Consider the following 62,931-nt stretch of genomic DNA (forward strand, 5'->3'; position numbering starts at 1 on the left):
TGCACAGACCCCTTTGGGGTTAGCTTTGTGCTCCCCACGGGCTGGAGACGTCAGGCGCGGGTACCCCAGAAAGTGAAATACGTACCCGGAAAGTGGAAGCCCTGCGCAGGTGAATTATTTTGAATTGATTCTGCTCAGATTTGGGCCAAATCCCCTCCACGCCCCCCCTCCCAAATCCAGGAGGGGGGGAGCCCTGGGGTGCCTCTCCCCCTTCCCCATCCTGCAGCACAGCCCCCCCGTGGCACCCATCAAATTGGGCTTTTGGGGGTGCGCATCCCCTGCGCCCCCCCCCGCTGCTGCACCTGCTGCTCCTGCCCGCAGCGACGCACGGTGCTGCTGGCCTGGGGGTCTCTGAAACGGGACCCCCCCCGCTGTGCCAGAGCCCCCACTGCAGCAATATCTCCCCCCTTGTTGCAGCAGGACCCCCCCCATTGCAGCAGGACCCCCCCCCCATTGTATTAGGGCCCCCAGTATGGGAGGAGCTCCCAGTGCACCTGTGCCCCCATTGCACCATAGCCGCCAATTGCACTGTGCCCCCCCCCTTTAGACCGTGCCCCCCCCTTTACATTACAGCCCACCCTTAGACTATGCCCCCCCCCCATTGCACCATGACCCCCTCCTTTAGAATATCCCCCCCTCCCTTTGCAACACAGCCCCCTCCTGCCCCACGGCCCCCCCCCATGGCACTGCAGCCCCCGTTGCACCGTGCCCCCTGCATCACACCCATGCCCCCCCCCCCCTTTTGCAGAATCCTATAAACATTAAGGTTGGAAAAGCCCTCCAAGAAGGGTCCACCCACCCCCCCTACCACCAATATCACCCACTGGTGGTCCCCTCCTTGCACCATAGCCCCCCCATTGTACCTTGCCCCCCCCCACTGCATTGTGCTCTCCCAGTGTCCTGTGCCCCCCCCCATTGCCCCGTGCCCCACTATTGAACCAAGACCCCATTGCACCATGCCCTCCCCTTTGCACCATTGCTCCCCATTGCCCCCCCATTGCCCTGTGCCCCCAATTGCCCCCCCCATTGCCCTGTGCCCCCCATTACTCCATCCTCCAAATGCACCATGCCCCCCCATTCCACCACAACCCCCCCTTGGCCCCCCATTACCCCATGCCCCCCATTGCACCATAACCCCCTGTAGCCCCCCAGTGCCCCATACCCCCACAGCCCCGTGCTCCCCATTGCACCATAGCCCCCCATTGCCCCGTGCCCCCCCCCTTTACACCACAGCCCCCCCTTGCTCTCCCATTGCCCTGTGCCCCCCTCTTGCACCATAGCCCCCCATTGCCTCTCCCACTGCCCCCCCCATTTCCCCATGCCCCATTTCCCCATGCTCCCCATTGCACCGTTACCCCCCCATTGCCCCCTATTTCCCCATGCCCCCCCATTACATCACAGACCCCATTGCCCCCCCCATTTCCCCCCATCACCCCCCCATTTCCCCATGACCCCCATTACATCACAGCCCCCATTCCACCCCATTTCCCCCCATTTCCCCGTGCCCCCCATTGCACCACAGCCCCCATTTCCCCCCCATTTCCCCCCATTGACCCCCATTTCCCCATGCCCCCCATTGCCCCCTATTTCCCCGTGCCCCCCATTGCACCACAGCCCCCATTTCCCCCCCATTTCCCCCCATTGACCCCCATTTCCCCATGCCCCCCATTGCCCCCTATTTCCCCGTGCCCCCCATTGCATCACAGCCCCCATTCCCCCCCATTGCCCCCATTGCCCCCCCATATCCCCGTGCCCCCCCATTCCATCACAGCCCCCATTCCCCCCCATTTCTCCCCATTCCCCCCCCATTTCCCCCCACTCCCCCAACCGCGCCCCCTCCCCAGTTTCCCCGCAGCTCCGCGGTGCCGGTGCGGTGCGCGCGTCTCCGCGCGCGTCCGTGCGCGGGGGCGCGCGTGTGCGGAGGGGGGGGGTGCGGGGAGGGGGGGGGTGCCGGGGGGGGGTCGCGCGCGGAGCGGCGCGCAGCGAGCGCGGCCCCGCGGTGTCGGGAGCGCGCCGCCCCCGCCCCCGCCCCGCCGCGCCCGGGGGGAGGCGGCCGCGGCGGCGCGCTGAGGGCTCGGTGGGCGCCGCGGGGCCGCGCTCGGGGCTCGGGGGGGGGGGGGCGCCGCGGGGCCGCGCTCAGGGCTTCGGGGTTTGGGTTGGGGGGGGTGGGGGGGGGAGTGCGCGCCGCGGAGCCGCGATGCTGCGGGCGGCGGAGCGGGGCTGAGCTGCGGGGCGGGGGGGGGTGGGGGGCGGGGAAGGGAGGGGGACGGGGGACGGGGAGGGGGGGGGGGGGGGCCGAGCATCGGCGGAGGGGTGGGGTGGGGTCGGGGGGGGGGTGGGTGGGGGGCGCGGCGAGCGATGGATGAGGAAAACATGACGAGGAGCGAGGAGCAGCAGCAGCTGAGTTTGCAGAAGGCGCTGCAGCAGTGCGAGCTCGTCCAGAACATGATCGACATCAGCATCTCCAACCTGGAGGGGCTCCGCACCAAGTGCGCCGCCTCCAACGACCTCACGCAGAAGGAGATCCGCACCCTGGAGGTAGGGGCCCGGCGAGCATCCCCCCCCCACCCCTGCACCACCACCGGCACCAAGCCCCCGGTCCTTCCCCAGCTCTGTTTTTCCTCCCCGATCTCTCCCCCCCCCCCCCATCCCCGCACCACCACCCCCGGGCATCGCAGCGGGGCTCCCCCGCGGCGCTGCGCTGCGGTGCGGAGCGGGGTGCGGAGCCTTTTTTTTGGGTGCGGAGCCTTTTTGGGTGCGGAGCCTTTTTGGGTGCGGAGCCTTTTTTTTTTTTGGTGCGGAGCGGCCGAGTGAGGCTGCGCGCTCTGCAGGTGGCCCGAGGTGGGACCGGTGGGAGCCGAGCGCTGCTCGCCGGGAGCGGCCCCCGGCCTCCGCATCCCCCCTCCCCGCATCCCCCAGCCCCCTCCGAGCTCCTTCCAGCAGCCCCCGGCCTGGCCGCAGCGCCCCGCAGCCTCCCGGCCCGCATCCCCCCCGGCCTGGCCTCGGCCCCCCCCCCGGTTCCCCTTTTTCCCCCAAAACCGCCTCCATCCCACCGAGCAGCAGCCCCCTGCCCACCCGCAGCCTGCCCCCAGCTCCTGCCTGGCTGCGGGAGGCCAGCATCCCCACCAGCATCCCCCCCAGTATCCCCCATCCCCACCAGCATCCTCTCCAGCATCCTCCATCCTCACCATCACCAGCATCCTCGCCCCCGGCTCCTCTGCCGCAGCCTCCGGCCTCCCCCGGAGGCACCCAGGGGGAAATCCTGCACGGCTCCGGCGGCCCCCTGGGCCAGAGGGGTCCCAGAATTTGCAGCGGGGGGACCCCATCCCTCTCCGCGGTGAGAGGGGTTTGAAAGGGGTTTCTGAAGGCTGGAAGCATCCCGGCTCCCTGTACCCCACGCACAGGCCTTGGGGCCGGATCCTGCGCAGCCCCAAGGCCTCCCCCTGTGCAGGTGCAGCCCCTGGGAGCAGAGGAGGGGATTTATTTACTCCAGCTGCTGATTTTCAGAGCTGGGGAAGCAGGGAGGCTGCGGCCGGGGGGATTCCGCTTGTTTTTTTTTTTGGCTGTTGCTTTCCATCCTGGTGCAGAACCGAAATATCGCGGCTCTGAGGGCGCGGGGCCAGGCACCGCGGTGGCCAGGGATGCGGTGCCACCTCCTCCCGTGGGGTGCTGCAGCTTCTTGGGGTGCTCTGCAGCAGGGGGATCCCCCCCATGTGCCTCCCTAGTGGGCTCCGTGTCCCATATATGCGCTGTGGGGTGGGATGCGCTGCGCTCCTGGACCTCTCCAAGCCGGGCAGTGTCCCCAGCTGCCTCCTGGGGACAGCAAGCAGCAGTTTTGGGGCGTGCAGGAGGATTTGGATGATGCAGGACAGCGGGATTTCATCCTGCGTGGTCGCACCCACGTGGTCCTGCTTGGAGGCCCGGTGAGCGCCCCGTGTTCCTCCTGCTCCACGTGTGGGTTGGCACTGCTCACGAGTTCCCACCTGCCTCTTGCGGACTGGACCGATGAAGATGATGGAGATGAAGAGCGCGGCGAAGCCATCCCCTGCAGGGATGCTGCGTCCCCACCTCCTGTGTGTGGACAACACAGGTTTGGAGGTGGCTGGGGGAAAACCCTGGGAGCTGCCCCCGAAATTCTGGGAGGTGTCTGCCCAGCACCAGCCCGCACCGAGGGACAGGAGCCCCAGGAACCCCAGCACCTCGTTCCCTTCATCGCCCTGTCCTGGGCTCGGCTCTTCTACCCCTTGCACAGAAATCAGGCAATTTCCAGGAGGGCAGCGACGATGGGTGGATCCGGGGCCGGGTTCCCAGTTTGGGCACGTTGGCGTGGGTCCGGCCCGGCTCTGGGGACCCCAGAGACCCCGGCCACGTTGTCCTGGGTTTCCACCGGCGTAAGCAGGAGCCGAGCGTGGCCCTGAGCCGCCGCCACCGCCGCGTCCCAAGGACGTGACGCAGGTGCGGAGGCACCGCTCGGCGCTGCTTCCCTTCCAACCCAGCTGCAACAGCGCAGGGGCGAAGCCACCGCCGTATTTTTTGCCAAATCCTGGTTTTGCAGCATTCAGAGCGGTGCTTCTGCTCGTTTATTTTGAATAATTTTGGGGTACATGCGAGTGCCCATCTTCCCTGCGCCGCGGTTGCGCAGGGAGCCGGTAACTCCCCGGGATGCAGCGTCCCTCCTGGATGGGTACCGATGCCCGTGGCCTGGGCTCGGTGGCAGCGCTCAGTGCCAGGAGGTTTTTAGGTCCTGCCTGCACCTTGGGACAGGCTCCAGCCAAAACCAAGGCAGTGGCTGCAACCAAAATGCTGCCCAACGCTGCTCTGCCCACACCTGGGTCCGAGCAGCATCGGAGCAGGGAGCGCTGGCTGGGAGTGAGCGGCTCTGTTCCCCTTCCCGAGCTTGGCACTCTGGCTTTGCACCCTAATATTTGGGTTTTGGGGTGCTGCAGGGCCATGGCGAGAGCTGGAGCTCGTGGGATCTGACTGAAAGGGTCCGGCCCTGGTGCTGATGGATGCAAATCGTTGTGTTTGGGTTTAACACCCTGCCGTGGCGTTTGAGTGGGGGAGAGCATCATCCCCGTGGAGAGGGGATGCTGCGGGGTGGACAAAGCTTGGGTGTTCAATGATTTGGGCCGAGAGCAAAGGAGAGAGGGCAAAAATAAACCAGGGGAGAGGAAGAACGAGTGTTTGGCTTCACAGGGAAGTTTTGCTCAAGTGACCACAAAGTGGCCGGGTGCTGGGGGCAGAAATCCTGCCGGTGCTCAGAGCGTTTGAAGCCCGATGTGTCCGATCTCAGAGCAGATGCCAAGACCCCTTTTGGTGTTAATTTAACCCCGGTGCACCGAGCTGGAGCAGGGCTCAGCTCCATGCACTGCTCGGGGGTTTGTTGCTGGGAACTCGGGGCAGCTCGGGTTTATTTGTGGGAGAGCCCCAGGGAGCGTTGAGCAGTGCTGGACATAAATGATGCGCAGAGCCCGGGGTGGCGTGCAAACCTTGCAGGGCTCCAAAGAACCTGGAGAGGGAAAGCTCTTGGCAAACACCCGGTGGCGAGGTGTTCCCCGGTGCTGCCAGGCACATCTGCAGTAACAAGCCCTTGGGGGAATCAGGGAGGAGCCATTGGGTTTGGGACAGCGTCTGCTCCCCGCTGCCAGGCACCAGGAGAGCGAGGGTCCCAGTTCCTATCCCGTGGGAGCCTTCTCCCATCGAGCTGGGGCTGCCCCGTCCCAGAGCCTCTGAATTTGGGAGTATTTTCCCCGCTGAGCCCTGCGTGTGTCCAAAACGCGTGCGCTCCATGGGCATGGTGATGTTTGGCACAGCCAGACCCCACAGGGAGGGGATTGACATTGACCTCGTGCTCCCGCAGGTGGATTTTCTGCCACCTTTCCCAGCCCCCAGGTGGGGTCAGTGCCACCTCTGTCCCCGCTGCTGAGCCGCCCTCCCTCTGGGTGCTGGCACCCGCTGGGTGCCTTCGCTCCTCATGTTTTGGGGTGATGCTGCGGGGTGACCCCAAAAGGGCTGGAAGTCCCCCGTGCAGCTCAGGGAGGTTCTGCAAGCAGCAGAGGTGGTCGCAGCCTGGCCGCTGTCACCCAGGGTCCCAAGGGAGTGACATGAGTGGGGACACCACTGCTGCCAGCCCTGCTTTTGGGTCCTGCTGCAGCAGGAGAGGCGGCCAGCGGGCACGTACAGCCCCCACGCAGGTACGCACGTATATAAAAAATGCACACAAATAAAATGCACGTGGACAGGTACAGCTCCATGCAAGCACCGTATATACACCCGTATTTTCCCATACAGGGCATTACAGGCTCTGGTGTCCCCCAACCACCTGGGGCTCGCACCCCGCAGCTAGCAGCACCCCAACACTTGTCCCCAGGCGCCCTCCTCGCCCAGCTTCCCCTTCCACAGATGGGCAAAACGAGGCACGGGAAGGCTGGAGGGGGCCACACAGCACCAGGATTGCAAGGCAGGATCTGTTTTTTTTTTGGCAGAGGTGTGTTTAGCACCTCCCTGCCTGGCAGGGCGCGGGGATGGCCGAGCTGTGGCTTGGTGGCACCGGGAGCGAGAGGCGAGCGTGGCATGCTGTCCCTTCCAGCCCCTTCCCTTCCCATCCCAGCTTGCCAACATGAGAAGTGCTTTTGGACACCTGGAGGTGTGCTGAGCTTGTTTGCCCATGTGGAAATCCCCATGGGATGCTCCCGCAGCATCTGCATGCGCCTGGGGCATGGGGTACCCACCTGCGCCCTCGTTTGCGCTAACGAAGGTGCCTCTGCTCTCTCTCAAGGGGCAGGTGGTGCTCATTTCCCCTACCTGGAGCTTGAAATAAAAGCGTGCCTGCAGGAGAGCTGTAGCTTTATGCTGTTTTATGTGGGAGCATCACCCCCATCCTTTTCCTGTGTGCCTTTGAGCCCTCCTGTAGGCTCAGGGCAGCTTTGGGGTGTGCCTCTGTGCCCCCAAACTGCTTGAGCCCCACTGAAGGGAGAAAAAGGGGCAGGGTGCTCCCCAAACCCTTCGTGCTCCCTGCTAGGAGAGCAGTTTTGTTAAAAAGCAGCCCCAGGGGACCCAAAGGTGATGGCTCCAGCTCCTCCGGGCCATGCTGAGCCCTGGCAGGACTCTGTACAGTTTCCCCTATGATTCTTGGTGACCTCTCCATGGATTTGCTTCAGGCATTAATTTTTGGCGATAAAACCCCATTTTTGAGGCCGTCAGACCCGTTGGGCTTTGGCACTCGGTGCGCCCAGGGGAGGAGCCCCTGGCACAGGGGGCTGGGTCCCTGCAGGGTCCCAGATTTTGCTTTTTCCCCCCAGCTGTTGCCGTGAATCCCTCCCCAGGGCCGGGGCTCCCTCTGTTCCAGGCCGTTGCGATGTTTTGCTTTTGGCTCATCTATTTTTGGGGTGGCGAGGCCGCGTTTGCGGGCACTGGGCATGGGCACAGCACCATCTAGCGCTGCCGGCGGCGGGGAATCTCCCAGCTGGAGAGCAGGAGGGGGAAATCCCAGCAGGTTTCCAGCGAGCAGGGCTCTGCTCCACATCTCCGAGAAACCAGGCCAGTCGCTCAGAGGCTTTATTTCGGGAGCTGTCAGCCTGCGCTCGCACACACGGCGGTGGCTTCGTCCCTGTCCTGGGAGAGCTGTGGGGATGCTCGGCCGGGCAAAGGGGTCCCCACACCCGGTGGCTGTGGGGTGCGCAATGGGGTGGGAGGAAGGGGCTGGTGGGGCTGGGTGTTTGTAGGAACAGGGAGCGAACGCTCGGACCCAAAATGTGGGGTGCTTTGGGTGGTCTCTGCGCCAGGGTTGGGTACGGCGGAGGGGAGCGCATCCTTTGGGTGGTGGGTGGGCAGTGTGGGAGAAGGGATGTCCCTGTCCCTCCTGTCCCCTCGCCCCCTGCAATGGGGTCTCCAGGGGTGAGGGCTGGCAGCCTGCAGAGCGGAGACACTCAGGGTTGGGGGAAAAAGGAGAAAGGTGGGAAACGGCCCCCTTGGAGACCCAGCTTGGGGAGGGGGAGGAAAAAAAAAGCTTCCACGGGGCTTTCCCCTCCTCTTCCAGAGCAAGCTGGTCAAGTACTTCAGCCGGCAGCTCTCCTGCAAGAGGAAGGTGGCGTTGCAGGAGCGCAATGCCAAGCTGGAAGGCTTCCCCCAGCTCCTGCACTGGTTCCGCATCGTCGACATCCGCAAGGAGGTGATGGAGGTGAGGCGCGGGCACGGAGCGCATGGCCGGGAGGTTTGCTGTGGGATCCTCGAGTGAAGTTTGGCAAGAGGGCGGCATTTCCCAGGATGGAAAATGTCTTGGAGCAATATTTTTTGGGCCACGGGACCCCTGTAGCAGGTCGGGGTTGGTGGTAGAGAGCGGGGTGGGGAGGCAGGGGGACCAAATCCCTTCTCTGCATGGGAAGGTGCCGCGAGGGAGGTGCTGGCTGGGTGTCCCCGTGGCTGTCCCTTGAAGCTGGGGACATCTCCCTGCTGCTTCTCATGTAGGATGCATCCACCAGGTCCCCCCAAAAAGCTTTGGCCATGCCCGGGGTCACTTCGAGCAATGGGTGCAGCTGGAGGCTGGCACCCCGATGCGCTCAGAGGAAGCTGGGGGTGACGGGGCAGGATTTGGTGGCAAACCCCGATGTCCCGGTGCTGAGCGGGGTCTGGATGTGCCTGAGACCATCCTGAGGCTCAGGCTGTAGCATCTCCCGTGCATATAGGACAGAGGGAAACTCCAAATAAATCCCCAGGAGGAGGGTCTGGCTTCTTCCCTGTGCACCCCAAGGCACTGAGTTATCAACAGATGCCCCAGGACGTTTTTTTTTTTTCCTTTTTTTTTTTTTTCCTCACTCCTGGCAGGAAATAGCCCCCGGGCAGCTGAGCCTGGAGGAGCTGCTGGAGATGACCGACGACCAGGTCTGTGAGACCGTGGAGAAATTTGGGGCCAACAGCGAGGAGTGCGCCCGCCTCAACGCCTCCCTGTCCTGCCTGCGCAGCGTCCACAAGTCCGGTGAGTGGGCTCCGCACCCCATGATCATGTCCTGGGGGCACCGCTTGGGTTTATGATCCTAAATAGGGCCGGGAGCCCCTATTTGTGCCCCCAAATCTGGGCGCCAGCAGCGGGCATCACCCGCACCCTCATGGGGGCTGCTGGAGAGGGAGGCTGAGACCCCCCAGGCTCTCCGCAGCGCCCCTGCTCCAAGCAGGGTTATTTTATTTTTATTTTTTTTTTAATTTTTGGAGGGATTTGGGGAGGGTTTGAGGGCTGCCCCCCCCCAGCAGCAGCAGCCAGCCGGGGTGCGAGGCCGGCGGGTGCCCGGGCGGTGGCAGCAGAGCTCCGCGGGAGGGGCTGAGCATCCTCGGGGCTGGCAGCCGGCTGCAGGCAGGGTGCGGGTGGGATGTGTCTGTCCGTCCGTCCGTCTGTCCTGGGGGGGTTTGGAGCCCCCCAGGCCCCCCTCCGCAGCTGCTCCCACCCCTCTGGTGCATCATTTCGTAAGGCATCCCGGGGGGATGAACCTGGTCTGCACAGCCCCCCCGCTGCGCTCCCCAAATCCAGCCCCCACCTCTCCTCCTGCTCTGTTCCCTTTGGCATCTTCACCAAATCTGTCCAATATTCCGATAATCTCCCCAATAATCCCTGTCCGTTGAGGGAATTCCCTCCTGGGAAATGCACGTGGGCCTTCAGGACCCCCTGCTGCATCGTCCAGTGGATGGCACGAGCCGGGTCCGATGGCCCTGATTTTTTGGCAGGTCCCAGGTTTTGTCCCCAGGCAGCGTTTTTGTCCCCCAGCCCATCCAAAAAGGGAAGAAGGGATGGGGCTGCCACCAAAAATCTGTGGGTTTTACCCCTGTCCGGGTGTAAAACCCAGCGGGGAGGGAAACAGAGCGGTCAGCAGCATCAAGCCCCACGCTTTGGGGTTTTGGGACTGGGTCAAGCTTTGGGGTTTTGGTAGCCAAGGGGCTGGGGATGCTCACTGGGGGCCAGTGGGTGAAAGTGGTGCTGAGCTCTCGGCTCCCTGAGTCTGTCTTAGCTCCGAGCAAAGCCAGGGACAGGCCCAGCCTGGAAATATAATTAGCAGGCAGGTCGCTGCCTCTTTAAAACATCATGTCATTTCTTTGCGAGCGCGCCGGTGGTCGATTTGGAGGAGCCGAGATTAGTATTAATAAAGCAGGAATAAGGCACGGTATTAACCTTTTCCATCAATCTCTATTTATTGAGTTGTTAATTAGGGACAGCTAATTTCCCAGGCCAATTCTCCGTGGGCATGGGGGCTGGGGAAGGAGGGAGGGAGGAAGCAGGTCGCTGGGCGAGCGCTGGCATCGCGACGGGGTTTGGGAACGGGGACCCTTTGGGCAGCTCCACACGTGTTGGAAAACCCCCTAAAAAAGCTCACGGGCCACAGGAGTTACTGTATTGAGTACAGCGAGCAGCGACCCTATATTAAACCCCGGCTTTATGGTGTTAACAAGCCCGGATTGGATTTTTCTCTGCTGCGAAGCCGCGCGCCGGCAGCAGGATTTTATTAGCAGCCGAGGCGTCGCGCTCGGAGCAGGATTAATTTAATATTAAGGAAGAGCCCAGCGGTGCCCCCGTGGCTCGAGGAGGTGATTGATGGTCCTACGGGGAAAAATGATCCCGTGCTGGGCATCTGTGGGTCCTGCTGGCCTCGGGAAGCGGGGTCAGGCAGGGACAGATCGGGTTGGGGATGGGGAAGGGGCCGTGGGGATCGGTCCAAAATTCTGCCTGAAACCTGCTGCTTGCGGGGGAAGCTTTGGCTTGAAGAGTGCAACTCGTAAAAAGAAAAAAATCAGGTGCAGAGAGGAGAAGGGGGTGTGAAATAAAGCGGTGAGCATCCTTGTTTTGGGGTGAAGCTGAGGGCTGCCCCCTTGGAAAGCCGCAGCACCCACGGTGTGGGTGTGCAGAGCTGGTGGGACCACGGGGGGTGGCACCGGGCTGCAGTTTTGTGGGTTTTGGCTTCCCATTTGGTCCTGGGACTGCTGATTTGGGGGAGGGAAAAGGGCAGGGTGAGGGCTTTGGGGACAGCTCTGTCCCTCGGGAAGAATTATTCCCTGGGTCTTGCATTGCCACAGGGGGATCCCGTGGGGTCTGAGGGCAGAGCACGAGGGTGTGGGGTGCAGTGAGCGTGCACGGGGCTGGCTGTGTCTGCCCCATATGAGCCCCTCCGCTCACCTGCAGCCCGTGCCCTCCTTGGATGTGATTTTGCCCCCATTGAGTGATGGGGACAGAGGTGGGGACAGAAAACCCCTCGCTAGGTGGGCTCGTGCATCCAGAACATCCCAAAGGGGATGCTCGGCTGCTGGCTGGTGCTGCACTTATGGGGTCTGGGTGAACATCTCGGTGCTGTTTGCCATGGGGTGAGGAGACTGGCGGGGACACATGGGGAGGAAAAATGTGATTTTTGTGCTCGCTGATATCCCACGTGGAACCCCCCTTGGGCAGAGTGGCGATAACACCTGAGGGAGCCCCCGGAGGAAGCGGGGTTGCTCGGAGGAGCCAGGAGGGCTTCACGCACTGCAGGAATAAGGGCTCGGGGATTTTGGGATTTTTGCCTCTGAAGCACGCTCTCGGTTGAGCCGTATCCCGTCGAGCAGCGTGCTTGGTACCTGCGGCGTGTGTGGAAGCCGCTGTCGAAAATACCCTTCCCGTGCTGATCCGTGGTATTTTTAGCCCTGACGCACCCAAAAAATGGCTATTTTTGCTCTTGGGAGCATCATCCATGCTCCGACACGGGCAGCCAGCGAGAGAAAGGGCAGCCGGAGCCGGGGGGGATGCGGGAGCGGGACCCCAGGTCGGCTTCCTTTCTCCTTCCTTAATTACCACTAATTGCTGCTGGAGGTGGCGGTGCAGGGCTGCAGCATGCGGGCAGCGCGGAGTTATGGAAATCCATGCACGGGGAGCAGCCGATGGGGGGCTCCCTGATTTGCACACATGCACGCAGCACAGCGCCGTGTTGCAGGGTGTTTAATGGGGACGGGGGGGTCGGGAGCTCGCAGGAGGATTAATTCCAAGGCCTTGCACCCCCAGGGGTCTTGCAATTCCTCCGGCTTTTGGTGCGCGCTGTCCCGAGGGGCTGCAGGGTGAGGCTTTCCTATAGGATTGCCACTTCTGCTGGCTTTATTTTCTGCTTCAGGAGGACAATTCAAAATAAAAACCAAAACACCAAACCCAAACCTCCTCAGCCCCTTTTCCCCTGGAGCTTTATCAATCTAATCCCAAAGCTTCCCATTCAAAAGCCTGCTCCTCTTTTATTTTTCATCCTCGCGAGCTCGAAATAAAGCATCCCCCCCTTGAAAAGGCACGGGTAGATAACAGGACAGGCAATTAATAACCCAAAAAGGGATGGGGGAAGGAGCCTTTTTAAAATAAAGCGATTACATTTTTTATGCTGGTTTTCTTAGAGGTGGCGATCAAAAGAAGCCGGGGCGGGGAGCTTGCATCCGCTCCATCACCTTGGCGCTCTGAAGTCGGCGCCGACAGGTCTTTACTCATCTCTGCACCGGTGCAGACTAATAATTAGGAGCTGAGAGGAGCCACACTTAATATTTTTTTTTGTATTTTCCCCCCCTTTCTGTAAACTGAGTGAATGGGAAGGGGTGGTAGCGCTGCCATGGGTCCCCCATCCCCAGCGGTGCTTTGGGGTGGTGGGGCTTGGTGCTTGGGGGATGCACCCAGATCCCCCCTTGTCCCCAGGGACTTGGGGTGCGTTGGGTCCCACCGGGATGGGGAGGGGGGTCTGGGTGTCACAGCGCATCCCCCACATGGCTCTGTGTGTGCTCTGTCGCAGGAGGCAGCCTCTCCAAGCAGGATTGGACCATCCAGTGGCCCACGACGGAGCCGGGGAAGGAGAACCAGCCGGGCTGCGCACCAGAGCCCGTGCAGTGGATCCGCACGCACCTCTCGCAGAGCCCCAAGCCCCCCCCCAAGTGTGCACAGCACCACTGCCACGCCGGCTCGTCCCACGGCCCCCTCTACACCCACGTGGACCGCCTGACCGTGGAGGGCCACCCGGGGCTGTGCCCACCCGTGGAATCCGGCCACCGCTCCCTGCCGCCCTCCCCGCGCCAGCGGCACGCGGCTCACACCCCGCCGCGCACCCCCAACATCGTGACCACCATGACGCCCCCCGGCACGCCCCCCCTGCGGCGCAGGAACAAGCTGAAGCCCCCCGGGACGCCGCCGCCGGCGTCGCGCAAGCTCATCCATCTCCTGCCCGGCTTCACCGCCCTGCACCGCAGCAAATCGCACGAGTTCCAGCTGGGGCACCGCGTGGACGAGGCGCACACCCCCAAGTAAGTGGGTGTCCTGGGGGGTGGCCCCGTGCCGTGCAAAAAAGCAGCCTGGGGCTTAAAATGTTGGGATTTGGGGTGATTCTATTTGGGTATCCCATCGAGGCAGGGTTTGGAGCATGAGGTTGGGGAGCGCTTTGTGGATGCGGCACATGGTGGGGATGGATTTGGTGAGTGGGGTGCTGTGGGGCAGCTCTCGTGGGGCAGCTGGGGGGCACCCAGGAGATTCGGGGGTGAAGCTCCCCCGTGCCACTGCATGGGTCTGGGTGCTGTGGGGTTCTGCCCTGCAGTGTGGGATCTGTCAGAGCTGCTCATGGCTGTGAGAGAGAAATGGGAAAAATCCTCTTTTGGCCGAGATGTGCGCGCTTTCGACACCCCTTCCTACCACCCTCCCCAGGGCCTTTTCCATGTTTCCATGCTCGGTGCTGTCGCAGCACCAGCTCCTGCTCTGCGCCTCGGTGCCTGCAGAGGCTGCTGCAGTGCAGGGAAAGGGGCTCCCTCCTTCACGCTCCCTCCCTGGCCCTTTGGGGACTTCTGGTGGCCATGCCCATACCCCACTGCTCCGTGCCATAAAGGGCACCGTGGGCAGCTCGTTTTTTTTTAGGGGGGAGCCCTGCGCCTTCTCCCCAAGAAGAAGCTGCTCTGGAGAGCAGCGTGCCACCCAGGAAATCAGAAATGTTTTTTGCATGGGTTTTGATGTCCCCATCCCCGTGATGTCCCCGTCCCTGTTGCCCTCATCGGTCCCTGCCTGGCCTCTCTGGTGTCCCCTGCCCGCTGCCACCCCGGTGATGTGACTTTAATTCCCAGCCCCTGGCCACCAGCTGCAGCCCAGGGGAATTATTAAACTCAATTAATAGAGGGAAGGGAGCAAGTGTTAATAGGGCTCTGTAGTGCTGGTGTCCGATGGGGGGCTCGTCGTGTCGGTGCGGAAGGACCCGGGCTCCCCAAAGCTGCTCGGAGAGCCGGGGAGGTTAATTTTCTCTAATGGCACTTAATGATTTTCAGGATGCAACCAGTAAATCCTGCTTTCTAATCCCATTAGTGTTTGAGGATAGCAATTAGCACATTAAAGAGGCAGCTTCTTGCTTTTTCACCCTCTCCTCTAGCAGAGCAGTGCCGAAGTTGGAGCCGTTTCGTACCCCGGGTGCAATGGATGCTGTTTTACTGACCCAGGGCAAGAAGTGGCTTTTTTTGGGGTCTTTTATCAGCCAATTTTTATCTTATGGCAGCGTCCATGCAGACCGCTGTCTGGTGGGACCCATCCAACCCCCCGAGAAGGATGCTGGTGCCCTTGGGGTCGTTATCTCCTCACCTGGCGTGTCCAGGGGGAGGTTCCAAGCAACCTCGCGAGGTTCCTTGCAGTTTGTGTTTCAGAGCTTATTTCTAGGGCTCAACCCTTCTCTATTCTGAAGCCTCCTGAAGCAGGGGTTAAACTTCCTGAGCTTACAGCCTCCGATTTTCCTGCGCGGAGCCTCCAGCTGTTGACCGTAACGCTGGGGTACGGAACATTACTCCTAAAAAGATCCCCTGGCTTCCATAAATCCACAACCCATAAACATCTCATGAACGGGCTCGAAACGGAAACAAAACATTTAGAGTGGCTGATAATATAATGCCCATTTAATACCCCATGAATTCCACGGGCCATTTAAATCTTCCATGGATAGTTAATGATTATTCATCAGCCAGGAGTCAAGGGAAAAAAAAAAAAACACCCAACACCAAACAAACTCGGAGTGGAAGGTCTTAAAAACCCACAAGTTGGGGAGCACGAGGCAATATGGCTAAAGGAGAGCAGCAGAGCCCCTGTGCCAAACCTTGGAGGTTTTTGGAGGCAGCCTCTACCCCGGGGTGTCCTTCCTGGGGTGTCCTGCCCCAAGGCTGCCTGCTCCTAAATCCATGGGAAGGGGAGGTGACCCCAAATCTGCCTCCACTTCCCAGCCGTGGTGCCTTTGCCTCGCTGGAAGCTCGGGGCCTCTGCAGCCTCCTGGAGTGGCCTCCAGCAGGAGGGGAGGATGGAGACATGTCCGTAGGGGATTAAAGCAGTGTGGTTTTTGGGGTGTGTGAGGCTGGTACGGCTCAGGGCAGCTTTATGCGGGGTGAGGAGTTGATGTATTCATTTGGGGAGGTCTCCTTGTGCTCTGTCTTTGTGATTTCATTCAGGGCATCGCTTTGGGTAGGGTTTGGTGTTCTGGTGGACAGTCTGACCAAAGCCATGGGTCCATCACCCTCACTGCTGGTAGCTCTGTGGATGCTGAGGCTGGTTTCAAGGCTATTTTTATTAACCTGGGTGGGTGAAGATCTGCCTCGTACTTGGTGCCAGAGCACACATCCATTTTCTCTCTCCCTTGTGTTATTTCCAGCTCTAGCCCTGTCGTTTCCTTCTGTAGCATCTAGTGCCACCCAGCACTCAAGCTCAGCACCTCCTGGGCTGTGCGTGGTGGTTTCTCCGTCCCATGTCACAGAAATCCCCCTGAACAGGGCATCTCCTGTGCCACTTGTCCCTGAACGAGCTTCTCCAAAGGCTCTCCTGTGCTCAGCATCATTACTGCTGAGTGCAAGGCCAAGGCTTTCACCTGCAAACTCACCCAGGACCTGCACCACCTTGGCTGTCCCCACGTTGGCCACGTTTTGCTTGGAAAAAGGACCCTCTGCTCCCATCCTGGCTGCACGCTGACCCAGCTGCAGCTCTTTGTGGGCATGGGGTGAAGCAGATCCCACCTACCTGGGCCCCTCGGGCACAGAGGAAGGACCCAACTCATCCCGGTCCTGCAGAAATTTAGGGCCAGGGTCTTCCCCACAATCCCCTCCATACAGAGCAGGGACTCTGCCAAACCATGCAAACCATTCCTCTGTGGTATTTTAGGTGTTTTTTCTCACCTGGTGTGCTGCCCCGAAACACAGGGACCCGCCTGCTGCTCCCGCAACACGGAGAGCGTTGCGCTTGGGGAGCTGGGGGAGCAAAGCGAGCAGCACCTCTCTGCTCCCAAATCATCTTCCTGATCAATCTCGGTGCCTTTGATGAGTCAGGGCTGTGGAGCCGTGTACGGGTTCTGGATTGTCTCCAGCCTTCTCGAAGTACGGCTTGCACACCGCGTCTTGACAGTGACGGGTAGCCTCCGTAACAAACTGGCGCTCTGCTGCAATTATCCCCCTGCTCTGGGCTGTGGCGCTCCTCAGGTATGTCATTAATGTTAATTACTGCTGCGGTGCTCCATCAAAAGGGGCAGGAGCGTTAAGATGCTTGGGAGAGAAACTTCTCACCGTGTCCTTTAATGAGAAGTCGAGCCTCCTTTCGCCACTTCGGGAGCGAGGAGCGTGATGCTGAATTTAGATAAGAATTAGCGCCTGGGGGACGGAGGGGAGGCAGCAGAGCTCCTGCTGCAGGCACCGTGATGTGATACGCAGCCTCCCGGCCTCGTGGAGGACACGGAGAGCCGGAGGCTGTGGGTGGTGAGCAGGAGATGTGCCGACCATCGGCTGTGAGGCTCCTGGGGGCCACGCTCGAGCTCCTCCGTGCTCTCCGTCTCCAAAATGTGGCTCCATGGGGAGGGCATGAAGTTCCCTAGCCTCTACCCCGTGTAGCTCACATGTACCCGAGTGCTCTGCTGACTTCCTTGGAAGTTAGGAGATGAGGTGGGAAGGAGAGCAGGCTTCCCAAAATGCCGTCAGCTCTGCTCTGACTCCTCCTTTTGAACCAGAGCTCCCCAAACTCTCTGCGCCCCGAGTGTTCTCCGGCTCACCACACCCCGAGGCAGCCTGCAAGAGCCCGCAGAGGAAAACTGTCCCTAGCTTCATCTGAGATGAAAGGTTTGCAGCTCTGTAATTAGCGTAACGAGCCTTTACCTAGGGCTGCCCAGCTTTTTGCCCTTCCTCTGCTTCTTTTTTTGGGAATTGCCCCCTAAAATGGGTCCATCTCATCTGGCGGGGGCGAAGCCACCCAGCGCTGGCTGTGTGCCCGAGTCCATCGGCTGACAGACCGTGGTCCTCGTGTGATCCTCTGAGAAACCTAAAGGTGGAAATGAAGGAACCAGAAGGGCTTAACGAGCAGCAGGAGCTCCTCGAGGAGCTTGGCAATTAGCTCCCCGTGCCGCTCCCGCAGCACCCGCACCGCCGAGCGCCAGTCCCAGGGGGGGGCGCGTTGGGCTCCAGCTCCCTTCAAAGAATTTCCCGGCTTTATGCTGCACGAAAAAGTTCTGCTTTGTGCTCCAAAAAGAGAATAATAGATCAGTAAGACTCGAACCTCAAAATCCATGCGTCCTGGGGAAGTGGGGACGGGCACTCGGATAAATATTTAACTGGCAGGGCTTTGATATGAGGAACCGGCTTTTCCTCTGGCCGGAGGAGGAGATTTTTGTTGCCTCTTACAGTAACGAGGAGGATAAATGTAACATCTGGTAGACAGTCATTTTTTGGCGATATCGAGCTACTATTGCGTAGTGCTAGCTAGGTTCTGGGTGTGTGATGGAGAAATCCTTCTGCTCAGCCAGCCCAGGCAGGTCCAAATAACCCCACTGCCTGTCCCACTGCAGTCACTGGACCCCACTCCTGCATTTTTAGGGGGCTTGCTTTTTGCCAGCAAGGCTCAGGGACGGAGCAGAAGGGGCACTTCTTGCAATTTTTAATGCAGGAGCTATAAAAAGGGGCTCTCTTTTTTATTTATTTTTTTTTTTTTTTTTTTGCTGTTGCCCATCCATGCTGCTGCCTGGGTTGGAGGCGGCCGCATGCCCAGGCAGTGCCTGCCGAGCTCCCCGCTCTGATTTAATACAGAATATCGTGCAATTAAGCCAGTCAAAAGGCCATAAATCTTCCAGGCTGAATCCTGACCGAGGCCGTGCGCTTCAGCCCAGACGGCAGCGAGCTTTAATCCTTTGCAGAGAGCTCACCGAAATGCCGATGATTTTCTTTCCACCCCCCCCTATTTCCCTTCCTTTAAAAGCATCGCTCCTGTTGAAATTGGAGTGTGCTGGAGAGGAGCAAAGCGGTGAATAAAACACAGCCTGGCGCAGCCAGCTGCAGGGGCAAATCACCTGTTTCTGCTAAATCGCCTCTTTTAATCTTTGTATTAAAATAATAACGGCGGCACGCTGGCGGAGCAGGTATTTATCCACCCTATTTATCCAGCGCATTTACGCAGCTATTCTCTCCCTCTTTCATTTCGGAGGAGGGGCAGAGAGGAGCTGGGGGTGCTGCTCGTGAGAAGGGGGGGACCTGTCCTCGTCCCTGTCCCTTTTCAGGGTGCCCTGGGAGCTTTCCCAGCACCTGCTGCTCCGTGCCACCGCGCGTCCTCGCTCCGCGCATCCTCGCCCCATCCCTTTGTCAGGGCCCTATAGATCCCATCCCCGAGCACCTGTCAAACCCTGCAGAAAGCCGTGACGGGCCTTTTGTCCCGCGTGTCTGCTCCCGTTTGTCACCGCCTGCCGAAACCCTCTATTTTCTCCCCGCAGCCGGTGACGAGCGGTTGACGGATGGCGCGCGGCGGGCGGGGACGCGCCATTCAGTGGGGACTGACACCTGGAGGGATGCGCACCGAGCGCCGCCTGCCTCCTTTTTTCCTTTTGGAAAACGAGCCCGTGTTTAGCAAATTCTTGCAGGGAATGATGTCCCCGATGGTCGGTGTTCATCTCCCTGCCAGGGTGAAGCCGAGGGTTTGGGGACAAACTGGGGCGGTGATGGGGAGGGGACAGGTAATGGAGCTGAATTGGCAGAAGAAATAGTTTTGGTGTTCAGATTTGGGGTTCTCCTCCCGGTTTTGGGGTGGCTTGGGGAGGAAGCCGTTGTCCTCGTGGTGGTGGCTGTCCCTGGGTGATGCCATGGTGTCACCCCAGGGTTTCTCCCCCAGATTTTGGGGACTTTGAGCCGAGAGGGGAGCGCTTGGTGCTCCTGTTTGTATCCTACAAAGCCTTTAAGCCACCCTCCCAAACCCAAATGGGGATACTGAAAGCTCCCTGAGCCCCTTCTCTGTGCCTTTCCAGCCTCCCCGAGTGCTGCTGGAGTCTCATTTCGGAGTCTGTCCAGCTGTGACCGGAGGACAAGTGTCCTCGTGGTGTGACGGCCACGGGCCGGGCGCTATCGCTGCCATCTAAATAGCCTCCGCCACGCTTCCCGTCACGCCGTGTTTGCTCCTCCAGCAGCACGGCCCTATAACCACCGGGCTCTTACCCCAGGAGCCGTACACCTCGCCTTGCACCAGCATTGGGGTCTGTGCCCCGGCAGCGAGGGCGCTCCCTTTTGGCACAAGCAGCCCCAAAAGGAACCCGGGGGCCACGTTCCCACGAGTGTGGAGGTGGCTTCAGGGCTCTCTTACCCCTCCCATGGGGTTGGTTTGGGGTCGGCCACCCTCACCCCGTGCCTGGTATCAGGATGAGTGGGATCTCAGCATCTCCCCCGGCAGGGAAGGGTGTTTGGGGTAAACAAGTCTCAGCCGGAAAGGAGCCTCTCCGTATCCTCGGCACGGCGCTGCTGACCCGCAAAGGTCGGTGTGTCTGTCTGTCTGTCTGCGGCTGTCAGGCTGTCAGCTCCCTGGCTCGACCAGCCCCGACGGGCCAGGAGGAGGTGGTGGGGAAGCAGAGGAACCACGCTGCTTCTCAGGGTGCCAGGGGTTTGTGCCGGTTTCCCCAGGAGGATGGGGTGGCCGTGCGCCGTGCTGCCTCCTGCTCCATCCTACAAACCCGTCCCCCAGAACCCAGGGGCACTGTGGGGGTCCCTAATGGGCAGGATCGTGCTGTCCCCAGTTTTGGGGTGCTTGGGGGGGTCACAGCAACACCTGCAGGGGAAACTTGTCCCTGTGAACATCCCTGTGAGGATGCCCCTGCTGCAGCACCCCGCTCCTCTCCTCGACTTTGCTCCCTGACCCCCTTCTTTGGGACAGGGAAGGGGACCGAGGCTGTGGTCCATCTGGTGGGGCAGGACCCTAGTGGGTCTCCGTGCGGGGTCAGGGATTTTGTGTGTTTTTATTATTCTTTCTTCTGAAGAAGCAGGGAGAGAGGAAAAAAATCTCTCTCTGTCCAAAATCACTCATCCTTCCTAATAATGAGAGCTGTCACCAGCCCTGCTTGGCGAGGAAATGATGCTCTCGGTAAATATTTGGTCTGGAACTGATTTATGGGTGGAAAAAAATGAGATTAGTGGCTAATCACCGTGCTGCAGGAAGCTCTTTGGGCCGAGCACAGGGGGGCTCGGGGGGAGCCGCACTGGGGGTGCTCGGACCTCTGGGTCCCCGTGAGGAGGTTGGGTGGGATCAGGTGCAGGGGTCGGACCGGCTCTGACCTTGGTGCTTTGTGGATTTGCTTTAAGGGACGGGGTTTTAGGGTCAGGATCGGTGCAGGGCACGGCCAGCACTGACCGCTGGTGCATCGCATCGCCGCAGCAGTTGTGCGCGCGGTGCACCCGAAGAAGTCATTAGAGAGCCCCTAAAAGCAGCAGCAGCTTTTTCCTGTGCAAGGAAACAATTAGCTTATTAGAGGGCGGGTTAATTCTCAGATGCTAACGCGGGCTGGCGAGCACAGCGTGGTCATTTCCTACCAATTGGCAGGGCCAGATGCCCCGGTGCTGCGCAGGGGGATGCGCGGCTGGGGGGGGCAGCTTCGGTCAGCGCTGCTGGAGCAAAAGGGCAGAGCGGGGCCTGGGGCGCGTGGAGGAGCGTGCAGGTGCTCGCAGGGCAGCAGCCGATGGGCACAAAGAGGAAAGTTTCTGGAGAGAGCAGTGCTGGGGGTTATGCTCTCCTGTCCTCTGCTGCAGCAGAGCTTGCAGCATTGCGCAGGGTGGCGTGGGATGGCATGGCATGGCATGGCATGGCACAACATTTAGTGATATAGCACGGTACAGCACGGCGTGGCACAGCATTTCTTGGCGTGGCACAGCATTTCTTGGCATTGCACGGTGCCTGGTTTAGCTCCGGGGCCAGCTGCTGTGGGTTTCCCTCCCGGGCTGCGGCTGGATGCGCCCAGCTGTTGCTGTTGCAGAGGTGCCACGGTTCGTTCTGCTCCCACATTGGTTTTAGTCTAATTAAAATGATAACGATGTGGCCAGGAATCAAAGGCAGCAGACTGAGTAAGAGGATGAAATTCAGCTGCACGTCGATGCTAACTGTGCCATCGGTCCCGGCGCTGTGACGAGCACAGGAGGTCCCCTGTCCACAGTTGGACCATGATAGCCAAGGGCAGTTGCTCAGAAAGGGTCTTTCTGCCCCAAATCCTCCACCAGGGCTGAGCTGTCTTTCCCAGAAGTAGCTTTGGGCACAGCAGCTGGTGCTGCTCTCCACATTTTGTTATTGCAATGTGACGGGGATGGGAGCTGCTGGGCCAGTGAGGTTTCAGGGACATTTTGGGACCAGCTGACCCTTCCCAGCCAGAGCTCTCCAGTGCAGTTAACACTTAACACTTTATGAACATTCCCTTTGTTTTTTGGATGTCAGGGAGGGATTAAGACTTCTCCCAGGGCCGTGGGTATAATTATCACTAAATTTACAGGGCGGCGCAGCGCCTCACCGGGCGAGCATCGCTCCCTGGGGAGCATTGTGCGAGCAACCCCCCCCAGTCCCTTGCCCCTCACTCTCCTCTCCTTTCTCTCCCAGGGTGAAGAAGAAGAACAAGCCCTTGAACCTCAAGATCCACAACAGCGTGGGCAGCTGCGAGAACATCCCCTCACAGCGCTCCCCGCTGCTCTCCGAGCGCTCCCTGCGGTCCTTCTTCGTGGGGTACCCGCCGTTCCTCCCCTCCACGCCTCCCGTCCACACCGACGCCACCTTCTCAGCAAGTAAGTCCCGGCACGGCACCGCCGGCGGGCACACGGGTGTGCCGTGCAGAACCTGCAGACTGGAGGCCGTCCGTCTGGGTAGGTGCAAAAGCACCGCGAGGGATGCGGAGACGTGCAAACGGATTTAGGGTACGGCAGCGGGTGCGGGAGCTCGGCTGCTTGGAGGTGGGAAATCCGTGAGCTCTCCCCGTGCTGGATGGGTCAGCGATGCTGCCTTGCACTGCTGGTGGGTGTTTCTCAAGGGATCCTTTGTGGTTGCAGCCGTGGTTCTGCCTTTGTGCAAGGTGCTGAGCCTGCTGCAAGCCCCACGGTGCTGGAGCACAGCAGCCAGCCCAGATCCTGCCTTGGGGCTGCACGGGGCTGCTCATCCTTGTTCCTGGAGGTGCTTTTTTGGGGTTTGGTCTGAGGAGCTGAGCCAGCGCGTTGCTGGCCAGGAGGGGCAGCCTGATGCTCACATCACTGTGCATTCTGTAGGGCCTGATGCTTTTAGGATCCAGGCGTGATGCTCAGCCCCAAAACTCCTGTAGGTTCGCTCCTTGCCCCGTGCCGCTATCACGGGGCTGCTGCTTCACCCAGTGCCCTGCCAGCAAAGATCTCATCATTTCACAGAGTCACCAAACTATTTGGGTTGGAAAGGGCCTGGAAGATCATCTAGTTCCACTTCTTCCTTTCTTTTTTCCCCCCCATCAGCTGCCGTTTGGCAGCACAGAAGAGTCTCCGAGCTGCGCCTGGCATCTCGTGCCTCCTACTTCTTGGGCTCTGGGGACAATGGGACCTGGCAGCAGCTCTGAGGACAGGCTCTGCTATTTCCAGAGAGACGCCCGGCTACCTGACTCGGGCTGGCACGGCCGGCAGATTGGCCTGGGGCGAGGGTATTTTTTCATCGCTCTCCCCCCGGCAGCACCGGCTGATTTCGCCTTGCAGCCCGGCCCGATGGGGAGTAGCAGACCAGAAACCAAGAAATAAAGCCCATGCTCAGCAGCCCGCTGATGTGTCTGCTTGCGTTAGGCTTCCTCGTGCATCAGCGTGGGATTGCGTCCCGTGGCATGATGACCTGATGTAACGTGGCAGAGCAGGAGCGTGAGACAATGAGAAGTGATGGACCAGCAAACGGCTAGCGCTGCCGGAGAGGTGTCCTCTTGCATTTCCCTCCCCTCAACCCTCCGACTTCCTTGGCTGCCGCGAATGTTTGTTTCTGGAGCTGGAAGTGAGCCGTGGAGAGAGGCTGATCTGTGTTGAGAGGTTTTAGCATCAGCTACAGAGCGGGCTCCTTGCAGGAGCAGCGTCCGTGCACTCAGCAGCCCTCGGTCCTGGGCACTGAGCAGGCTGCGGGGAAACGCGATGAAAGGAAAAAGAAGCAGGAGCATCCTGCACGGGCCAGCGGGTGCTGAGCACGGTGCTGGCTCTGCAGAGGGATGATAATTTTCTGGGGCTTAATGGAGCTTGAAGCCAGGGCTCGTTACGGCGCGGCGAGAAGATGAGTTACGGCGAGCGGCGCAGAAACCCGTTTATTTCTGGGGAGGAGTGAATGTCTCTGCAGCCTCTCCATGCCGAGGTGCAGGAGCTTCCTTTCCCTAATGCTTGGCCACCTCGTGGTCCCCAAGAAGCACCCCATCCCCATCCTTGCCTTTGAGCCAAGTTCTCCCCAATATTCCCTTCCCTCGGAGCACGGTTGGTAGAAACACCTTCCCTGCCCAGTTTGGTGTGGGTCGATGCAGATTTACTTATCCAAGCACTGGAACAATCAGCGTTGGTCCTGTCGGGTTGATGGGGGGCTCACAGGGCTGCTCTCCAGCCCCTCTCTCAGGCTGAAGGTGAAGATCTGTGATCTCCCCACCATTTCTTCCCACCACCCAGCTCCTCTCGTTGCTCCTGGCAGGAACGTGCTCCGGTCTGAATCATCCCCTTTCCCAATCGGATGCGGGGTTTGAAGCTTTTTTTATTTTTAATCAGCGGATTTGCCCTGATTGGGATGGGTTTGCACAGCTGGGGCGTGAGGGAGAGGGCTGGCACCGAGCTGCAGGAGGAGCCTTTCCTCCAGCACATCCCCACGGAGGGGCAAAGGACCCCCGGGAATTTTGCTTTGAATCGATTTTCACTGGGAGGGGAAGCAGCAGGGAGGAAGGAATCGCTTTTGGGGTGGCCTGGAACTGGAGCTTGGCCCTGGAGGAACCCAGACACGTGGCTGAGGGGTAAAAGATGCTCTGTCTGGCTGCACCCAGGGCTGTCGCTGGGTGTCCCTCCAAATAAGCAGCAGCCAGGTTTGTCTCGCTATGGGGAGATGGGATTTAGGAGTCACCACCCTGTGGCTTTGCTGGGAGCACCCAAAAATCAGGATGGATCTCCTTTTGGTTGTAAAGACTGATGGCTGCAGATCCCCTGTTAGCTGGGTGTCCTGACCTGGAAAAAGCCAGCTGCAGGTGCAGTTATTCTGAATATTTCCAGCGCCTTTAGGGCACCGATGTGGTGCTGAAGGCAGGGGAAGGGAGTGGCAGGGACCTGCTGGGAGCACAGCCGCTCGCTGGAGATGCTGTGGGAGCTAAATGGGGACCAGGCACCCTCCCACACCTGGGTTTGGTGGCCAGGGGGACGCTGAGGACCTGGGGACGTGGCTCTTGGTGTGCAGGGATTGTCCTCGCTGCTGCCCTTCCTCATCTGCTGAAGAAAAGGAGCACCCAGTACAACCAGTGCAAACCAGTATAACCCAACACCACCCAACACCCTGCATGTCCCAGGAGGGAAAACCCCAGCATCAGCCCCCAGCAAGCCCATGGATGCCTCCACATGCGGGCACCTTGCTGAATGCACGGCGCACAGCAGAGGCTCTTCCCCACCCTGGGAGCACGGAGCATCCCCTGGCACGTGAAGCTTTGAGCAGCAGCCCCTCAAAATCTTCCTCTTGAAGCACTTCCTACCCTCTGAATATCCTCCGTAGGCTCTGAATGGGGAGAAAAATCCCAAGGGAGGCATTTGAGCCGGTGAAGTGACTGAAGGCGACGTTCCGGCTGTATAAATAGGATTGTCACGCCGCAGAGAGGAACTGCCGTTATGATGAAGTGACTTCTGTTTTCCTAGCAGAGACGCTCTGGAAATAGCTCTGCCTTGTTCTCCTCGGCTGCTTTTGATGAGCCGAGGTTTCGTCTTGGCCCGCGGGATCGTGGAGCATCCTTCCAGCTGCAGCGGGGACGTCCCCGCGCCGTGGCACGGTGCAGCGTGCTCCCCTGGGGACATGGGTTCCTGCTGCCTGCTCCCAGGTGTGGCCGGGGTGACACGTTTGCACCCTGTGTGCACTAGGGGAGGAGGGGGGCTGAACCCCTTTTGAGCCTGAATTCTGCACAGAGTACATGTTTTTTGGGGAAAGCTGCCAGGGATGCTGCTCTGAGCATCGCCTCACCTTCCTTTGCTGTTTGGGGAGGTCTCGCATCCTCTTTTGGCCTCAAAACCAACTGGCACGAGGTGCGGAGGTGCCTTGCAGAGGGGATTTGCACCCTCAGGTGCGCCCAGACCCTTTGCCATGGAGCAGTTTGCTGGGGAGCTTGGCTCGGCTCTGTGCGGGCAGCGACCTCTGCCAGCATCCCCCATCAAAATGGGGAGAAACATCCCGTTTTTGGCACACGGTGCCCTGGGGATGAAGGAACTCCCTTATCCCTCCCACCTCTATCTCATCCCCAACAAAGCCACCTTCCTTGTCCCCTTCCATCCATCTTATCCCTCCCGTTCGTGTTGTGAAAACAGCCCCGTGTTGCTTGCTGTACCGGGAGGGAGGCTTTGTTTATCGGGCTGCTGCCGTGATGGACAGCAAAATCCACCCAAATTCTCCAGGCACCCAGAGGGGTGGCAGGAGATGGGTAAGGCTGACAGTGAGCCAAAACACCCCCACACGTGGCTGAGCTCAGCGCACCCCATCCCTGCACCGTGCTCCTGGCGCGTTTGGGAAGGGCACCTGCCCCCAGGGAGGGGGGAAACCCCAAATAAAGGACCCGGGGGGGGCTGTGGCCACCCTTTTCCATGCAAAACCACCCTCAGGCATCCTCCTCCCACAGCAGGCGGGGGCCAGGAGGGCGACATGGCCCCGTCACCCGCATCCCGGCCCCGTCACCTGCGCCGCGCACGGGTGCCACTCAGGGACCCGTCACCGCCGCCTGTCACCGCCACGAGGTGACAGGGGCTCCTCGCTCCTGTCCCCGCTGTCACTGCTGCACCGGACGCGGCTGTCACCGTCCCCCCCCCGACGTCTCTCGGCACATTTGATCCCCGTCAAACGTGGGCTGTTGATCGGGGATAAAGCGCCCCGTGCCGAGCGAGGAGCCGCTTGCGAGCGCGATGTGGTGGTGGTGGTGAAAGCGCAGAGGTTTTGGGGTGGTTTTGGGGTGGGACAGCGCTGGTACCCCCCAGCTTGGGGGGTGGTGATGTTTCATGATGAGGGGTTTGCATTCTGGGGGCAACGAGTCCAGCAGGTGATGGGGGATGTGGGGATGGGGGGGTCCCTGCTGTGTCCTCCTCTGAAATTGGCCCCATGCACCTGGGAGGGAAGGGGGATAAAACACCACCCTAAAAAAGTCTTCACGCACCGGTGCGAGGGGAATTACGGTTAAAAAGCTCTGATTTTCGGGCCATGAGTGAGGCTGCAGGTGGTGCAGCAATGAATGACAGCGGGGCAGGGGAGGTGAGGAGACACCAGTGGTCACGGGGTGGTTTGGGTTTGGTGACGGGGCTCCGTGCTGCCAAAAGGGGCAGGGGGTCACAGCGAGGTCCTTGCCAGACTCTGACTCCTTGCGACCGGCTTTTCCCTGCCTCTTCCCTGCCCTATCTTCTCACCAGGTGAACAAAATCTCCCCGGTGCAGATGGGGCGCAGTGCGGATGCTTGGAGATGCCCACTGCACCAGGGGTGTGAGCAGTGCCAAACCGGCAGGGATCTACCCCAAAAGTGGCTCATCCCCTTTGTGGCAGTGTCATGTGTTGCTCCCATCCCGTGGCCACGAGGCTTTGTCTTGCAATTACCCCTCATCCTGGTGATTTTGGGGTTTTGATGGGGTTATTTGTGCCATGCTGGGAGGATGCCCGTATGGAAGCATCCCCAGGACCTTCCCTTTGGGATTAATCCTCGATTAATATGGGAAAAAAAGAAAAAAATGTTCCCCTAGATGCACAACTCAACTCACAGGTTAAAAGGGGGAATTGCCAATTAACTTGAAAAGCCCCCCAAATCCTTGGGGCGGCAACGGGGCGCTCCCCCTGTCCTCCCGCGCGCTGCTCGGCGTGTCCCGACCCTGCAAACAGCAGCCCTATTGTTGGAGGCCTCTGCTTTGCGTGTCTCATCCCCCGTAATGGGAATAATTAACTGTGAATCACGTCGGTCTCATTTTTGTTCGGAGGTTAAAATCCCCGATACACTTTAATAAATTTTGCAGCGAGCGCATTTAGAAAGTAATTAAAAGCCTCGGCCAGCTTTCTGCCTCGCCCCTCTCCCCCTCCCCGGGATGGCAGGATTTAATTGAGGCCAGCTGAAAGTTAGTGGAAATAAATTGTGGATGCTGAAGCGGAGGTTGTAATTTAATTCGGGGGAGAGGAGCTGTTCTTGCCTGTTTGGTTCATCGAGGACCAGTTGGTGGGGGGGGGTTGGTGGTGGATTTTATTTGTTTAATGTGATTTACGGATGAGAAAATGGCATTTAGGGGAGAATAGGGCTTGGTGCTGCAGGGCTGGGCGCAGAGCGGGCCGGCTGCTTCCCGCATCGAGCCTGGGCTTTGAGGGAGGTCCCCAAAATCTCTCCGTCCCCTGCAGGTTGTGGGTGTAGGGGCGGCAGGAGGGATGCTGCTGCAGGCGCTGGGGTTGGGAGTGCTGATGCAGGAGAAGCAGAAGTGCCACCGGTATAAAACAGGGGCAGCAATTACCTTAATTGGCTTTGTAGTCCTCAAACATCTTAATTGCTGACTGCGCTTTAGGGTCTGTCGGGGCTGGAGAAGCCGTGCTGGGGATGCTGCTGGTGCTGGGCTGGTTTGGGGGATGCTCGGGCTCCAGCCGCGGCGGCGATGGGCGCAGGCATGGAAATGTAACCTTCAGCCGGAGCGCAATTATTAAAATGGGATATTAAAGCAAACAGCGGCTCTCCCCGCTCGGAGGGGGGATATTGGCAGTGTGTTTAGCCAGGGATTTGCTGGCACGCCGAGCAAACGGCCGGCGCTGCAGCTGGGGCCGGCTCGCTTCGTTCGGGCCCCCTGGTGAGCCCCTCGTTGAGCGCTCCGAATCCCCAGATCTCGTTTCCCTCACCCAGCCAAGGTCCCGTTGCCCTTTCTCCTTCCTTTTCCCCCAGCAGAAGCACACGGAGGCTGCTTTCTCCTTTTAATCAGCAGCTTGAATAAGAGTTAAATTGGCTCGCAAGCGGCTGACGCTCAGCTTTTTGTTCAGCCAGAAATGCAACCCCAAGACGTGATGTCTTATTAATAAGCGGTGCCGCTGCCGTTTATGCTTCGTTTTCCCTTTTCTTGTTTGGAAACCGCTAAGTGGCTCCAGCAGCTTTCGCACACCCACGTGTGCACAGGGGGGTGCAGCGGCTCCCACCCCCCTCCTGCCCCAAAATGGGTGCTGGAGGCACCCCGATGCCCCCCAGACCCAAAGCTTGATGCGTCTTCCTTTGGAAAAAATCAAACTACCAGCGTGTCCCCGGGGGAAAAGTTTGGCAAAACCTCATTTTTGGGTGCGTCCTCTGCTCCTCCCCCCATGAAAATGTCACCTCTGGCTTTCACCTGTGTTAACCCCGATGGTTTCCTTGTCTCGTCCCCTGCAGATACGCTGTCAGTGCCTCGCTGGTCCCCACAGATCCCCCGACGAGACCTGGGAAACTCCATAAAGCACAGGTATGCTGGCCCTGGTGTGGGATGGGAACGAGCGATGGGGACGCCGGAGCCATCCTTGGCCTCTCCTCGTGCCCCCCCAGGGACACGCAGCAGCCTCAGCAAAGCGCATGGGATGCGATGAGCATCTCCTTTTCCTCCTCTTGTCCAGGACGGGGGCTCTGTGTTGGATTCCCAGTTTCCCACGCTTGGCTGCACCGTCCTGGCAGCCCATTTAAATTCCACTTCAGCTCCGATTTGGGTTAGATAAGGCTGGAGCCGCTATCAATAAAAGCCGTGTATTACCCGCGACCCCGCCAACCTTCAGCAAATTTCCTATCTCTGGTTTATTGCCCTTCTGTACCTGCGGCAGGAAGGCGAAAGACGGGAAATTGCCTCGGGGCTGCTGTTTGGTGCGGGCTGGGAAGCCAAATCCTGGGGCAAGGGGGAATTTTTGGAGCCCTGGACTCAACGTTGGGTGGGTAAAACTGGAGAGCTGCAAGGAGCCCTCCTCGGTGGCTTGCTCGGACCTCCTTGGGAGCAGGCTGCACAAACCAGAGGGAGATTCAGAGGGGTGTTTTGGCATCCTTAGGGCGATGCCTCCCCATCTGTGGCAGCGCTGAGCGCAGCACAGGAGGGATAAATCATGGCTCAGCAGACACCCCGAGGTGCTGGTGCTGGAGGAGGGTGCTGGGACGGGGCAGTGCCACCACGCCTGGCCCCAGCCACCCTCTGCCTTTCTCCCCGCAGGTTTTCCACCAAGTACTGGATGTCTCAGACCTGCACCGTCTGCGGGAAAGGAATGTTGTTTGGCTTGAAGTGCAAAAACTGCAAGTACGGAGCTCCGCGTGCGGCTCCCGGGGGACCCCGAGGGCTTCGGTGGCGGAGCCGGGCAGGGGCTCAGGGAAGGTGCAAGCAGCCAGCACCCCACAGCCTTGTAGGAAGCCTTAACGAGACATGAGATTGGGTGAAAATAGCCCCAAAATGGGGCTGAGGCATGGTCAGGTCTGCATGCAGGGAGCAGAGCAGGGTCCCTGGGGAGGATGCTGCCTGGCAGGGTGCCGTGCGGAGCTGTGCACCTGCAGGCAGCACGGGGGCTTCGCGCCCAGCTTTGGCCCAAATCCTTCCTTTTCTTCCCCAGCAAAAGTCGCAGGGGCTTCTATTTCCTGGCAGGCACGTGGCGGCAAGCAGCCAGCCCACCCACCAGCACAATTAAGATGCTTTGCAAAGGAGAAGGGACGGCGGTGGAGGGTCCATTTCCATTTTTTGGGCAAGGCTGGGAAAAGACGGCGAGGAGGATGCTAATGCCACTTAAAATCCAGGGTCGCCCGTCTCCTGCGCCGTATCGTGCAGGCATCAGCACTTAGTGAAACTGCTTCTGGAGGCGCAATTGCCTCTGCTAGGGATCAGTGCTGGGAATTTGCTGATTGTCTGCTGGTAACTGAGTTAGCCGGGGCTATCAAGCGATAACGATCGCTGGGGCCGTTGATTAAATGCTGATGAGTTAGCAAAGTGGGATTTAAACCCGGGCAAGGAATGCAGAGCTATTGTGCAGTTCTGGGTGGTGGTGGAGGTTTTCTGGAAGCGATAATACTAAAAAACCTTTTTTTTTTTTTTTTTTTAAGTGGTGATTCTTCGGCTTTTTTTGCGCTTGAGCGTTGAAGGCCACCTCCTGCACGCATCACCCCGTTCCCCTGGGAGCTCTCCCCCTTTTCCCCGTGTGTGCAAGGGCTGAAAAACGGCCAGGATCTGTCCTACTCCTGCTTCCTGCCTTTGCTCAGAAAAGAGCAAACGAATCCCAAGCATTTTAAAAAGTTGGGGTGAACACAAAATCTTTGTGTTTGCTGACTTTGCCGGAGCTGCTTGGCCCCGTGCTATGTTCCCTTACCCAAAAGAGGGGGAGGGAAAAAGCAGGTAAACCAACCAAACAGAGCAAAAAAGCCCCCAAGCCTCAACGACTGAATTAATCTCTACCTTTCCCTCTAGGAATGGCTTTGTAATAAAAGCCAACATGCAAGACTCCTGAATTTTCATTACCCAGCTCATTGACTTGTAGCTGCTGCCGTTTTTTCCTCCTTTGCCCTTGGTTTTTGAGTTCTTTCCTGTGTTTTATTTTTTTTTTTCCCTTTTCCCCTGGCTCTCCCCATCCACAGGCTCTGGACTCTTTCCCATCCCTAATTAGTAACATTTTGGGGCAGGAGCCTGTTGGTGCCTACGTGCCTGCCCGTGGGGTGCAGCCCTCCGTGGGCTCCATCCCCCCCGAATATCACAGAATATTCACCAAAAGTCCCACAAACACTGCTGTTATTTTGGTTAAAAGTCAGAAATGACGATTTGGGGCTGCAGGAGTGGGGAAGGAGGCTTTCCCCATCATGTGGCCACGAGCCCCGGGTGCAGGGCGATGCGCCGGGGCCGCGTCCATCCCCGTTCCTTACGGGTTTCTCCATGTCCCCCCCTTTAGGCTCAAGTGCCACAACAAATGCACCAAAGAGGCCCCTCCGTGCCACCTGCTGATCATCCACCGCGGAGGTAAGGGCCTTTCTTCCGCTTCTGCCTCCCGGGATGCTGCCTCCAGGTAAAACTTTCAGAAGCCCCCGGGCGACTTTCGGGAGCCCGAGCCCTTGCCCCCCCTCCCCCGAGGCTCCCGAAACCGCTTTGGGCGCTCTGTGAAAATTTTACCGACCGTCTTTTCCGCTTGTAGGGAGACGAGCCGTGCGGGGCGAGGCAGATTTGCATTGCAAACCGCTTCCACCCACCCTCCCCCTGCCACCTTTTCTTTTCAGATTCCCCACCGCACGGGGTAAGTGCCAAAAAAGGTTTTAGCCTTTCGCTACCTCAGGGCGCACGCGTGGCACCCGGACCCACCGCGGCTCTCGGTGCATGCGGGTCCCGGCCGTGCCCCTCCGGATGCTCTCCTGGTGTTTCCGGAGCTGCCTGCCCTGAGAATCCATTGGAAATACAGAGAAATTTGGAAATTTGGGCACTTTTGCAAGCCTGGAAAGGGAGATTTTGCGGCTGGAAGACGGGCGCCGCTTCCCACCTCTTTTCTTCCAGTTTTTGGCCGAGTGCTCCGACGGCGGAGGACGAAGGGCTGAGATCACTTAGGGGAAATGCTTTCAAAGCCAATTCCAGCTCGGAGTTTAATTTTGAGCTAATAAGGCTGCCCGTGAGCGCTAAACACCACCCGATCACCAAAAGCCTGCTCAGCAGTTCCGTCCCAGGGAAACGCATTGCGCTGGTGGCACCAGGGCTCGGCGGTGGGCGACTCCCAGAAATTGGGGTCATGGCTGCGGGCTGAGAAATTGCCGGAGCCAGAGCTGCCTGCTGCACGTTTTAGGGCAGGAGCAAGGAGTGATGTGGCTTGGGGGTAGCCCCTGCAGCCGGTGTTCAGCGTTAATGAATTAACCCCCCCCAAAACGCTCCTAAAAGGTCCCTGCTGCGAGTGGGAGGCTCTGAGCCGGCTCCTTGGCCTGCTGCGAGGAAGAGGATGGTGGCACTGGGTGGGAAAATGCTCATGCTGGCCGAATCCCGGGGCTCCTGGTGGCTGCTGATGCTCTCCGACGTGCGCCTTTACAGCCTCCCCCTTTCTCTCTTTCCCCCCCTCCACCCCTGTCCCCCCCCGTCCCCTCTCCCCGCAGCGAGGTTAGTCCGGACAGAGTCGGTGCCCTGCGATATCAACAACCCCCTGCGGAAGCCCCCCAGGTATTCGGACCTGCACGTCAGCCAGACGCTCCCCAAAACCAACAAGCTCAACAAGGTGAGCAGCGCGGCATGGTCCCCAGACCCCTGCCCAGCAGCCACCGAGGTTCTGCTCCTGCCTCGATGCCCTGGATCCCTCCTACACATCCCCAAAAGGGGAATCTCCAAAATCTTGGTGGCTTTTGCTGGGTCTTCAGCCACCCCTTGTCTGGATCCGTCCCAGAGCCATCCCCTTGCTGCCACAACTTGCTCTGGTCTGTGTCCTCTCCCGGAGCATCAGACCCCTCTGCTATGCATCTTTGAAAGTCATTTTTAAAAGGGAGGAATTAATTAAATTCCTGTTCCCACGTGCCCTATGCTTGGGGCAGGAGGGGACAGGTTGGTTTTCCCCTGGATGGAGCATCTCCTGCTCCTGCGGCTCCTTGGGTTTCCAGGCACACCCACCGGGTGGGTTTCTCCTTGCATTCTGCATCCTCCAAGCTTATTTTTTTCAAATAGCTCAAAAATCATGTGGGATTGGAGCTGCTGCCTGAAAGTTCAGGAAAACTGCTCCAAGTCAGACAAGCCCTGAGGACTCTGCTCGTGTCCCTGGCCCCACCGGTCGAGGCAGAGCGGGCAGTGCACCTGGCTGCTTTCTCTGCGCTACATTAATTGCAATAAAACAGCATGGGTTTATTTTGGAGGAAATTTAGAGTTTTTACACCCCGGGCTCTTAGGAGATCCTCGGAGTAATTATCTGCCTTGTTGTTGTTGCGCTTATGGCGTGGTGCAAATGGCTTCGGTGGCACCTGGGGAGGCTGCGGAGCTGCCGCGGGAAGCGAAAAGAAACCCAGGTGCATTTTTCTTTCAAGCGTGGGTCCTTCCAGTGATTTTTTTTTTTCATGTTGCCGCCACGCTCCTTTATTTTATTAGAGGGCACTGGGGAAGTGATGCAGCCCGCTGGTACGGGCTGGGACAGGAAGGGCAGCAGCACCGGGCTCCTCCTGCCACCGCGCTTTATCCATCAGGGCCCCTTCTTTTGTTGGTGTTTCTAAAAGCTTTTCTTCAGAGATATCCTGTTCCCCGTGCACAGCGTAGAAATCTCATTGTTCGTGGCGCTCGGTGTTGGTTTAAAAAATATTTTGCCCAGCCAAGGCTGTCGTGTGTGTCAGGGTGGACTGTACAAAGCGCACATGGGTTTCCTGGAAAGCCCAGCTCGTTTAAAACCTCATTAAATGGGACTAAATTGGGAGGCTGGTGCAGATTTCTGGGGGTTTGCCAAGGGGGAGCTCCCATCTCCAGTGGGGAAATCAGACCCTGCAAGGTGTCTCCCAGCTGGGCAACATGGGTGTGGGCAACGTGGGGAACTCCGTCCCCAGTTTTCCTTTCCAGACCCTCAAATCTTTCAGGTCCTCAGCCATGTTTTGTCCCAGGTGGCCCTAAATAACCCATCCCAGTGTGTCCCATCACATTTGTCCTTACCTTGATTAGGACCAATTACTGGAGGGCAAGGTCAGCTGGCACTGGGAGATGTCCTGGGATGCTCGGGTGCTGCCTGGACCACAGGAACCTTGTCTGGTCCTTCCAATCCTGCCTGAAATCACCCCCCTGGCTGTGCTGGGGCTCTGGTTGTTCCCCAGGACTCCTGAAAACATGAGAGTAGGGTGACTCGTGTCGCTGCCACTTGTCACCTGGCATCCTCCACGCTGCAGCACGGCACCGTGGCACCACCCGGCACCGCTCTCACCACCTCCCCTCTCCTTTTCCCCCCTCCGTGTCGAGCAGGACCACATCCCAGTGCCCTACCAGCCCGACTCCAGCAGCAACCCGTCCTCCACCACCTCCTCCACGCCGTCCTCGCCGGCCCCGCCGCTGCCACCCAGCGCCACGCCGCCGTCCCCGCTGCACCCCTCGCCGCAGTGCCCGCGCCAGCAGAAGCAGTTCAACCTGCCGGGTACGTGCCGCGCTCCGCACCTCCACGTCAGGCCCCCAGGCACGTGTCGTGGGGGGGGGGTCTGCTGAAGGTGTCCTCGGGGTGAGGGGCTGCTCCAGGCTGGGAAAGGGGGAAAAGGAAGCAGAAATGAGTTTTGGATAATTCGGGAGGGACCTTGGGAGTCTCTTGCCCAAGCTGCTGCTCAAAGCAGGGGCAGAGCGCAGGGCTTTATCCAGCTCTGAAGCAGGACCTCTGTGAGCAACCTCTGAGGCTCGAGGCTGCTAAAACCTTTCCAGACATCCCTTAATGTGTGCCCAGTGCCTGGCCTTAGTGGGGAAACAAGGTCTTGTCCCTCTGCTGGGGTGCCTGGGGGGGACATCCCTGTGCTTTGGGGCAATGCACCTCCTGTTTGTAGGGTGAGGTTGGAGTGCACGTGGGGAGTTGTTGGTGCTGGGGGGATCTGACATGGCTCATCCCACCAAGAGGGAAGGTGGAAAAGGACATATGGTCACAGGGTACTGGTCCCTGGTGGCTGCAGGATGCAGGAGGTGCGCTAAATGCCCCAAAACGCAGGGGCTCAGCCGTCCCTGGCCATGACCTTCCCCTCCCACCCACTCTAGCAGTCCCAAAAAGGGGTGACAAGGGGGACTCTCAGCTGTGACCCAGCTCTGAGATGCTGAGACACTTGTGGCCAGCCTGGCACTGGTGACCCCTTTTGGTCCATGTCCCCTCTTGGGTGGGAGGCCAGGAGGTTGGGTCCCTCTGGAAGGAGCACACCAGGGGCTGGGCAGGGTGCTGGGGGGGACAAAGAAGACAGCAGAGGAAGATGGGGGGGATGTGAGCCACCTGCAGAGCCACCTCTGCTCCCACCCTATAGGGCTGAAGCATCCCAATGTCCGGGGAGCATGGCCCAAAACATCCCTAAACGAGCCCTGAATGAGCCCTGGGGTCTCGAGGTCCCCCAGAACATTTGGTGCCCCCATCACGCTTTATTTCTGGAACAGAGACCTCTCCCCCCCCCAGGCTGTTATTTCATGTCCTTTGAAGTGCAAACTGCAGGAGGAAGCCCGCAGCTGGCAGCAGCACCTCCTGACCCGGAGCTGGGGCTCGCATCGAGCTGGCGGGGATGGAGCGGGTCAGGATCAGCCCCACAGAGCTCAGAGGGGCTCACCCCCTGCCCTATGCCCCGGGGAGAAGAGGATCTGGCCGGGCACAAAGCGGGGCTCACCGCGCTTTCATCTTCCCTTGTGGGAAGTTCAGAGCGGCCTCACCAAGATGCTCATCTCGGGGATTAGGATTTGAGCTCGGGGATTGCAGCACGGTGACCTTTTTTTGCCCCAAATTACCTTTGGGTCTCCTTTGATCTCGGCTCAGGTGTGCTCAGGTCCTGCTCCAGAGCTGATGGGCTGGAGCAGGCAAAAACGGGTGCAAGCAGCTGGAAATTCATCGCTCGGTGCTGCCGGGCTGATCACACCGCTCAAACCCCGTGGGGTTTTGCTTGCAAACTGGGCATCCAAACCCCACAGGCAGCATCAGCACTCCCCGATTTTTAATTAGGGGTGTGAAGGGGTTGCTGATGCCAGCAAAAAGAGGAGGGAAGTTTTAAGGGCTGATGTGCAGCCAACCCAACCGCGGTGGCTCTTGCCCCTCGAGCGATGTAGAGCTTACAATAAAAGTGTGTACGGAGGCTGTGCTGGAAGCACAGGAGGGAAAATACCTCTGTGCACATCAAATGGGTTTAGGGAGCCAAGGAGGGAGCGTGTGTGTGCGATGGATCGGGTCTTCCCTGGGATGTGGGGCAGGACCAGGCTCGGGGCTGGAGTTTTGGTGGGGGGACCCTACCTGGCTGGCACTTACCCCCCTGTCTCTTTTGCAGCCTCCCATTACTACAAGTACAAGCAGCAGTTCATTTTCCCAGGTGAGGCTCTCCTACGAGGCCGGGTGCTGAGCTGACCCCTCAGAGAGGGGCAGGGTCCCTCTGGGGGTGGGTGCGTGGCTGGGTTCGTGCAGGGAGGTGGAGCTGGGTCCCCAAAACCCATATATGCTCCCCCAACCCCATACATTGCTGCAGGACTGCATGTGCTATGAAGATACTACAGGGCTGGGCGGCCCCAAATTATCCCCAGAATTGCACCTGGGTCTGATCCGAGGGTTTTGGGGGCAGGAGGGAGGGCTGGGCTCCCTGGGGGCTCCCCACCGGCTCTCACTGTGCTCTCTCCTCCCCAGATGTGGTACCCGAGACGCCGACCCGAGCCCCGCAGGTGGTCCTGCACCCCGTGACCTCCAACCCCATGTGAGTGCCTGGCCCTATGGAAAAGCCCTTTTGGGGGGCTGGTGGCAGCGGGGGGTTTATGTGCTATAGGAGCATGTGGGAACCAAAAGTGGTTGCAAGGAGGTAGATGGGGATTTTTTTCCATCATTTTCTTCCTGCTGATGCAGCCCTGCCTCTGAGATGGGGACAATTTGACCCCCCAGGTCCTGATGTCAGAAACAAATCAAACCTGAGAAACCACCTCAATGTGCCACGAGCACCTGGCCAGACGTGTAACATGGTCAAAGCTGTGAGGTCCCATGGGGCTTCTTGTCACCAACCCCTCCCGGGACCTCAGCGATGGATCCCATCCATCCCCCTCCTGTGCTCCATCAGCCCCTCGGGTGGCTGTGACTTGTGGGGAAGGGGCGCCTCTTCCCAATTAGCAGCAAGGCTAATTACCCAGCACTTCTCCTCACTCATCCCCTGGGTGAGAGTGACGTACCTAGCATTGTTTTCACACCATGGTCGTTGTTTTTTGTTTTTTTTTTAACAGCCTGGAAGGAAATCCATTACTTCAAATTGAAGTGGAGCCCACGTCAGAGGTGAGCTGCTGTGGGTTTTGTTTGTGGGGTGAAAGGGAAAGTCCCCAAACTGAAGCTGGTTAAGCCAGGGTTTGGGGATTTGGGCGTTTGATGCCTTCATTGTCTGCGCATCTCCAGAAACGATTGCACAGAACGGTTTGGGTCAGTGTGGGGCTCTGTGGGCACCCAAGTCATGGACATTTCAAGGCGTGTTTCAAGGCACCCGGTGAGATTAGCACCTCTGCAGCAAACCTGCAGATAAATGAGTTAACAGACAGGCCTGATCCTGCCCAGGCACCGAGGGACGTGGTTTGGTGATGGGGCCGGGCAAGTTGATGGCTGGGCTCGGTGATTTTGGAGGACCTTCCCAACCCAGCTGGCTCTGTGCGGGTCCCTCACGAGCTTCATGTCTGCCCTCAGCTTTATATTCAGTGAAATTTGGTGAGATGCACAGAAAATTTGTCACAGGGCGAGCATCCCCTCGGCAACAGTTCCCCAATTTGTGTCGCATTGCGTGGTGCAGCCCCATGGAGCACCCAAGGGTGGCAGGTGGGTGCCGGTACCCACACGCGGTCACCTCCCCGTCCCCTCTCCTGCAGAACGAGGAAGGCGCCGAGGAGGCGCAGGAGTCGGAGGACGACTTCGAGGAGATGAACCTCTCGCTCCTCTCCGCCCGCAACTTCCCCCGCAAGGCCAGCCAGACCAGCATCTTCCTCCAGGAGTGGGACATCCCCTTCGAGCAGCTGGAGATCGGCGAGCTCATCGGCAAGGGCCGCTTCGGGCAGGTCTTCCACGGCCGCTGGCACGGGGAGGTGGCCATCCGCCTCATCGACATCGAGCGGGACAACGAGGACCAGCTGAAGGCCTTCAAGAGGGAGGTGATGGCCTACCGGCAGACGCGCCACGAGAACGTGGTGCTCTTCATGGGGGCCTGCATGAGCCCCCCGCACCTCGCCATCATCACCAGGTAGGGCCCGGCATCTTGTGTGCATGGTTTTCTTTCCAAAAAGTCCTCCTGAAGGCCAACGAGACCTCTTGATAAGGTGCCAGGAGGCCAGGTAGTACGTGGGGCCTACGTGGGGCCTACATGGGGCCAGGCAGTTTCATCTCCTGGAAACGTGGAGCCTGGGGGTTTGTTTTAACCAGGAGGAGCGCAGCACGGTGCTGTCCCAGCAGCTTCTGGCCCAGAGGGGGTTTTTGTGTGGTCCCCTGGCTGGTGCTTGGATGAGTGATGGGGTCTGGAGGGTGTGAAGCAGTGGGGCAGCAGGCCCCACAAGTGGCCTGGGGGTGTGGAAATGGCTCAGGCATCTGTCTGCAGGCTTAGCAGGGCGAGTGCGGCATCAAATTGTCCTCGGTACAGCCAGAAGGACAGCAGAGGTGTGGGAATCTGGGCGCGCTTGTCCATGGGGGCTCCTCACTCCCAAGACCCTACAAGATGAGTCACGGTCTCCTGGAGCGTTCCCTATCCTTTCCCAAAGTATTTGTCCCTGTGGTACCCCCAAAATTGTGCATGGGCCAGGGCCAGGGGAGGGAGACGTGGCCTTCGGGCACAGAAGCGGAGGCACCGTGCTGCAGAGACGTGTTGAATCCCCCCGTGTCTCTCCTGATCACCGAGCCTTGACCTGCCATCATGTAAAATCCATCTATCCCTGAATATTCAGCTGCTCCCCCACCTCCAGGTGATGAGTGCAGCCGAGTTTCCCCGAGGTGAGGCTGAATTTCCATCCCTCTCCCGGCAGCGTTTCGGGACGCGGAGCCACGAGCCCTTTGCGGCGCGGGTCTGCTCGCCTCTCCAGTCCTATTCAACCCCAGGAGCGGAGCAATTTATTTTATTTTATTTTATTTAGCTCTGAAGTATTTCCTATTCTAACGCCTCTTTATATAAAACCGCTCAGGTGCTGCTCTTGACAGCTTTGACAAAATAAATACGTGCGCCGCAGCCGCTTGATGCATTAATGGGGCTGCCAAGCACGCCGCTCCGCTTTCTTTTCCTCCCCAGCTGCACCCGGTCCTTTTTAAGGTCAAAACACGGCATTACGGGATTGCTGGAAAAACAATCTGCACTCACAGCATCGCTGAGCGTTGCGTGCTCTTCGCCTACAGCCATGAACTCACTTTTATCCCTGTTCTTCGAAGGCTGGAGCAGCCTTGCTGTAGTTTTTTGGTTTCAGCTGGGGGCTGTTCAGCCTCCTCCTGCTGTGCTTGTGCTCCCTGCACGATCTGCTCGTGGCCCGTGCTGGTGCTGGGCTGGCTACGAGGGTGCTGGAGAGCTGAGGAGGAGGAGGGTGGTGGATGGAGGCGCAGAGAGTGGATTTTTGGGAAGCCCCAGACTGCACAGCCCTTAGCCCCGAGGTGATTTCCAGGCACATTTTGTTCCCTTTGGGGCTTTCTGTGGGGCTTTATTCTGCTGCTGCATCCTCAGCAGCACATCTGCTCTTTGGGGGTGCCCAGAGATGCCCACGCAAGGACACGGAGAATTTTTCCCACCGAGGGAAGCGAAACCCCTGGCAGCTATTGCAGCCCCCCCCCCCGGCTTCCTGCGGCAAGCTCCGAGCAGCTGCCTCTGCCTGCAAGGGGCTTCACCGCGCCGTGCAGCCCGCAGGGGTTATTTATAGGAGGGTTTATTTTTGCTTTTCCACATCCCCACGTCTTCCTTCCTGCTCAATCGTGTTATTCCAGGCCGCTCATCAGCAGGCAGCGATCTCCCCCTCCAAACCCCGCAGCCCGCGTGCAGCTTCCTGATGTGGAAACATCATCACGGCCGAGGGGAAACTGAGGCAGGGCTGCCTTTTGCCTTCTTGTGCAATAACCATTGCTCCAGCCCAAGCATCCTGAGGTGTCTCCTCCCAGCATGAGCCCACGAGTCGGGAAAAGGGGGAGAAATTCAGCTGCTCGTAGGAATGCAGCGGTGGTTTGCACGGTGGCGGCTCCGCCGGAGTCACTAATGGATTTTCTCCTGGGTAATGAGCGGTGGGGACAGTTAGCATTCATCTTAATTAGTCTCGAGCAAGAGCGGGTGGGAGCCGTGGTGCCGCGAGGAGCGCTTAATGGACACCAAGTCCTCGGCCGGGTGGAGAGGAGGGAGTGAGAAATTGCGGTTTGTGCGGCACGGGGGGGAGCCAGAAGTGGCTTTTGCTGGCGATGAATGAGATGAAGCTGGGTCCAGGTGAGCTCACGCTGCTGCCGTCCCCATCTGCAGCCACCAGGAGGGAGGTGACACCTTGGACACCTAGGGGGACCCGGCCAGGACAGAGTATCACAGTTTTAGAGTGCTGTCAAAAAGGCTCGAGCCACGCCTGGGGTGCAGAATCTGCAGGTTTTTGGGAGTCTATGTGCTCCTTCCTTGGGGGGGGAAAAAAAAAGAGACAAATTTTAGTGCTCATCGATCCTTTCTGGCACTCTGAGGTCTGGGAGAGGGGCTCAGCAGCTTGGGGCTTTTTGCGGAGGGCTCATGTGGGATGGGAAAGTTGCTTGCAAGCAGGAAAAAAGGATGGGAAAGCTCAGCAGGGGCTGTGCACCCAGCAGCCTGGGATGCTCCTGGCTGAGTTTTGGACTCTTGCTCCTCATGGTGCGGTGCTGGAGGGACCCCAAATTTATCGGGGTGCAACCAGGAGCCAGGTCCATCGCTGCGAGCCTCCTGCCTGGGCAGAGGAGCCGCCGGGAGCACTCTGATTGATGTCCCCGGTGTAACCCTCCAGGAAGACCAAGGAGAACGGTGAAGAACATAAAGAATTAAGCTTGACAAGGCCAGGTCCACGTAAGGAGGATTAATTTGCCGAAGGTGCCTTTCAGCAGGGGAACGTTGGGTTCTTGTGCCGGAGAGGGAGCAGCTCCCGGCGGCTCCCCACGGCCAGCCCATGGATAGGGGGGAGCTGAGTGCTGGGGATGAGCATAAACCAAGGGAAAATATTCCCACCTCTGCTCTGGGCAGTAAGGTGTTTGGGTGAAAACACCCAAAACTTTGAGGTTTAAATGACCCGAACAGCATGGTGCTGGGGTAAAGGGATGGTGCTGCAGCGCTCGGGAGCTCTGGCCCCCCGTTTCTGCAGTTAGGGGAGCTCCTCTCCTCCTGACATTTACAGCGTCCCAGCTCAGCTGCGCAGGATTTGGGGCTTGTAGACCTTATTGCTTAGGGAGCTGGGGGATGAATATTGATGGGATTCAAAGGACAGGGGGTTCTCTCCCTCGGGTGCTTTGTCGGAGAGCAGAATCAGCGGGGTTTTGCCTCCCGTGAACCTCCTCGTGCGCTGGAGTCCTCCAGCACCTGCTTTGGGGCTGAAGGAGCAGGCTCCTTTCCTACCTTTTTGGTTGTTTTTCTCCTCCAGCTTCTGCAGCGCTTCTCCTTCCATAGCATTTAAAGTAATGAAGCCCATAGATCACATAATAAATAGGTATTGACTTCTTGCCACGGGCTGGATCAGAATTGATTGACCCGTGGGAATACACTTCTTTCCGATCAATAGGAGGCCATCAGGCTGGATAAATCTTGATAACGACTGACAACGGGAAAGTCAATACGTGTATTAATATATACATTAAGCGGGCATATATCTTCCGCCTGGAGACAGCCGTGCTCGTGGCAGCGGGAGGAGACCGAAATATTCGGGGTGAGGAGGGTTTGGGGATGGGGAAAGGCATTGGCACAGTGCTTTTGTTTTTTTATTGTTGTTAACACTTTTGTTTTTTTTTTTGTTGTTAACAATTATTACGATGGCTATTCCAGAGCAGAGTCGGGTTCGAGGGAAGCTGCTGTCTCGATCACAAGGCTTGCTGCTTCTTCAAAAGCAGGGGTTTCTCTATTTCTTTGGCATCCTGAGTAGCAGGGGGGTCAGGGAGCAGGGAACACAGGCTACCAGGAGGGGTGAAAACATCCTCGCATGTCCCTGTGCACCCAGCCAGCCCTCCCCGAGCCGATTACGAGCGCACATTTTCCAAAGGCACCACGTATCAAATATTCTGGGGCGACTTGTTTGCCACCAGGGCTTTAGATAAGCCTCTGGGGACCGTGGCTGCTTTGCATTCACCTGTCTCGTGGCTGTTTTCAAAGCAGCCGTAGAAGAGCTCGCCTCCTCCGCCACTATCTCCTTGAAATAAAAATGCATAGAGTTGGCTTTTTCCAAATAACTATTTTCTTCCAAAGCCGTGCCGGGGCTGTGGCTGCTGTTTGCGGGGACTGATTGCCCTCCTCCTCCTTCTCCTCCTCCTCCTCCTTCCCCAGCCCTGCTGGCTCTGTGCTATCGGGGAGGCAAACCCAGCTGCCTGCCTCGTGTCTGTCTGAGGATGTTTCCATGGGGCAGCAAGCGAGGGCTGAGTACAGCAACGTGTCTTTGTGCCTCCTGTGCCCCGTGCTGGTTTTGCTGGGCACACAGCAGGCTCTGGAGGGTGCTGAGCACCCTCCTTCCCTTGCTGCTGGAGCTTTGGGAGATTTTTGTACGGAAACAAGCGTTTGCTGCTTGATAAAGCCAGGGAGAGCCTGGCTTTGGGGGCAAGGTGGAGTTTGTCCTGGGAAGCGTTTTACCTCCCCAGGGATGCATCAGGAAGGTCCAGGCTCAAGGATGCTGCTGCTTGGCAGTGCCTTGGGCTGATGCACTCGTTGTTTTTGTATTTGTGGCCCAGCAAGGAAGGATTGTGTTCCCCCAGTGCCCAGGAGGAAGGAAACCCCATGTGGCGCTTGTCACCAGTGCTTGGAGCGAGGAGGGAAGGCGGCTCCCTGCCTGCCAGAGGGCGTAGCGATGAGGTGGAAAATGAAGTTAAAGCTGAAGTCCCGGGGCTGGGAACTTCCCCCACTCGGTCTCGGGGTGTTAGTGGCTAAGGGAAGAGCTGCTGGGCTTCATGCAGAGGTTTCAGCAGCGGAGCATCCCGCTGAAACCAGCCCTGGCAGGGCTGGGATTTCTCAGCCCCCGCTCACAGCGGGTGCTGCTGGCATCCCAGCTGGGGATCGTGCGGCTCTGGGTTCCTGCACGGCACCCGACACGTGCCATTTGTCCCTGTGCTGGTCCTGCCTGCCAAGCAGCGAGTCCCAGCGATGTGCCTCTGCTTGCTGTGACGGCATCTTTCTTCATATTGCCCCCAAACCGCTCCTTTTTGGCAAAATGCTAATAAGCAGTAAACTGATGGTGGATCTGGAAGCATCCAAGCAGCCTCTGCAGAGCCCTTCCTTTGCTCCGGCTTTGCCCGAGCTCAGATGTGACCTGCTGGCAGGGGTAGCTTTATATTAAAGCACTTATTAGTAATTCCCACTCTCTCCTCCTGTCTCTCCCCTGGGCGGATGATGCCGGCTATCACCATGGCATCTGAGCCCGTTCCCCATACATCAATTCAGCAGCAAGCGATGAGCTGCCCGAAGTCTGGCATTTATCACTTTGGGGTGTTCACAACGATCCTATTTAGATCCTATTTAATGGCCCCCCGTCACATTTGTATGGATGGTTGGGCAGGGCGAAGAAAAGCGCACAAAACCTGCTGAAGTGACAGCCTCACGAGCTGAGCACGGCCGCCGAGGTGCCATCGGGTGCGGAATTTGTTCCAGCACGAGTGAGCAGGAGCCAGGCTGAGGTCTTAAACCCTATGGAGGTGATGGCCATCGGTACTGCAACGAGGACGAGGCTGCTCCCCCCATCAAACGGCAGAAATATCAAGAGGCAGTGCTCCTGCTCTTCCTAACTCATCCCTCCCGAATTGTTCCTCTGCAAGTCACTTTGGCTTTGCTCCCGTTGCTGATGTCTCCAGCCCACGCTGGTGAAATGCAGAGTGTTTATAAAGCAATTTGGGATTTGGCTTGCTTGGCTGAACACTTCAAAAACTCATCTTGAATAGCAAGCATCTGCAGTGGGATGGGGCCGGGGCTGTCCTGGGGCTGGGGAGGCGGTGAGGGAACATTTGGGGTCGACGTGCAGACCAGGGGACCCCAGCTTTGGAGGGATTTGAGCATCTCCCTGTTGCTTTGGTTGGGTTTGGTCTCGTGTCACCACCTTGCCCGGGTGCAGAGAGGTTTATTTCGCCTTCGTTTCAGGTGTCACGCCGCGTGATCCGAAGCGGGGTGGGTGCCACCTCCCAGCACCGACCGCTCGAGGCAGGGATGCGTGCGTGCGCCCCCGGCACCTCGCTTTGTGCGCTTTGAGCGCTCCGTGCCCGCTCCTCCCGCCCGGATGGGGACTATTCACAGCGGGCGAGGAGCGAGAGGCACCCAAATTGCCGGGGGGCTGCCATGAAAAGGTTCCGCAGGTGCTTGCTAAATAGACTCAGGTGCTGCATAATAGGTGCAAACAGGGCTTTGTGGCTGCGTTGGCAGCTCCTTATCCAGCGAGAAATCGCTAGCAAACACCCGGTGCGGCTGGGTGCATTCACACCTAGGAGCTATTCAGCAGCAGGGAGCGAGTCACGGGGCTGTGTCCCCAGGGACAGACCAGCAGTGGCTGCATGTCCCCAAGCATCGGGGCTCCTGTGGCCGCTGCCTCCCTTCGTCGAGCCCCCATGGCTGGGAAGGCAGCAGAGATGGGAATCTCGTCGGAAAGGGTTTATCGCTGCACTTTGGAGAGGCAGCAATCGGTGGTTGTCTTTTTTTCTTTTCTCCTCCTAAACCAGTCCTTTTTATTCCAGGAAAACATCTGATGTTAACTCACTTCGGGGCTGAAATCAAAGCTAAGCTCTTAAGTTGAATTTGTAGCGTTGATTCATAACTAATCCAGCCCATAAGCAACTTCTGGTAACGGTTTGCTCCGGAGGGAAATCAGCGTTTGCTGGGGGTTGGGGAGAGTTGTGATAACGTGTGTGTGTGTGCATAATGTGTGTGTGTGTGTGCAGCCAGGGACGGCGAGCTGGGGCTGGAGCTGTTAACCTGTTGCCTCGTGGGGCTTAAGCTCTACAAGTCTATTTAGCAAATCAATGCAGAAAACTTCCTGGTGGAGACAGAATTCGTGTCCGTTATTATTCTGCCCCCTTCAATTCCAGCTGCAGAAAGCCAGGGGCACGGCTTGCCTTTATCACTCATTCCCAAGCAATATTGAGAGCACTGGCATCCTAATCTTCAGAAAAACTCGTGTTTGTCCCCGACTGCAGTCAAACTATTCCGGCAGATAAAGCAGCTGGTTTAGCTAGAGAAAGCTGACGTTTGTGACTGCGGATGCTGCAGCTCGTGCGGTCACAAGTGTGGCTCCTGCAGGTGCTGGCGGCTGGGCAGGGGCGAGCAGGGAGCTGCAGGGGTGGGTGCGAGGATGCCCCGAGCCCTGCGGTGTCTTCCTGGCTCGTGTGCATGGGGCAAGGCTATTTCCAACATGATCTGCAGGAATGTGCTTTGAAAGGTGCTGTCATCTTCCCCAAAGATGTGAAATTTTGTCTCGCTCTTGTTCCTGCTTCACTGTTCAACGTGGTGCTCATTAGTACAATTTGGGAATGGTGCTCGTTAGACACATGGAGATTTGGGTTTTGGGGCACGAGGTGCTGCAAGCCCATCTGAGGGGAGCAAGCAAGGATTTATCCCAACCCAACCAATTTAATCCCCAAAAGTGCTGCCGGGAGCTCAGCATTCCCCCTCTTTCTGGAGGCGAGCCCCTGCAGTTGGTTGGAAATTTGGGGACATCCACACCTGCCTTTGCTTTGCATCCCAGGGGATGGCAGCGGGCAGGAGGAGGGGAGCGTGGACAGGAGTTAAATCCTGCAACTTCATGTTCGTTAACGAGAACAAGATCAATTAACGTCTGCGCTTCCTGAAGCCTCTTTAACGAGACGCGCGCCTGCCTGGCGCTTTGTTTCTCAGGCACAGGTACCCAGTCCCATCCTTCCAAAGTTGCCTGTAATGAGCGTGGGTGGATGTAGAAAAGCAAAAAAAAGCCCCTTTTTTGTGGGCGGGAGTCGAGGCAGCATCCACCCACGTACTCCATTATGATATTCAAATGTCAATATATTTTTAATTGGTTTATATGCCCCCCCCCTCCCCCTACAGCTGCCTTTGGTAATTAAGGCTCTGTAAATAGATTTTACTGTAATTGGTACGAGAAGGAAAATTGGAGGACATTGTACAGTGCATTGGGGTTTTTTGTGTGTTTTTTATTTTTTTTTTCTCCCTGTCTTTCCTCTTTTGACTCATGTTACATCTGTGAGCATTGTATCCCACAGGGGAAGAGGCGGGGAGGAGACGCGGACAGTTTTGCACCAAAAAAAAAAAAAATAAATAAATAAAAAAGATGCTTGCTGGTGAGAGGGCCAGCTGGGCTGCTGCTGGCCGGGACATGGGGACAAGATGGGGACAAACCCCAGCGATGGCACTGGAGGTGGCAGAGCTGGCTCCCTCCCTCCCAGTGCCCCCAGTATCGCTGCTGAGCCCCCAGTGCACCCCAAGGTGTGCCAGCCCCGGTGGCTGTCTGCCACCCCTGCCCTTGTCACTGGGGGATGTTGCTGGGCAGGGGATTTATCAGCCGTGCTGTTATCTTCTCCCTTCTCCTGTCCTTCCAGCCTGTGCAAAGGACGGACTCTCTACTCGGTGGTGAGAGACGCCAAAATCGTCCTGGACGTCAACAAGACGAGGCAGATAGCGCAAGAGATCGTGAAGGTACGGCGTGCTGGGGGGAGATGGTGGCACCACGGGGCCCCCCCGTGTGCATGTCAGCACCCAGCCAAGCTGGCCCAGCACCCACAGCACCTTCTGGGGCCAAAACACGGGGCTGGCAGAGATCCCTGCAGCTCCCAGGGGATCCAAGGGCACCACGCTGGGACACCCGGCTGGTCATGGGTGCTCCTGGCCCACCCCGTGGGGCTCCACGCCCATCCCATGGGTGCTCCCAGCCCCTTGGGTTACACCATCCACCCCACGCGTGCCCCAGCCTGGGTGGTGGCACCTTCTTGCAAAGCTCTGGATTGGATTTGGGGTGTCTGCTTTTTTTCTTTCTTTCTTTCTGTTTTTTTTTTTTTTTTTTTTTTTTTTTTTCCTGCTCTGTATTTTCTATTTTTAAAAGAAGGATTTTTCCTGCTGAGCAAACATCTCAAGCATCAAATATGTTCTTGCCTCCCAAATGCTCCCAGCAGGAGTTGATGGCTCGGGCCGGCCCCTCTCTCTGTACCAGTTGTTTCCTCCCACTGGTTGGGGTTTCAAGGAGCGGGCTGGGAGGCTGCTGTCTCCTGCGGCTGCCCTTGTATTTGGCGTGGGTTGGGGACCTGAAGCCCTTCATGGCTTTGCAGGGAAACACCAGCACAGGAGATCTCAGCCGGGCTGGATCCATGAGAAGGGAGCATCACTGTGAAAAATTCACCCGTGACATTTGCCGAAGCAAATCAGCAAAAATGCCGTAGACCCAGCTTCATCCCCGATGGCAAACTCCTGAACCCTCTCCTCTATGGAAGGGCTCGGTTGGGTGCCCCCTGAAACCCGCACCGGGCAGGGGATGCTGGCTCTGCCCCGAGGAGCTGGTGGAGCTGCAATTAGCAGAGGTCTAATTGCGTGGGGTGGGCTTTGGCAGGGCTGGGGAGCAGCGCCCCGAGGAGGTGCGGGTCGGGCGACGCGGGGAGCTTTGGCTCCATCACCCAGCCCAGCGCTGGAGTGACTTTATCTTTTGATTCTCCGCATGAGACAAGAGATCCTTTAAGCTTATTGGATTACCGGGTGCAAGGGCTCTTGTTCTGCTGCCATCCTCGGGAGCCGAAAGTTAATTTGTTTAAGGAGCGAAGCCGGCAGAGGGAGCTGGCTTTTCGCTCACGCGGGGCATCGGAGCAAATGACGGCGCTGCCGTGTGCCTTGTCTCAGGTGGAATTTGCTGTGGGATCTGTGGTATCCCCCACGGAGTCACCGGCTTCGTCAGAGGGGCTGATTGCTCCTCCAGGAATGCCTGCAGCAAAGTTTTGCCCCTGCTCCCTGGTCTCTAAACGCATTGTGGAGCAGAGCCGTCGCGGCAGTCGTCAGCTCGCAGGAGGCTCGGTGGCACGGCTGGAGGGTGCCCCAACCTGGACCTTGGCACCCACAGCCCCTTCAGGAAGCATCCCTTCCCCATTCTAACCACTGCATCCCAGCTCTGAAACTCAGCCCCCAAACCCGGTCTCTTCCCAAGACCCTCAGCAGGAGGTTGTGGAGGCTGCACCCTCCTCCCGGGGTGCAGGGTCTGGGTGCGCACCCAGATTTCGGCGTGGTGCTTGGCCTCAGGATGGGCAGCATTCCCGAGCTGGTTGCAGGGTGATTGACAGCCCCAAAATGCCAGGAAATAATTGCACAGTAGATGCAGCACCGTATAGCTGCCACATGAAGAGCATGAGGCACAAAGGCACTGGCGGTGTCTTACAGCAGATTTTTAAACCTTATCCTTGTTCCATGTGCTGGGACTTGCAGACCCCTAACGAATCCAGCTCCGGCTGTGGCACCTCGGGCATCTGCAGCCCCCCTGGTTACCCAGAGCAGGTTCCCACGTGGTCCATGGCCATACATGAAATGATCAGAGCTTGGATGGTGCCTTGTGGAAACCCACTTCAACCCTCCCGTGCCAGTGGTGAGCTGATAATTGCTCTCAAGCAACAGTTCAGTAGCCCCTTCGGCATTAATCCTTGGGTCCTTCCATCTGGAACAAGTTTCCCCAGCCTGCTTAGGAGGATGAAAAGTGGGGCAGCACCACGAGCCTTGCAGCCAGGATAAATGTCCCCAGCGCCGTCCCGTTGAGCTACGTGTCCGCCCGCAGGCTGCTCCATCAGATGACGCGTAACAAGCCCGGTGCAGCCGAGTTTGGATTTCCCACCCGCGGCCTTTTTTTTTGCCTCATTAGCAATAATTTTAATTAACCGGCAAGTAGTTTTTCCTAGGGGAAGGGAATTAAGGCAGGACTCCTGCGAGGCTCTTGTTCCAAGTCTAACCGTGCCGGTGCGCACGTGGGAAGCCCTAATGGCTCCGGCAGGGGATGCGATAGTGGGATGGAGAGCATTGCCTTGTTCCCCCTCCGCTCCCAACCCCAAAAGAGAAGGAAGGCGAAAACATCACCATCAATTTCCCAGCGGAGGATTTCAGGGATGCTGCTTTGCTTTGCCGTTTCTTTCTCTGTGTAATCAATTAATCAGGGAGCAGTCGTGGGGTTGCCCCTTTTCTGGCGTTATCCTCTTCGTTTGTGCTTCTTGTTCATTTTTTTTTTCTTTTTATTTTTTTTCTCCCTTCTGCCCTAGGGGATGGGGTACCTGCATGCCAAGGGGATCCTTCACAAGGACCTCAAGTCCAAAAATGTTTTCTATGACAACGGGAAGGTGGTGATCACGGACTTCGGCCTCTTCAGCATCTCGGGCGTTCTCCAAGCAGGCAGGTAGGACACGGCGCGATGGCAATCCTGGGTTTGTCCCCAGTCCTGGAGCTCCCCTTTGAGCTGGGGACATGGGGTGGGACCCCAAAAGCTAATCTGCACGTGGCTGCCTGTGTCTGCAGCCTTGGTGGGCACCAGGACAAGGGGGCCTTTGGGTGTCCACTTCACCAGGGCCAGGAAAGCTGCCTTAATTCCCTGTCCTTTCCCCAGTGATACTGCTATAATCCGATGGCATCTGCTCCATTCCCTGCTCCTTGGCTGCTGAACGATGCCGTGCTGGTGACCTTTTGGATGCTACAGACATCTGGCCGTGGTGTCTGCACCAAGCCAGGGCATGGAGCAGAGCACAGCAAGCAGAGAGCCAAGCTCAGGACATTTACAGCATCACAACGTTTCGTTATCTATTTCGGTTTGAAGTCAAGCATATTTCGTAAATGTTCCCTATTAATTTTCTTATTTTTTTAAAGTGTTTTGTTAGGTTTGCAAGCTGTATGCACGGCAGCGCAGAGAGTTTCAGCAGTCGTTCAAAGGAAGAAAAGCAAAGCTGGGTGGGGGAAAGGAAATAAGGGGAAAAAAGAATAGAGGTTTTATTTTCTGGTTTGGGTAATACTGAACAAAAACCATGGCTGGTTGTGTGGTGCCCAGCTGGCCTTCTGGGGCTGCTTTTGGCCTCACCCACTGCACATGGTGCTGCTGGAGAGGTTGTGGCTGGGGGGACTTTGCTCCTGCCTGTACGAGGCTGCAGCTCACTGCAACAGCAGCAAAAGGCTTTGGGTAAAAATGGGCAGATTTTGCCAGATGGCAAGATTTTTCAGGAATGAATGTGTTGTGGATGTGTCCCACGGTTGGTCAGAGCCTATGATATTTCCACGATGTTATCATCAGCAAAGCTCTGGAGACAAAAAGCAAAGTGGGGCACCGGGGAAATGGGAACCTGGTGCTGTGGGTGATGCATGGCTGTCTCTACCCAAGATTGGGATGACATTGGGGGATGAAGCCACAAAGACTGCTCAGGAGAGGAAGGAAGGCACATGGGGCTGGGCAGAAATACGAGGTCTAACAGGAACAAGCAGCGTTTTGCTAGGAAAATGGAAACCACAGGGAAAATCCTGCAGGAGGAGCTTTGGGGGTGGCTGCCCTGGACTGCTGGCCCCCCAACGTGTGTCTTCTGCTGATGGAGAGCTGGGGGAAGGCTGGGATCTGCACTCATCATCCACCACAGGTTCTGAAGCAGAAAGTGCCTGCAGGTCTGGTTTCCCTGCTCAGGGTGGCTCCTTATGGCTGGCTACGCTCTCTGGCAGATGAGGAGCAGGAATCGAGCCCAACCTGGGTTCCCTGGAGGCTCCCCACGTGTGCGAGCAAATGTTTACAGGTCAGGGATGTTATTTTATGTGACTGAGGACTACAGCCTGGCTGGTTTTCCCAAGAGCTAAAAAATGCTGGGGTTTCCAATTCCTCCTGACCCACCCAGCACAAGGCTGCCTGGAGTTCATGTGAGCACCCGGCACAGCGAGGCGCTCACCCTGCTTGATGTGAGGCTATTGAAACTATCTCATCCTGGTGATCTTGTCTTTATTTTTTCCTGTATTTAAGCATCGCAGGGCTCGGTAGGGCTGCTCTGTAATTAGGAGAGGCGCGGGGTGGCTTGGAGTAGGCTGAAGAGCTCTTCTGCTCTCACTCTTGCTCTGCCGTTTAGCAGTGGTGCTTGGCACCCAGCTGGTGGTGCTCCTCTGGTAGTCAAAGTGGGCAGGTCAGTTATGAAGGCAGGCGAGCTTTTGTTACAAAACCTCAAATTGTCGTAATTTCACCAAATTTGGGATTGCACTGTCCTCATGGTGGTGCACTAAGGAGAGGAGCCATCGAGTCCCAGGGCTCCTTCAGCGGTCGTGCGCTCTGTGTGCGCCCCCACACATCCTCGGGAAGGTGTCGAGGCACAAACTGGGAAAACTTCCTCCATGGGAGACAGCGAGCTCTTCCTTCTCACGGGGCAGTTCTGTTCCCTCCTGAAGAATGACGCTGCCAAATTCTTCACTGGCACGCAGTGAAGCTGCTTAACATCTTACCACCCACTGGCTGCTCTGCGCTCCCTGCCCGCTGTAGCGCCAAGGTGACCCCGGCTCCTTTCCAGCCCTCCTGTGTCCCACCACCGTGGTCAGAAATGTGTCCCCGCTGTGGCCACCTCCTTGCTGCTGTCAGGGGAGAAGCATTAATTTGGTGAAGGAGCAGAAGTGAGCAGAGAGAGGCATGAGATGTGCCACCGGTGCATCCTAGGTGCTGTGGGAGGATGAAGGGAGGAAGCCACCAGCATCATCCTCAGCTGTCGGCCAAATGTATTTGTAACCAATGTATTTGTACTGGCTGCGGGAAGATCTTGAGGAGGTAGGGAAATGATGGCCTGGAGGGACTCTTTGGGGTCAAACACCTGAAAACACTCATTTCTGGACTGCTATAGGGTGATTTGGGTTGGAAGAGACCCTCGGAGGTCCCTAGCCCCTGCTCAGATCAAAGCAGGACCAGCGCAGGTGTTTGTGCTGATGGGATTTAACCAAGATAATGTTTTACCCTACTCTTCCAAGGCATTTTGGCACAATGGTCACAGTGGGAACCTCAACAGAACAAGGTGCCAGCCCCAGTTGTGCCCTGCCAGCTGGCAGGGACAGGCATGAAGCCACCACGCCTGCTGGCATTGATCCCAGCGGGGTTAAAGCCCAGCCTTGCGAGGATGCCCTGGGGAAAACCGGGTGTAAATGGGCAGAAGGAGCAGGGGCTGGGGGCTGCTGGGGGCGATGCCTGCCCCGCGGTACCCATGGTCTTGTCTCCGTGTTTTGGCAGGAGGGAGAACAAGCTGCGGATCCAGAACGGGTGGTTGTGCCACCTCGCCCCCGAGATCATCCGCCAGCTCTCACCCGACACCGAGGAGGACAAGCTGCCCTTCTCCAAGCACTCGGATGTTTTTGCGCTGGGGTGAGTCCCTGCGGCGAGGTCTGAGACCATCACTGGGCTCGGGGCATCATCCTGCTTCCAGAGAGCTTGGGTGCAACCCCCTCGATCACCAAGTCCTCCTGTTTCACGTGTAGACAAGGGTGACTTGGGGAAATTGCCTCTTACCACTATGGGTACTGATGAGGAAGCTCCTGGAATGGGATGGGGATGAAGTGGGATGAGGATGGCACGGGAAGGGGATGTGATGGGATGGGGTTGCAGTGGGATGGGGATGCCGTGGGAAGGGACCACAGATCCCAAAGCCACCAAACCCCCCCGATTCTCCCAGCTGGATGCCTGCTGGTCTGAGCGGCGGGGGCTGAACCCGCAGGGGGAGGAGATGCCGAGAGGCTGAGCAGAGGAGAATTGATGAGTCTCCTTCAGTGGGAGCCTTCAGCCGCCCGGCTCATCGCTCCGCCTATTTGTCTAGCAGAAAGCATCCCTTATGGCAGGAGCCCCATCACGCCCCAATAAAACCTTTCCCGAGATAGGCGGGAGGTTTTATCTGGAGGATTAATTTTCCCGTGCACACCTTGAGGACTGCGGGCCACGGCGGTTACTTTACGTGAAGCTCTTATCTGAGGCAATATCTCCATCAAAACCGCCGTAATTAAAGCTGAAAGGGTTTGGAGCTCTCCTCCCCCCAAGGTAGAACTTGAACACAAAGAAAAAAAAGAAAGAGAAAAAAGAAGTAATTAAGGGATCTGGTCAGGCTAAGTGAAAGCTGGTTACTTTGTCTTTTTAATTCGAGAATGAGCAATTCAGTAAAGGAGCCAGCAGTTTCCTTTAAAGATTTTCTCATAATTTCACTCTTTCATGTTTCTGTGCCCTCCTGCCAGCTGGGCAGGATGCCGGACGGTCCCTGTGGGCTGTCACTGTCACAGCTCCCCTTGGAGATAATTCCCCTCCTGTGATTTGGGGACAGTAACAGGGAAAGAGCTTTTAGAGACTCTGGGGAAGGCAAAAAGTCAGCGCTCAAGCTCCCAGATAGAAACCTGAATTTTGCAGCATTTAATGCATTCAGGCACCACCAAAATCCTGCGGTGGGCTCTCCCTGTGGATGGGTTTGGGGCAGGGAGAGGTGGCTGCGGGTGTGGGACATTGAGCCGTGCCCCCTCGGGGTGGCTCCTTGCTGCCCCTGATCCCCTTGTCTCCCACCAGCACCATCTGGTACGAGCTGCACGCGCGGGAGTGGCCCTTCAAGACGCAGCCGGCGGAGGCGATCATATGGCAGGTGGGACGGGGGATGAAGCCCAACCTCAGCCAGATCGGGATGGGCAAGGAGATCTCGGTACGTGCTGTGGGGCAGGAGGATCCCTGCATGCGTGCGCGGAGGGGGGATGTGCTCCGGGAAATGCTCTGCGCTACCTGCGATCCGCAAGCAAAAAAATAAAATAAAATAAATCAAAGGGTCCCTCGGGTGAGGTTTGGTCCTGCTGCCACTGTGCCAGCTTGCACCTCAGCCCTTCACAAGGATGTGGGGATGGGGACGGGGCTCCTTGCAGGGGATGCGGGGTGGATATGGGGTGCACGGGTGGGTGGTGGGCGAGGGAAGGGTCCGGGTGCTCACATGCTCGCCCCGTGTGGCTGCAGGACATCCTGCTCTTCTGCTGGGCCTACGAGCAGGAGGAGCGCCCCACCTTCACCAAGCTCATGGACATGCTGGAGAAACTGCCAAAGCGCAACCGCCGCCTCTCCCACCCGGGGCACTTCTGGAAGTCGGCAGAGTAAGTCCCTGCCCGCGCCCCCCGGGACCTAGGGGAGAGGTGTGGGGGTCCCCTAGGGTGAGCTAAGGGAGAGCAGCGAGGGCGATTCTGGCCGCTGCAGGTCCTGCTTGTGCCCCACCGAGGGCTCTGAGGCACAGATTTTTCCTCCTGCCCCTGATAACCAAACCTCCCTTCCTTCCCTGTGCCCCAAAGCCGGGGGCTTGAGTGTCCCCTGTGCCACCTGCGTGTCCCCGTGTGCTCGGTGCTCCCGGGAGCAGCACGAAGCCAGCAGTCAGACGGCCCCACCATCACCCAGACTTGAAGCCATTAATCAGGATGGAAGTTAATTGCCAGCCCATGCTCCGGGCAGGCACCAGGACGGCTCCGGCAGCCGGGCAAGGAAAGCTGAAGGTTGATGAACCCCAAAGCAGCAGGCTGTGCAATTGCTCCATCAGCTCTGAGGAGGTTTTGCAATCACCGAGCCACACTCGGGTTGCCCGGCAGCTTCCCCTTCATTCCCGGCCCCATAACCTGCTCACAGCTGGCTCCCACCCTAGTGCCTGGTGCTGGGGGCCACAGATGGGTCCTGGGAGCTCTCTGGTGCAGGAGCATCCCTGCACAAAGTGTGTGGGGACAAGGGACAAAAAGCCCCTGGGAACACGTCAGCAGGATGGGTGCGGAGGGTTTTTGGGGTGGTTTCTGCAAAACCACCCTGACTCTGCCATTTTGTCCCCTTTCCAGGCTGTGACCGGAGGAGCTGAGGGACGGTGCCTTCCTCCCCCTGCGCTTCTCCTCGTCCTCACCGCTCATCCTCCAGGCGCCGTGGCAGAGCAGCGGGCGCTGCAGGATGGGAGCGCTGCCTGCACCCCGCAGCCTTCCTCCCCGACGGAGAGGGGCCAGTGGCCGGGGACCTGTGGGGACACCGCCGCGGCAGGGGGGTGACAGTGGCCGCGTGCACGGTGGCTGCGTGGCCAGCACCCTGCCGAGCAGGGCTGGGCGGCTGCAATTTCACACCAGGGCTTCTCTGATCCCAATCAGCATGGTCAGTGCTCACGTCGCTCCTTTGGGGCCGGCTCGCTTTTTGGTTCTTAGGGCTTTTATTTAATTTTCTTTTTCATGAAAAAAAAAAAAATAATAATCGGGGGGAGGGGGGGGGATAAGGGGGGGAAGCGCTGCTGATTCACGAGTTCCGTGCCGCTGCTATTAGCTGCCCCCCGCCGGGAAATGCATCCGCAGCGTCCCGCTCCTCGGCACCCCGTGGTGGGCAGCGGTGACCTTTCGCAAGTGGCTTCTCCGCTCCCGGCCGTGCCCACTTAGGCTCCCCCCGGCTCTCCCTCTCAGCAGGGCACAGCTCCGCGGCCCCGCTAAATTAGCCCTTGGCCCCAGCGCGGAGCTAATCAGCCGACCTCTCCGCCTCGCCTCTCCCCTTTGCTTCGGGCTCTCTCCAGAAATAGCTGCGCCGTGCCAAGGGCTGTTATTCGGATGCTCGAGGGCTGGACAAGCTTGTGGGTTCTTTTTTTGGGCTTGTCTATAGAGCAGAGGGAGCAGGCTCTGGTTGTACAGAGCTCGCATCCCCTTCCTGGCCCCATAGCTGTCCCAGCACCCCGGACATCCACCATCCATCAGCCAAAACCCTGAGCTCGCTGCTTTTGGGGCAGCATCTTGGGGCCGGTGCCCCCTGTCTCGTGCCGGTGTTTCCCTCTCCCTGCCGGCTCGGCTGGGTCCCTGAGCCCATTAGATGAGCTGTCAAGTGACAGCAGAGAGCAAATTGCGTTCTCAGGCTCTAACCGAGCGTAATTGCTTGACAGGAGCTGCCCTGAATAATTCAGTCGTGGTGTGAGTTGGTTTTAATTCGGAGCTGTTACACAGCTCTGCAAACTAACCGGCCCTGTGGTGTTTGCTGCTCCTCCGACCGGCTCTCGCTGGTGTTTGCTGCTGCTGTGGCTGAAATCGATGAGGATCAGAAGCCTCTGCTGAGCGCTGGAGGTGGGGAGAGCCGTGGGAACGGAGAGGTCCCGGAGGCTCCTTCCTTAAGAAGGTCCTGGGAAAAGTCTGTTCTGGACGGGGCTCAGGCTGGTGCTTTTGGGGCACATCCTGTGCCGTGCTGTCACGTCCCTGCTGCTTTGCACAAAGCGAGGAGGAGGCAGCGGGCCCAGGTCTGTGTTTGGCCATGCACGGGGTGAGCCTAGGTGAGTGTAGGGTGCACGCCAGGCTGTGCCAATCCCCCCTGCACCAGGCAGCACCGGCCCTTCGTGGTCCCTCTGCACGATGCAGCAGAGCTTGGCGCAGCTGGTGAGCATCTCCCCGTCCTGCTGATGCAGGATGCTCAACATCTGCTCACTCTCTGCCTCCTCCACGTCCCTCCTCTTCCCTCCCTCACACAAACCAGCTTCATCTCACCCTGGGCCACCATGACGGTGTCCTCTACTGCCTGCCCTCCCCTCCCAAAGCCTCCTCTTGCACTCCCCATCCTCTGTGCGCGTGCCATAAGTGTTGCACTAAAGCTCGGAGCCTCTCTGAGTTCTCACCAATGCCTTTGCTTGCAGCAGCCCCGGGGACTGTGGGGCTCTGGGGATGGGGACTGGTCCCCACGTCCTGTCCCCACCGCTCCTGTCCCTGTTGCTCGTGCCAGCAGGCTGAGCACCCGCAGCTCTGTGCGCCCTGGGATGGGCACGAGGGGGAATCCACAGCACGGGCACTTTGTCTCCATGTTGGAAAGCTCAAGGAGGTGATGCCGTGGCTGATGCTCAGCAGCAGGGGTAGCAAGGTCCTCTGGCCTGGTGGGCACCATGCAGATTTGTGGTGGAGGTACTTGAAAGACTTTCTGAAGAGCTGCTGTGCTTTGGGAGTCTGGAGGGAGCTGAGGGATGCTGCAGCCAACAGGTCCCACCCACCCCAGCTCTGCTTTTTCTGCCCGGTTTTTTCTTCCTGGGGGCATCTCCCCCAGGCCACGAGCAGAGGGAGCCGTCGCACAGTGGCACCAACAAAAAAAATAGCTGCCCTCTACTTACCAGAAGCGAGCCCAGAAGAGCAGCTCCCTCCCTTCCATTCAGCGCAGCAGCGGCTGTTTGTGCAGCCGCGTTATTTGCATCATGCCTTCTGATTTCTGAAAGTCTTAATTATTTAAAAAAAAAAAAAGCAAATCTTATTTATTTATTTATCATTGTTTTTTATTTTTTTTTGACTCCAGCTTTGTGCGTGGGTTTTTTATTTTTTTCCTCTGGTTTAAAAATATCCAGCCCATCAGCACGGAGGGGATGTGGGAGCCGCTCTCCACAATGCCCCCTAATAGGACATCCGACGGCGCGAGGAGCTTCCTCCGCCCGCTCCATCGAGCGGCACGAGCCAGAGGGGAGGCAGGGATTTATTTGGGGATGCTCTGGGTGGGAGCCAAGACGGTTCTGGTGATGTTTTAAGCAACAACTCGATGCGTAGGGAACCGTCCCCAAACCCAGGGGACGTCCCCAAACTCAGCGCCCTTCTTGGGTGGCTGAATTAGAGCTGGGTCGGGTGCCTGTGGCTTGGAGCTGCTCAGCCTTTGGTTTTGGCAGGTGCTGCTGCAGGCTCGGTGCAAACCGCTCAGTCTCGACATCTGGGGACAGTGGGACACGTGTCCCCACCCCACCGGGCACCTCCCGTCCCCCGGGGACCACCAGCCCCCCAAGCTGTGCCAGGCTGTGCGGTGGCGCAGGGTGGGATCCGACGGGGCGGCGGGCACACTTTGCCTCCCTTCCCTTTAATTTATTTTAATTTAACTTGGTTTGCAAAGAAGTGATTTCTCGGGAAGCTTTGTCAGCCTTCTTGATTTCCGTTCCCTGTAAAGTACGCTGTTACATTTCCTTGTACATAAGGTATATATAAATATATATACATATCTCTATATGTATGTATATAGATATATACATATCTAACGAGCTCTGAATCCTGTACAGTTTCAAACTGAACTCGATGGCTGCTTTGTTTTCTCCGTGTTAGTTCTGACCGTTGCAGAATGAGCTGGGTTTAATTTCCCATTTCTCCCTCTTTCTGTTTTCTTTTTATAAATATATACATAAATATATATATATATATTTTGTTGTTGTCGTTGCAAGACTCTCGTCACTGGAAAAGAACAATTGTTTCTGGTGCAAAAAAATAAAAAAGAAAAAAACACACACACACAAAAAAAAAAAAGCTGAGAAAGGCACGATGGATCTCCCCGATGTAAATTTGTACAGTAACATTTATAACGTTTTCTACACTTTAAGAAAGTATTTATAATTTCCGCTGTCTGACTGAGTGCGAATCTCCGTGACCTGCAGAACTGGTTAGCCCTTCGTTCCCGTGGTTTGTCGTGCAGTGTTTGGTGAGGTGACAGTGTATGAATTATTTATGCCAATAAAAAAAACCACTTGGAAAACCAGCGCGCCCCGTGTGCCCACCTTTGGTGCTCGGGGGGGGACACACACCGCATCTAACACCCCCCCCCCCCCCAGACCCTCCTCATCCTCACCAACATCCCGCTGACCTGGGGCTTGTAATTAGGGCCGATAATTCACGGTGAGGGGAGCACGGGGAGATGGGTGAAGGGTAGAGCAAGCAGGAGAATAAATCTCAGCCGGGCTGTGCCGGGTGCTGCCGGGGGTGCTCGTCCCCAGCTGGGGCCCCCCCAGGACGGCTGAGCCCCGTGATGGAGCGCTGGGGGCGCCGTGCATCTGCTGCTCTGTTTGCTCACTTCTCCCACGCTGTTTTACCGGGGGGCCACCATCCATCTGCCAAAACGCCCGTCGGAAAGCAGCGGCGGGGGCCCTTATGGTAGGTGACGGGGAAGGAAATCGCGGCGGGTTCATGATTTCCACCCCCCCTCCCCTCCCCTTCCTTCCCCGGCCCCTTCCCGCATCGCCATCGCCCGGGTGCTTGAAAGGTAAAATAATGATGGCTCGCCATTAATAAACCATGAACCCGCAACACGTTCCCCTGTCGAGGGCTTTTCATCTTTCAAAGCCTGCAGGAGGCGGTAAGCAATTAGGGCAGGCGCATCCTGGGGGGGCAGCGGGGCCGGCTGGGGGGGATTTTTGTAGGATGGATGGGGAAAGTGAGACTGGGAGGGACGGGAGAGGTGTTGGGAACTGGGGGCAAAGAGCCACCACTTGAAACCTTTGTGTGCTCAAGGCTTTGTCCCCCCAGAAGCTGATGGGGATGCTGGGTTCACCACAGCATCACCGTACCTGTGCCATAACCCTGTGGGTTCCCCCATGTGGACTGGGGGGGGTCCCACTGGTCTGGACTGTAACTGGTTGACACTGGTGGGGGACTGGGCAGCACCACGGGGGCAGAGCCACTGATTGACCCCCCTGCCAAGCCCAGGGCAGGGGGTGCTGAGCTCTCCTGCCTAACGAGGTGCCAGCACCGCTATGGGGATAAATCCACGCTGCTTCCACCGGAGCAGCCCCAACAGCGGTGTTTGGGGGATTTGAGGCTCCCCGGGACCCGGATCTGCGTGTGGATGTGTTGCAGAGCCACACGAACGCACGCACGTGTCCGTCATCTCCGTCTCCCTGCCGATGAATCATGAGCCATTAATATTTCACAGCGGAGGACAGGCGCAAAGAGGAGCTGAAACGCGCCCGCTGCCAGCTGGGGACAGGGCTGGGGACGTGGTGGTGGCACGGTGTCCCCGTGTCCCTGCGGCTGCTCGGATCACCCCCCCTCCCTCCAGACACAGGGGGTTTATCCGTGCACATCTTCCCCAAGAATTAAACGTATGCTGAAGCCATTTATTGGCACGAACTTAAAAAAATAAAATAATAATAATCAGATGTGCAAGTGCCAAACCCGTGCAGCTGCTAGACCTGGATGCCACCACGGAGGGGACCGCGCTGTCACCGGAGGGGTGGTTCCATGCACTGCTTCTCCCCCTCATAGCACAGCAGAACAGGCTTGTTTTCCCCCCTTTCTGCTCTGGATTGGCAGAAAAAGGAGAAAAAAGCCTGGCTGGGAGCCAGATCGTGAGCCCAGAGGGTGAGAAACTGTGGGTGGCCCCCGCGCAGTGCCTCCACCCACCCCAGCACCAGGATGCGGCCGTGGGGAGCCAGGGCTGGGGGTGCCCGGATCGGATCGGTGCCCGTGGCCGTGCTGGATCCTGCCTGGCATAATGGGGCATTGTTCGCCCGCCCTGATTTATGTTTCCTCCTTGTGCTTTCTCAGGAACCTGCAACGAGCTCTCGCTGCTGGGGTGCCCTGGGCCGGTCCCTGCTGGGCACCAAGGGACCTGGGGGGGTCCTGGCACGGGCTGGGGATCCGTGAGCCCTTCTTTAGGGTCATGTATCTTGTCAGGGGCCATCCTGCCCATGGGCTGGGACAACCCAAACCCTCTCCATCACTAATGTTCCAGAGAGCAACGTGGGGAGCCCCAGGCAGGCGGCTGACGATGCTCCGACTAATTGGCTGCTTGCGCCACGGCCGCCCACCCTCTAACAGGATTGCTGCTCCCAGCTGGGGCAGGGCTGCTCCTGCTTTGCTGCTTGCAGAGATTAACGCCAGCCAGGGCTCACAAGGGAGCTGCCCTGAGGTTTCCATCCTGCCCTACCCACCTGGAGGGGAAGGGGGTGCCTTGGTCCCCCCCCTTGGTGCCTGCCCGCCCTCCCCACACGTCTCGGTGCTCCCGTTGCTCAGCAGATTCCCTTTCCTCACCTCTATTTTTACCCTGCCCTTGGGTGCCCGTCTCCCGAAATCTGAGCCCCGCTGCCTTGCCCCGTGCCCAGGGACCTTGCAAGGCTCTGCCTGACTCCGGCACCCTGGGGACCCCTCCTGCCCCGGGAGGGAGCAGAGATTTGCAGTTCCCAGCTTTGTGCGCTATCCACCGCAGCTGCAGCTTCCTTTGAGGGGTGAAGAGCCACACCATGCCCCTGGCAGCACAGGTAGAAACACCAGCTAAAGGCTTTCCAGTGCCTAGCAGCTGTTTATTCCTTGTTTTTTCTTGGGGGTGGGGAACAGGGTGGTTTTCTGTGTTTGTATGGCAAACTGCGAGCCTGGGGATGTCGGGCAGGGATGCTCTGCGGTACCTGCTGGCTCCGTGTCCCTGGGGAGCTGCAGGGGGGGACACCAGAAACCTTTTTCTCCATGGGTCTGGCAGGAGCAGAGCATCCTGAAGCTGGGAGGGGGCACAGGTTGTCCCCCGTGGGGGCAGCAGTGGGAACAGGGCAGATCCCACCAGGCTCTTCGCCTCCACTTGCAGGAAAAGCATCCTGCAGGGGTGAACCCGGCCCCTCCGTGGCCAAAGCGATTTATTTCCCAGAGCCTGGGCACTGCCTAGGGGCTATGAGAAGAAAGCACAGGCCCCTTTGTGAGTGGGGTCGGGAAAGGGCTGCCCCAAGCTGTCCCCAAACATCCCAAGCAGAGCCCAGGCACGGCTGTGCAAAGTGCTGCATCTGCTTGCTGCCTCTGCTCCCTGCGCTCTCATTTCCTCTCTCGTTTTCTCTTATTTTTGGCTGCAACCTTTTCTCCAGCACCCTTGTGGGCACGGGTCCATGCTCACCCCTTCTCCTGTGCGGTGGCCAAACCTTGCTCCCAGCCCAGCCCCACAAAACCAAACCCTCTGGGGGCTGTTTGAGTTTTGCATTTCCAGCGGGGTGGTTTTTGGGCGCCGTACCCAACACCCCGATGCCATCCAGGAGGTTTGCTGGGAATGTGCAGGGTAGGATTTGGTCATGGGGAAGCCCTCGCTTTTTGGCTGGGTGATTTCCACCTGCTCCTTCCCCTGGGCTGGAGGAAAATGGATTGCCCCATTTTAAGGGACCTTAAATACAATGCAGCAGCTGTGGCCTCCTGGGGAGCACCCACCCACACCCACCCCATCACCCGTGGGGCCGTGCTGCCTCCAAGCAGTGCTGCAGCACCCAGGGGACACTGGTGAGTGGGGCTGGGGGCTCGGGAAGGGCTTTGGTGGTGTAGGAGGAGGAGGAGGAGGAGAAGACCTGGGGCTGTGCGTGCCTCATGGGGCTTGGATCCTGGCCTCAGGATCGTGCTCAGGCTCCTAAAGGTGCAGGTGGGAAGTTTTTGCATGGGGATAGGAGGCGACAGGAGGGACCCTGGTGATGATCTGATCTCGAAGCCCTGCTGTAATTAATGTGGAGCCCTGGGCCACGTCCTAATTCTCAGGCTTCGCAGGGGCTGAAGCCACGGCGAGGAGAAAAATCAGTGCAAAGCCCTCCGAGGTGCCTGCAAGGGGCTGTTATCTCCTGACTGAGGACAAGAATGCTCCTTGCATGCTCTTCGGGGGCAGACTAAAACCAAAGCCTGCTTCCTCATAGGTAAAATTCCTTGGGCAAAACGAGAGCCTTGCTCACTGTGGTGTGGAAACAGGCTTTTTCCTGGGCGTGGGGCTTGTCGGGCTTTGGGGAAAGGGTTTTGCAGTGGGGAAGGTCTCAGGGCCCTGCACAGCACCCAGTTGGTGCCATGGGCTGCAGCCCGGCACTGCCTGCGGGGCTTCGTCCTCCTTTTTTTTTCTTTTTTCCCCTCCTTAGTGGGGTGTTTGGAACACAAATCCAACGCCCTCTCATCTTCACCCTGTCTCCTCCAAAACGCACCTGGGCGAGACCTGAAACCGCCGAACGCCTTGAAAACGAGCTGGAAAAATGCAGCTTGTGCGATTTGGGAAGGCGCAGAGCAGCCTGCACCTGCGGAGGTTAAAGTT

At 58.2% G+C, this 62,931-nt stretch overlaps 1 protein-coding gene across 4 annotated transcripts; it reads left to right on the forward strand.

The window, feature by feature from the left end:
• Window positions 1-2,320: 2,320 nt before the first annotated feature.
• KSR2 (kinase suppressor of ras 2) lies at window positions 2,321-58,659 on the forward strand. 4 transcript variants are annotated; one of them, XM_068653638.1, is made up of 21 exons: window positions 2,321-2,538; window positions 8,039-8,179; window positions 8,824-8,974; window positions 12,771-13,275; window positions 21,848-22,029; window positions 28,818-28,887; window positions 29,614-29,697; window positions 31,325-31,392; window positions 31,565-31,663; window positions 32,502-32,620; window positions 34,327-34,495; window positions 36,351-36,392; window positions 36,701-36,767; window positions 37,282-37,330; window positions 37,909-38,276; window positions 46,760-46,856; window positions 49,439-49,572; window positions 52,402-52,533; window positions 53,713-53,842; window positions 54,145-54,278; window positions 54,999-58,659. In XM_068653638.1, exons 1-21 carry the CDS (start codon window positions 2,359-2,361, stop codon window positions 55,003-55,005), a joined length of 2,928 nt encoding a protein of 975 aa, XP_068509739.1. In that variant the 5' UTR covers window positions 2,321-2,358; the 3' UTR covers window positions 55,006-58,659. The 4 variants fall into 4 exon arrangements, with proteins under 4 accessions (XP_068509739.1, XP_068509742.1, XP_068509740.1 ...); XM_068653642.1 differs by lacking the exon at window positions 2,321-2,538 and adding an exon at window positions 3,135-7,670 and having other exon boundaries at window positions 8,041-8,179; XM_068653641.1 differs by lacking the exon at window positions 31,565-31,663.
• The last annotated feature ends 4,272 nt before the right edge of the window (window positions 58,660-62,931 follow it).

The sequence above is a fragment of the Anas acuta genome, chromosome 17, assembly GCF_963932015.1.
Source record: "Anas acuta chromosome 17, bAnaAcu1.1, whole genome shotgun sequence".
In the NCBI taxonomy this organism is placed as follows: domain Eukaryota; kingdom Metazoa; phylum Chordata; class Aves; order Anseriformes; family Anatidae; genus Anas; species Anas acuta.

Bases quoted from the DNA above. Each gene is read 5' to 3' on its own strand.
- KSR2 (XM_068653638.1), top strand. From the start codon at position 2,359: ATGGATGAGGAAAACATGACGAGGAGCGAGGAGCAGCAGCAGCTGAGT. The intron at 29,698-31,324 runs GTACGGAGCTCC...CCCCCCCTTTAG, and splicing joins TTGAAGTGCAAAAACTGCAA to GCTCAAGTGCCACAACAAAT. The intron at 53,843-54,144 runs GTACGTGCTGTG...GTGTGGCTGCAG, and splicing joins GGATGGGCAAGGAGATCTCG to GACATCCTGCTCTTCTGCTG.